The sequence below is a fragment of the Spea bombifrons genome, chromosome 5 (genome assembly GCF_027358695.1).
Source record: "Spea bombifrons isolate aSpeBom1 chromosome 5, aSpeBom1.2.pri, whole genome shotgun sequence".
Lineage (NCBI taxonomy): Eukaryota > Metazoa > Chordata > Amphibia > Anura > Pelobatidae > Spea > Spea bombifrons.
The window spans coordinates 8007652-8079740 of record NC_071091.1 but is presented as its reverse complement, the minus strand read 5'-3'; the positions used below and the strand labels follow the sequence as shown (position 1 = coordinate 8079740).

General features: G+C 38.6%; 1 protein-coding gene across 2 annotated transcripts; it reads left to right on the top strand.

The window, feature by feature from the left end:
- The first annotated feature begins 35759 nt into the window (after window positions 1-35759).
- VIPR2 (vasoactive intestinal peptide receptor 2) lies at window positions 35760-69205 on the top strand. Of its 2 annotated transcripts, XM_053468457.1 has the most exons (13): window positions 35796-35870; window positions 40809-40911; window positions 46458-46565; window positions 47126-47223; window positions 55267-55364; window positions 61972-62098; window positions 63057-63207; window positions 64108-64168; window positions 64255-64324; window positions 64574-64665; window positions 66179-66308; window positions 67317-67358; window positions 68479-69205. In XM_053468457.1, the coding sequence occupies exons 1-13, from the start codon at window positions 35799-35801 to the stop codon at window positions 68650-68652; spliced, it is 1326 nt and encodes a 441-aa protein (XP_053324432.1). In that variant the 5' UTR covers window positions 35796-35798; the 3' UTR covers window positions 68653-69205. The 2 variants fall into 2 exon arrangements, with proteins under 2 accessions (XP_053324433.1, XP_053324432.1); XM_053468458.1 differs by lacking the exon at window positions 68479-69205 and having other exon boundaries at window positions 35760-36232; window positions 67317-67477.
- Window positions 69206-72089: the final 2884 nt, after the last annotated feature.

Below are 72089 nucleotides of genomic sequence, written 5' to 3'. Positions count from 1 at the left end.
TTGTGGCTAAGAGCTATGCCAGATCTGCCATTGTAACATTGGCGCAGACCAAGTTCTTCACATCTGCATTGAATTTATCCTCACCACCCAGCACTGCCCACCCACGTGCGATCTGTCTATTAATTTATCGAATCTGGGTTTTCACATCAATCCTGAACATGTATTTACTTATTTTAGTACATTCCAAGTCCCTCCAAGCCGTTAGCCCCCTTGTTGAACAAATTAGTACGGCTGTACTGAACGTGTGCCTAACGCGTTTCGCTTGTGGTGGTGAGAGGAAGCACCATGCGTCGGTAAATATAATACGACACCACGCTTGATTGAAAAAGCTATTTTCTGTGGGAGAGCTTGTTGATTTTAATTTGGATTGGATTTTTTTGTGTTCTTTTGGTACAGAATTTGCCGTATTATTTTCTTGGCAATGTTTACGCTAGTCTGAGTTTTGTCTCTCAGTTGATGCGTGCAATATGTGAATGTGCTGATGGCCGTTATTCCTTTTTTCGTCTCTTTTACTTATTTTTTTATAGTGTTTCTAGTTTAGGATAATAACTCTTCTTCTTCCAGATAGAAATGAATTACCAATTGTCTGTCCTCGAACACGTAACCCATTTAAAGCCAGAAGGATTTCATGTTTGTCAGTATAATTCCTATTTTATTTTTTTTTACTTGAATATCTATGTTGAATTTGTCGTAATTGGTGATAAAATTGCATCATTTTTCCTGTCTTTCTATGTGTTTTTTAATTGAGTTATAAAGCAGGGAATGGATATTATAAAACAGTGCAGGGCATGGGGCAGAGGGACTTGGGCAACAGAAGTAGGACATACTGTAGAGGGGTGAGATTAACTGGGTGCAGGAAAGGACGCCGGAACTGTAGATCCCATATTTTATTGCAGGAATCCGGTTTGTGAAATGAATTATATACCTGCGTAGTACAAAGGACAGCCCAAAATGCAAAATTTACTCAAAGGAGCATTAAGTAGGGACTGGAGCCAGTGGCGTATTCTGGCCAAGGCTGACTAGACCCCGGCCCAAGGTGGCGGGTCTAGGGGAGCCGCAGCCCCTGTGCCGCATGACAGTGAGCCCGATCTGCCTGTAACGCCACCGGTATACGGGCCACTTAAAAGGGAGATCACTGATTTGTCATCTGTTAATATAGGGTGTTGGGTGTGTGTATATCATGTACAGCGCTACGGAACATGACGGCGCTATATAAAACAATAAATAATAATAAAATGTACTGTATGTGTGTGTGTATATACTGTTTATAATAATATTATTATATATATATATATTAATAATAATATAATGTGTGGGTAAAGCAAGAGAGCTGACCCAGGATTTGGTTGTAAAGCAAAGATCTATTTATTTTAACATCTATTTATTTTATTTTAAGAGCTATTGAAAAAAAAAAGAGTCTTTTTGGCCAGGGCCCTATCAGTGACGGCACATCATCCTGCGGAGCGCGGACGGACAGGTGCCTGCAGGGTTCAATCCCAGGAAACAAAGAAACCTAGAGCTTACACCTGCTACCTTTTCCTTTAAAACAATTATCATACCAAAAGCAAAGTCCTGGAGTAGAAAGTAGCCTCAGTTAAGAAGGGGTTAAAATGTATTCTAAACACCCCTAATTACAAATGTAACCAGGCTTTTAAAGCAGGCAGGATATTGGGGTGGCATTAGCAAAACTGGGCCATAAATGAAAATGAACATTGATAAATGTGGGTAAATGCAGCTGTTGGCAGGATCGCCATTAACACGTGAATGCCTAGTATCCCCATAAGCGTCTGTTAACCCAAGGCAGCAAATGTTCCTACAAATATGAATCCCCCTTCTCCTAAGCCCCATAAAATGTCATAGTTAGGTGATACTTGATAATATTGCTGGGTCAAGCGAACACCCAGCTCAATCTATTTTTGGGGATTTCATTGGCATTTTCCGTTGATTTGCCACACAGTAAAAACATGGCAGATAAACAAAGTTATCGTGTGACGCAGGATTATAAGGATCAATCAAACAAGTCCTGGGATAACAACAATAGATCAAGACCATACGATTGCATGAAACTAGACACCACTGTGAAACATTGGACCATGAAACGCTGATTTTTAAACACAATTTCAATTAAACACATTATACTCAGAATCATTACTTTTCCATGACAACGGGAAAAATACATTTATTATGGTAATACACATCCGAGTATGTTCTACGTTCATTTGTAAGGCTTGGATATGAAATGTCTCTACACTATTTAGATTTCTACTGCATATTACTGGTTCTTCTGTTTAGAATCTCTTAGAGATTGTTTTTATTTGAAAGCAAGAAAAAATGTTTCTTTTGGGCTCATATTAAGATGATACTTTGTGTCTAGGAAGATAGTGATCTATGAAGTGGAAAAGATCTACGTTTTTTTAATGGGATAATTAACCAGACAGAAATTTGAAAAGATTGGGCAAAAGAAAAAAAAATAATGAATAAGAATGATGGTGAAGCCCTCAATGAATTATGGGAAGCGAAGAGACATCATGAATATTGAAGAATACAGTGATGGAGAGGAAGCCCACTGTATGTTTACTGGATGTGTGGTGGGAATATAGGAGGTAGTTGTGCGATGTATGTGAGTTCTTGAAGGTTGCTTTGGGCTGAAGCCCCAGATCTTATGAGTCCTTCAGCATCAGTGACTGGAGTACTCACTTACTCACGGCTGGGGTCAATGTGTGCGATCAGAAGAACCAGGACTTGTATTAATCTGTAATGTAATGACTTCTGGAGAGCTGTGGGTCTTCTTTATTCACAGATTTGTAATCAATATATATTGTAGGTCAACTTCATTTGTTGAATATGAACCAGACTGCACCTATATTTCAGTCCATACCACTAGCATCTCCAGTAAAGTCAGAGTTGACCTGACATGCTGCTCTTAAATAGTAAAGATCAAATTTTTATATTCATACACCATCTTTAGAATTATTCTGTTATACCTGCCGAATGTGCCTGATTTTACACAAGCCAGAACATTCTAAGCATAATGGCCTCATCAAGGGTACATCTTCAAGTAGGCAATGTTTGGATATCTCTTCAACATTATAAGCTAGGAAAGCAGAAACTGCTTCAGGGCAAATGCACGAGTTACTTTCATGCATGGAAACTTGATTTGGGATTTGAGAGTATGGCAAACCCATCTTCATTGAGCTGTTGGCGGGTCCACAATGCCTACTTAGTTTAGCCGAATGCTCTTTAGTTGATGTTTTAGAATAACTTTTGAGATTTTACTAAGCCGGATTTTGCGATGGGGGCATGGTGCGTATTACAATCAGCAATCAGTCTGCAAGCAAAAAAGTGTTTCGTTGGTTACCACCAACTTGCCATGTTGTAAATCAATAACAAAGTCCGCAGAAATTCTTAAGCCCAGTCGTTTGACGTAAGACAAAATAAAAAGCTTAGCTTGGAAAGCAGCCAGTTTCCCACTTTTAAAGTGCGAAATGTCTTTAATTACTTTTTTTTTTCAACCTTCTCTCTTGCTGCCTGGGTCTAAATATTGCATGACTTCAAATGAAAATGAAGAACGGAATATAAGACGTAAATATTTCTAGCTGGGAATGAACCTACGGCCACTTTAAAAAGTTAAACACCCCGTGCAATGTTTCTTACTGGAAACTTTTTTCCTAAAAAGTCTATTTAATTTTTAGTGATTTTGGAACCAAGAAAAAAAAAATCACAGTTAAGTAGCTAGCCTGTCAGCAATAGAAAGACGATACTAAGAACTACTCATAAAGGAACAGTGGAAAAAACAATGTTCTGCGAAGCCGGGGCATGACTGCCTCTTTAAACTTACATCTTTGATGGGGTCACATAGGGTAAATAGGTAAATTACCAAAAGATAGGCAGCAAATCATCTTCTTTTCACTCTCTTTGGATGCACTGTCCGTCTTTCCATGACACTTCTTTTCAACAGCTCATAGACGACCCTAGTGGAGTAAGTCATCCATGGATGAAGACCCTCCACCCGTCATTGAAGAATGGAAAGTATTGGCAAAGCGACGCCGCTGCGTTACTGAATGCTGTGTTCTGCTACATTACATTATTTCGCAGGAATTCAACAGTAAGACGACATGCTTTATCTATCCAATGTGTTGTTAATTTGTGCAACTAGATGTGTAATTGTTACTTTCCTTTCTTCTTTAAACAAAACATAATTTGTTGCCTCTTTTGTTATTCCGAAAAATGTGTTGCTTATATTTTATTAAAACAACCGAAAAAACTGATGTCTTAAGTTGGTGTTTAGATTTGGATTACACATACTGCTTCACCAGCACCTAATTTAAGGGGAAAATACCTTGGTTTAAATCTAGAATATATATATATATAACATCCAATGCACGACAAAACAAAAGAGTCTTCACATCAAAGCCTCCAGTAGATATGGGCTTCCCTAGTTGAGTATGCTCCAGCTATCTTGTTAATGGTCCCTGGATCCAAGAAATGCTGAGTGGACAGCACCTATATGTGAATTGGTATCCGGCCTTTCTGTCTAGATACCTCATTAAGAGTGAGGGGGATTACAAGCCCCCCGCCCCCGCACACACACCATTTTAATGGAACTAGGAGACAGAGGGTGGGTGGTATTTGGGATAGACATTTCCACGGAATAGACATTCCCTAAAACACATATTCTGGGGAATGATCATATCGGGAGCCTACATTTTGGAGAAAAGGGATTCTACGGAGCAAGTGGATCTTGGGAAAGAGGGACTACTATGAAGAGGTTCTCTGGGGAAAGTATTTTTAGTTCATGTTATAGTTTGTGTTGTAGTTATTGTATTTATGTGTTGAATATGTAAATTGTTTTGACCGTTACAGTGGGCCAATCGAGTTACATACTTCTGTATGTCTTTTATTTCGTCACACATTCCCTAAAGGACAAACACTGTAAAAGGGTCATCATTTCTCGCAATTGGTAAGACCATTAAACTATAGGGTCTCCATTGTCTATTACAACAAAACGTATTCAGATGGAAATCACTGGAATCTTTCAAAATATATAGAACTGTTACTTTGTTTCAGCTGGAAAAAAAAAATAAGCCAATCCAGAAAACACGAAGAATTGCCTAGAGGGGGAAAATGAAGATGTTCCATGCAGAAGGCTGTCCAATAAAACCGACACACACACAAGAGATTAATGTTCTCATCAACCTGCAATGTGAGGTTGGAGGTCACCACGAGAAGACATTAATTTATGGAGATTCCGACTGTGCATATATATATTTGCTCAACTGTTTCTATATTAATCCAACATTTTGCACAGACCTTCATCTCCTTTGCTCTTTGGATTTCAGAGATGTATACATGACCTCTGGATATTACATCTGTAGGTAATTGGTTTGCAGCAGCTGAGCATAGAATGTACTTTTATGAAATCATTTAGGTGTGATCTGTTCCGTGAACGTCTTGTTTAAACACATATGGCACATCGCAGCTGAACATCTCCTCTGGTTGTTTGTTAACGTTAGCACATATTTGATCAACAACTATGAATCATCTTGCGATTCAAGCGAATCTTAGCATGGAATGATCTAGAACAGAACTTTTCAACTTGTGGCGTGTGTGTGCTCCATGGGGTGCTTTGTCGACGAGCTGTAGATATTTTCTTCTAGATTGTAAGTTTGTTTGAACAGGGCCCTCCTAATCGTTTCTGTCAAAGTCAACTTATGTTATGCACTACTTGTTATGTCCTATTTATCCACTGTACAGGGCTACCGAATATGATAGCAATACAGTGTATATAATAATAATATAATACGACTACTACTACTAATAATAATAATTCAGTGCTTGTAATGTCCCTCATGGTTACTTGGTAGGAAATACTTAATAATTGGGCTACTTCACCGCTATTTAAAGGCATTCTACCTAACTGAACGCAGAATTTTGTTACCATAAAAAACTAAAAATGTTCATAAAGTGTATTGTTTTGACAGATTGGCTTTGTATCCTAGAATTCTTGGATTAGAGTTGGGAAATACAGTTCTAGAACTCGGGAGAGAATTTTCTCTCTGCAGGATCCATGAATGGCGTGTGCGTGGTAAAGTGTGATTGTGTGGCTTAGAATGGTGTAAGTGTGATAAGGTGTGATTTGTGAGGCTGAGAACATTGTGTGTGGTTAAGTGTGAGTTGTGTGACACACCTACACGTGCGCACTCCCACACACACCTATAAATACCTAAACACACAACCCTCTCTTTGTCTCCCCCTGTCTCTTTTACCTTGTGTTGCTATCAGGAACCAGCAGCATGGCACCGGCTCAGTACTTGTCCATTCCTTCAATTGACCGAGCGCCCGACCCTTCCCCCAGCCTGCCTGCTGGATCTGACAGCCGGCATCACTGTGTAAGAGACTGTCCAGCTAATTCCAGGACAGTTGGCAACCATAAGTGTGTGAAATTATTTTAATCCACTATTTAAAAAGCAAGCTAAATCTCCATTAGAAAACATAAAGAAGCAAATGTTATCACAGAATATGTACAAGTATGAACAAACCCAGTGACCCAGTGAGCCCAAGAGGTTGGGCATTTAGCGGCCCTACCCAGAGCCTGTGGGGCAGATCCAGAACGGTTCCAGATATACTGTAGATAGCAGAACATATTGTAGAGAACTTTTTAACTTTGTATAGCGGAGCATCAAACTTTTTTTTTTCTTTCCAAATATAGTACTGGTTTTATGTCTGGAAATATCAGGCTGTGGAGTTTTTATTATTATGCAATCACAGAACATCATTTCCATGACAATTGCACCCATTTTTGGCCCACGGAGGAGTGTGTGATTCCCTGTCATAGCCTAAGGATTCATTGTCTAGAAATGCTCTCCGATTTAGACAATAAGTCACAGGACAGCCATCTGAAGTGTGCCGCTTTGTCTGTATGGGAGTAGGCGTATTTTCTCCAAACTATTTTTAGTTTCAGTTGAACATAATTCCGAGTTCTGTGATTTATTTGCCCTTTCCTTGATCTTTCTTTAACCCTCCAGGAGCCACGGCAGTGAGTGAAATTCTACTAATATAAGGGATATGTGTATATATATATATATATATATATATATATATACACACACATACATATATACAGTATATATGTTCCCATTGTCTTTCACTGCCATGATTTCTTGGTGTCTGGCTCCTGCTGCTGCATTCTATGTTGGCTGGTAACACTCCTCCAGCGCAAGGGGCAGGTATAGCCAAGTGGCCTCATCAGACCCTTGTGCCTGCCCCCCCCCGATAACTCACAAACACACTGGCACACAAATTTACACACACCTACAAATTCATCTTAACACACACTTAAACATACACATTCATGCTCACACACTTACACAATTATGCTAGCACGCAAACATACACATTCATGCTCACACACACCTACAGATGCACATTCATGTTCACATGCTTACACATCTATGCTCACACACACACACACTTATACATACACATGCATACTCCCTCACCCTCTCTCTCCTCCTTATCTCACCCGCAGCTGCAGCTTTCTTTTTGGCTGCACAGCCCCTCCAGTTTGGTCCAAAATTCTTCACAAGTTCGCACAGGCCCTTCGTGAAGAAATTTGGATCGGCCAAGAAGGAATTTCCCTCCCCGCATATCGGGCTAGCCCAACCCCGCTCCAGCTCCAGAATGATTATGGGTTCCTTAAGTTAAGGAGAGGTTATATATAATAATGGGCAGAGTAGATGGGCTGAATGGTTCTTATCTGCTGTCAAATTCTATTTATATATACGTATATATATATATATATATATATATATATATATATAAATATATATATATATATATATGACCAAAAGTATGTGGACACCTGGCCATTACTCCTACATGAGCTTGTTGGACATCTTATTCCAAAACCATGGGCATTAATATGGATCTTTCCACAAGATTTTGGAGTGTTTCTGTGGGAATTTTCCCCATTCAGCCAAAACAGCATTTGTGAGGTCAGACACTGATGTTGGACAAAAAGGCCTGGCTGGCAATCGCTGTTTCAATTCATCTGAAATGTGTTGAATGGGATTAAGGTCAGGGCTCTTTTTTTTTGTTTTTTTGGAGCTTGCGCTGTGCACAGGGGCAGGGTAATGCTGGAGCATGAAAGGATCTTCCACAAAATGGTGCCACAAAGTTGGAAGCATACAATTACCCTTAAATGTCTTTATATGCTGTAACATTAACAATACCCTTCACTGGACCCTAAAAAACAGCGCCAGACGATTATCCTTCCTCCACCAAACTCTACAGTAAGTTTATACTTTCGGTAGATAGTGTTCTCCTGGCATTGGCCAAACCCAGATTTATTCATCAGACTTCCAGATAGAGAAGAGTGAAAACCCCATAGTCCAGCTGCAGCGCGCTTTTCACCTCTCCAGCTAGCGCATAGTAATCTTGAGCTTGTGTAAAGCGGCTCAGCCATGGAAACCCATTTCATGAATCTGGACAGGTGATTTTTTTACCTGCTACAGGCTTCAGCATTCAGCAGCCTTGCACTGTAAGCGTGAATGGCACGTGGCGGAGCTATTCTTACTCCTAGATGCTGCCACTTCACAATAATAACACTTTACAGTGGACCACAGCGGATCCAGTAGGGCATACGTTTCACGCCAAAGGTGGCATTCTGTGACAGCGCCACGTTTCAAGTCATCGACCTCTCCAGCACGACCCATTCTACTGCCAATGTTTGTCTATGGAGATGGCTGCCTATGTGCTGAGTGCATACTCCTGTTAGCAATGGGGGCGGCTGAAACACCTAAACTCAATAATTAGCAGGGATGTCCCAATACTTTTGGTCATACAGTATACGTCTGCACAGACATGAATGCTTTGTATATAGATATATATATATATCTATATATATATATATCATATATAAATAACAAGATACATGACAAATTACACTTAAACTATTTCGGGAAAACAATTCAACATTTCTGGAGTGGGGTCGCCATAATCTGCAAATTGACACTTGTGAGACCTAGGTTTTTTATCTTGAACATCTGACATCCAGTGTCTTAGCACAGCCGAGATCGTGTAAACAATACACAAATTTCATAATAGATGTTGGGACAAATTACCATATCGTTTTAACTTGGCACGCAGCCCCCGTTTGCTGGCAGTGCGCTTTGTTGAAGAATTCTAATATTTACATTACATAAAACCCCATCAACTGTTGCGCGATGAAAAAAGGAACCCAGAACAGGATCGTTTCAACAAACAGTGTAGTGAAAAGAAAAATACATATTCCTATTTTGGAAACCAGTGCGTTTTATGTTAACATATTTAGCAATTCATTCATTAATGAAATAATGTATATTATTTCATTAAATATATATATATATAATATATAATTTATACATATATATATATATATATATATATATATATATATAATTAAGGTATTATATATATATATGTATATGTATGTATAGCAACTTGCTATACATTTATGTTTTTGTTGAAATTTCCCTTTAAACGTAAAAGAAAAAACATTTTCTATAAGGAAAGTTGGATACCAGACTAATTGTCTGATCGGGATGCTATTCTGGACGGCAGACAGATCTTTGAGCGGTTCATTATGGCTGATGTAACATTTCCAGACACATGTAAAAGGACTGTTTTCATTTTTTCTTTATTCATCTGTTTAGAGAAATTCTGTATCCTAGAAGTAACTCCGAGAAAGGTTAAGACATTAGGGCAGATTCGTTTAAACAGAAAGTAACATTTTTTTAAAATCTAAAAACGCACTTTTTTTTTTTTCCAAAATAAAAAAAAGCAATTGATGAAACACAGCATTTGGAGCAATCCGTTAAAAAAAAATCTGTTTTTGGATGTCTTCACAAAAAAACAACTCTAGATTTATAAATAAAGTGGAGAGATCAAGAAAATTCATCTCACCGGAAATATATTAATCTATATAGTAGACTTGTGCACACGGTCCAAAAATGTTTTAGACAATTTTTTGTTTTGTTTTTGCCTCAATTATTTTAGGACAATGAATTTCGTTTCCTGTCCTTTCAGTTCGGACGAATTTCAAAGGGCTTTTTCAATTCCAAAACAAAATTCGTTGTCACTCATCCTCTCTCACTTTCTCACACACTTACCCTCTCTCACTCACTCTCACAATCTTTCACACTCTCTCACGCTCTCGGTCAATGTCTGCCTACTTTCTCCACCACTTCGGTGTCCCTGTCTCCTTTCCTCCAGTTCTGTTTCTTATATTGCCTTTTCTTGTTGATTGCTACTTCTGACTTTCTTCTTTTTTTGTTCCGCATCTCCCTGCCATCGGCTGCGCTGTTCCATCAATCTACCATTCTCTCTGTAAAGTCTAACTTTCTTACGTTACACGTACATTTTAGATGACTCTTGTTCTAACGTTTCTCCTCCTTTCAAATAAGCGTCTCTCTCTTTTACTTTGTTTAATCCTTTTATGTATTTAAATGTTTCTATTGCATATACCCCTTCTCGTCTCTCCTCGGAACTTTACATATTTAGATCCTTTAGTCTTTCCTGACAATTTTTGTCCTGCAAACCATTCGCTACAGTAGTCCTAAAAATGTCAATATCGTTCTGGAGATGGGGTCTCCAGAGCTGTCCCATTGAGACCTATTGATGGCTATTTTTCAGCGATTCATATATTTTACTTAGATAATTAAATTTATTAACTTACTTTATGCATTTTCTGTGAAGTTTATGGCTGTAGAACACAGCGATACTCTCATACCCAGCAAACATTCTGAGCTCCCCAAAAAGACGGACATCACGGGAAAAATAAAGACTGAGGGATTTGGGTCCAGATAAAGGGAGACTTGGGAAACATGCAATATTTGCTTTTCTAGCTTTTCTACAGCGTTTGTTTTTCTATATTTTTTTATAGCTTTTCTATCTTCGCATGAGACTGAATGAGGGTTTAACACCTTTCCATTTTTCATCTGAGGTGTGTCCTCAAACATACCCACATAAATTGTTTTTTTGATTGTTGTACAATTTATATGGGTATTTTTTCATAACATTTGCAAAAGACCACAAACAGATTATTTTTCTTCTTTTGATAAAAAATCTAAACAATCATTTCTTTCAACGTCCATGTTTTTTTTTGATTGCTTGCCCTTGATTTGTACACAGTACAGTATTTTTATATATAAAAGGCATAATCATGTCTTGCTGTGATGAAGTCGAATGACTTTTTCTCTGTTGCCTTCTGCTAAAGCTGAATGTTACCTATGTGCACCTGACGGCAGAGCGGAGCTGGCTCAACACAATATGAGATTAAAAAAACATGTTTTTCTTTTCTAGACCAAGTGCTATAAAGATCCATTATGGCACAATTATAATGCACAATAATTAGCAATGTATTGGTTTCCAAACAAATAGGCTTTTATGTGAACCAGTCCGTATCTATATTAAACTATTACTAAAATGAAATATAAAGTGTAATGCAGTGTATGACAGTACACCCTTTTTGAATTCCATGGTTTTACATATCAGGACATAATAACAATCAAGTGTTTCTTAGCAAGGCTAAAAATTAGGAAAATGTAACCTCAAATGAACAACAACACATGACATATGCACTGTGTCATGATTTGTTCAACAAAAATAAAGCCAAAATGGAGAAGCCATGTGTGAAAAACACAGACCCTTACAGCTCCCATAGGAATGTAGATGCTATGTAGCAGGCAGGTGCTGCTAATCAAATGTTATTGATTAATTGATCATCAGCAAGTGTGACCAGTTCTATAAAAGCTGATGTTTTAGCAGTTTGCTGGTCTGGAGCATTGAGGTGAGTGTTAACACAATGCGAAGGAAGAAAGACATCAGCAATGATTTTAGAGAAGCAATTGTTGCTGCCCATCAATCTGGAAAGGGTTATAAGGATGTTTCCAAACAACTTAAAGTCCATCATTCTACCGTGAGAAAGATTATTCAGAAGTGGAAAACATTCAAGACAGTTGCCAACCGTCCCAGGAGTGGATGCCCCATCAAAATCACCCACTTAAACCATTTATTTTGAGGTGGGTCTTCAATCTAATGTATCTGTTCACTGAAGGTTGAATTATTAGTTGAGGTTAAGGGACATCACTTTGACGCACAACTTGAATATTAATGGCATTTGCTGTCAAGCTGATGTGGGTGCGAAATCAAAAGACTTAAGGTACAGTTGAGTTCTTGCATACCATTTCCACTGGGGATTAAGAATTGTATTTTAGCCCAAATAAGCTTTTTGATTGCTTTCAGTAGACAAAAGTAAGAAGTCACTTAAGCTTCTGGACATCTCCCCTTAGGATGTAATACCACAATAAATATTTTTGCATTACACTTTATAATACTGTAGCTCTTGTTGTTTTGGTTTAGCGTTTATATTGTCTTCTATGCTGCTACTTCCTTTCTCATTGAGCGCTGCCACGTCTACTTGCTATGAAAAGCTAAATCTTCCATTAAAATAACATGATAGAAACATATCATTGAAAGTCAGTGAATATCCGAGGTTTCTGTATATAATTTTCTACCTGGAAAAAATGCCCCATATTCAGGAGAAGGAGGCACCACAAAGGCTTTATCTGCTAAACCATAGCAGTGAGAATGATCAGAAAACGTGTACACGCAACAGCTTTCAGGCAAGAGAAAATAAAGCACGTGTTATTCCCTATTTATGATTAAATTGAAAGCATCGATTAAATGGTTGTGCGGAGAGTTTATTGGTGCTTGTTATGTATGTAATCAGATATGCTGTTTAAAGGCAGAGATACAAAGACAAGCAGTCCCACTGCTAAGAATAAGAAAAAGGCGCCAAGTAACATTTCTGGGTGGTCCGATATTAAATGAAGTGTGACAGCATCGCACATGGGATGAGAGGGATATAAACTAAGATTCCTTTGTTTCAATAAAATGCTTTGATGTGCAATAAATATTTATGGAATGTCTATACACAGTTTATAATCCATAACAAAACGGTCCCAGACCTGTTACTTAATGCTTTAAGTGCTCTCTATCTATATCTATCCATATATATATATATATGTATATATATATATCTACTATATATATATGTGTGTGTGGCAAGCCAGCATTTTCGGTAAAGAGGAACAGTCGCCTAAATTCTAACTTTAAAGAATTGGAGCAAGATTGTCTTAAAGCTTAAGATATGTTTTACTGATATATAGTGATATGGAATTTATTCAGTCGCTAAGGTAATTTAGGGCACATATAAATTCCCAGGAGTAGTTATAATTACAAAGATTAAAAAACATGCAAAAAAATATAAATTTGTATTATTATTTTTAATAATATATATATATTTTTTTAATGTTTAGTAATAGTAAGCATCAGCACTGTCTTTAAGGAAGGTAAGATGGGACAGGCGTCCTTGGCCAAGGCTTACCTTAAGGGCTCACAGCAACTGTCTCTTGGAAACCCTCAACATACCCCATAGTTTGGAGATGGAGATTTGTTCAACTACAAACCAATGGAAGTTTATTTTACTTTTTTGGGCTTTTTTGCTGATGGAAAAGAAGATGATTGGTCTGATTGGTCTCAGTGCTGGCTTGTTTGAGATTTCCAGGTGGTCTAATGAGACCCTCTGTGCATATGACCCTCTTACTGATTTAGATGAGATTGCTTTACTGACTATGATCGGCAGCCAAAGCTTGCAGGAATAGTGGAGAGCGGAGAAGGCCAATACACTGCAGCTCTGGAGCTGCAGCATTTAACAAGTTTTCCCACAGTTAAAAATCCTTATTTAAGTACTTTGATGTGCATTCTTAATAAGCGAGGCTGTTTGAGGCAGCAAGTGGTGGGGTTGCCACCTTTTCCTCAAAAAAAATACCAGCCATATTGGTGGTTCTGCGACGGTGGAGCCACCAATGGGATGGAGTCACTCAATTTTGCATGACCCTACGAGACTGAGCTTTAGGCTACTCGCTACAGGTACTGAAAGAAGGCAGAAGAAAGAAGAGGCAAGAGAAGAAGTGGGGCTGCGGTAACGGTAACGGGGACAAGGAAGCAGTCGGAGGAGAAAGTAGGGAAGCTTAGCCGGCACAGACTTTACCCCTTGCACTGCGCTCCCAGCCCGATGCGCCCCTGCTATTCAGAATGCCTGGGTGCAGTGCACCCTATGTACCCCCTTAGGCACGGCTCTGCATCCACAAATGTATTTCCATATTCTGCCTGCTCATTGATCCCATCCCAAACAAAAATACTGGCTTTGCATTGCCAGAGCCGACTTCTTCTGGACTTTAAACCAGGTGGGAAACCCCACACCATTTAAATAAATTCAGGACTATCTACTGACATGTCGTGGCCTATGCCTAGGGCAGCTGGTCTGGTGAAGGACAGCCCTTTCCCACATGACCAGGGGCAGCTCACCCTATTGGTCTCCCTGGTGGACCACGTCTCAGCCTTGTGACCAGCCCATTTATACTATGGAGGAACAGGCCGTGGGGTCAGGCCTATGGCAGCACCTTACATTTATATAATGTCTTCTTATACATTATGTCCCAATGAAGTCCTTCAATCACATAGAATCCTTTCTAACGCTCCTCTACCAGTCACACCTCCAAAAACCCTCATGGATTGTCTGAATCTGACTTTTTGGCTGCTCATTTTGTGTTGATTCACATTTTTAGAATCCTTTTAAACAGTTTCCATGATAATATTGCCTAGAAAAGATAGTAGTTAATTGTCATCTTCTGATGGTTTCATACCACATTATCCCAAACAGACAGAATTTAATGTTTGTATTCCTACATTTGCTTGTTTAAATGTTTAAATGTTTTGTCTTATGTTTTGTTACTTGGAATCACATTTCTTTTTAAAATGTTACTAAAACAGATGCCATAAGTCAAATATTTATTTTTTCCCAGAACATCTTTCTTTGAAACCTAAGTCCTGAAACCGTGCGTTGGAATAAAACCTTGACTGGTATTTTCTAAAAATGTATGAAACTAATCATTTTCTATGATTGCCATGTTAAAATATATTGTTACCTTAACGGCTATTTCCATGCTTACCAATGACCCCAGCCGGTTTGGTCAATTAGTTGGACTTCTGCCACCGTGGTCTGTCAACCCGTCCAGTGACCCCTCATGCCACCATGCCTTTTGTGCAGCCCGTCTTGCTTTGTGATGGGTGTGAAAATGAAGAAAATCTCTTTATGTCGCCAGAATACTGTCAAATAATCATTAAGATTTAGGAGAACCTATTTTGTTTCCCATATACCTTCTCATCTTGTAGACTGGCGCATCAAAGAAGGTAATTTAAGTGTATTTTAATATACTATGGGCTATATGTATCATATTTATCAAAGTGGGACTCCGCCAAGATGGGTGAATAGCTATTCTGTCACGGACGGGATGCAGTGATAAGTACATACTAGCTTCAATACAACGTTAACAACGATTGCCCGTATGTGTATCAATTCAATGACCCGTCAAAGCCTTAATTGAGTTAGTGGTGGTTGAAAAATGCATGGTTTGCGATTGAGTTCCCTATCTGCCAAACTACATTAAAATCATGAAAAAAGAAAATTCTACTAAGTGATTGGGTGTCGGGCACGGAGTACTAGTGTGCCTTAAATGGATACATTTTACATCTACATTCCAGACAATCAAACCTCCATCTAGAATTCACAAGACAAGTCAAAAGATCTTTAATGCACTCTAGAAAGCTGAAATAAACACCCTGCACACGAGCAGAGAGGGGAAACCGCAGTATGCCAGTGACAATTTAACCCCTTTAATTCCAACACATGTACTGTAGCATAACATAAACATCTACACTAGTCCTATGCTAAATTAAGAGTTCACTTTATCGCAATATATTTTCACTTGCAACCACATATTTAATACATAAATTGAATTACATTATTTTCTAGAACCGAAGTATATCATACTGTATGTATTAATAGCTGTCAAACATGCCTGCTGCAATGTGGTCTCGGTTTCCCCATTATGGCATAGAGGAATAATTGTGTGAGTTTCAGGTGATGACATGTGAGTTAAGTAAAAAAAGTTTTATATCTTAGCCTGCAACACACAAAATGTGGTTAAGCACCTAAGGGTCTAATTTGAACCCCTAATCCCAAATGGAATGGAGTGAGGTTGGCATGGAATGGAGTCTGTGTCCCTCTGAGGATATTTTGTTATAAATTAACCCTTCTATCCTCATAGGAAGGAGGTGGGGATGAGGGGTATAGGTGGGGACTAAATTTATTTTATTACTGAAAGCCCCACTGTGCACAGAATGGAGGAGGAAAGGGGGTGATTGTTGCCTCTCTTGTTTTAAAGATAGTCATACTAAGCCCTTCTCTATTTAGTTTTTATTTTATTGTTTTTCGAATCTTTAGCTTTAATGAAATTGCTTTTGTCTGTCTAGTTTGAGTTTGTGACTACAAACCCCCATTTTGTATTCATTATTATTATTTATTGTTTTACATAGCGCCATCATATTCCGTATCGCTGTACAATGGAATCCATCTCACAAGCCCTTGCCGTTTAGTGAACAGACACCTCTGTGTACTGAGAAGGTTTTGTTTATTGTTTAAACACTAATTTCCTAGTTATACTACAATATAATAGTTTATTATATGGTATATGAGAAGCCGCTAGTTTTAGGGCTGCTTTTTCCCATGGAAAAAAATAACATTTTTCTCTCAGCATAAAATAAAGTGCTCTATATAGTAATGTGGAATAGCATAGAAGAAAACAGTTTTATTACAGTTTGTTCCAATAATCTTCCTTTATCTGCAGACCTGGAGGCCGCCATTGTTGTCAGTCATGTGACATTTACGTTGGCTTTCCCTGTTCAAACCCCACACTGAGCTGATGCTTTATGGCGATGCTAATGAAGTCCCTTCCTCCATAGACTTTCATTAGTCAGAGTGTCAGTATCTGGACGATTAGCACTGAACTTCAGGGTGTTTGTCTAGTATATTGTGTTACGATAACATATTACGATAATATATTACACAACTACTGGAACGGTATAAAAAAAAGAACACAGTACCTTAAAAAAAATTATTTATAATGTAGTTATGAAATATTTTAGTGGGAATTCCCCTTTAAGGACCTCCTTAACGCTGAAGTTTTTCCTAAATATAACGTTCTAGGTGCTGTATTACGGAGGTCTAAAAGACTAAATTGTAACAGGAGTAGAGAGACACAGCTGCAAGACATAAGCCGTCCATGTGCAAACAGGAAATCTCCTTTTGTCAAGTAGCAGATGGAAATAAACATCTTTAGAAATAATGGTCCCGCTAAAAGGACACAAGAGGAGACGTCTCCATTAGAACAAAACCCTAGATAGACTTTAATAAAAACAAAGAATAACAACACGGCTGCGATTAGAATTGTATTTTTTTGTAACTAATTTCGAAGCACGCTGTGCAAAATTCATAAACCACTGACATTACACACCGGAGCCTGTCATTTCGCCAAATCAATAGTTTCTATTTGGCACTGAAGTTATTTGACACGTGGAGATTATTTTCTGAAAGAGAAACATATTGGGAATTGTAGACAAGTGGTAGCTTGCTCCAGAGTTATGAATATATATATATATATATATACTTGTTTGCTTTTATATATAAGATGTATGAATCTATATAATAACCAACAAGTATATATATATATATATATATATATATATATATATATACATGTCAGAAAAGTGAAAGATATTTTTCATGTAGTGCTCTATAGGAAGAAAAATGTTACCTCGTTGTTAAGCATGTCCTAAAATACATACCGTAATAATCCCTATAAACGTAAAAGTATTTTTTTACAGGAGGGAAATACTTTTGGCCGTATCTAAAAAAAAATAGGTTTCTGTGGCCACGGTAATTTGTGATGTTTAGGTCATGTGACAGCTCTTAACGTCACCACACTCGTGATATTGGAGGTCACGGTTGTACTCTTGCACTTTTTCCCACATTTGGACTCATTTTTGCTCTTTCAAAAGCCAGAAAAATCTGCTGTAAATCATGTAGGAGCATTTTTCATATTTTTTTTCACCCGGTTCTAATCCGCGGAAGTTTCTGATAACTTTTTATTAGGACTATTTACAAAAGTGGAAAGTCACAAACGGTTAACACCACAGAGGTCAATTATTCAGATGTAATCAAGATTAAATCTAAAAGAAAGAAGAAATCACTCCGTGGCTTGAGTCTTTGCTACAAAAAGGTATTGGACATCGTATGGCCTTAAGAGCCAACGGTGGGTCTCCATGGCAACCAGTGAAACCCCAGCACTTTCTACCTTGTGGTGTAGAGTTAGAATTCTGCAAATGTCTAAAATGCCTCCTCCACCATAATTCACTTTGTTACTTTGTAAATAGATTTTATTTTCCAGACTGTAATTTCTTATTTGTCCAATCACAAAAAGGAAGCCAGAATTAAAAGAATTGCCGGTAAAGAACAGTTGAAAAAACCCACTAGTGCATGGCGAAACTTTGTTATATTTAGAAATAAAAGCAGGGTAGAAAACAAAAGAGGTTACTGAAGAAGACCTCCAATTTTTTGTCAAATGGTCAAATTTCTTTGGCAAAGTTATCTGACTGTCCTTCCCATTATCCAGTCCAACACGCATCCATCAAAAGGGACCGGGGAGAAAACCCATAAAAAACCCTATGAACGTTGTGATTGCAGGAGAGCTTCAGTATTCCCAAACTCAAGTGAAGCCACATTATTACCTGTTTTTATATAATTATAAATATAAAATATAAATTATTATTATAATTATAATTTGTAAGGGATAATATTAATCACAAAACTGTGCTGAGTAACATATAATATATTATTGTAACATTTACTACTGTTCAAAAGTATGGGATCATTTAGACATTTCCTTGTTTTTTAATGAAAAGCATATTTTATCTATTACCTTTATTATTTATCTTTATCTATTAAAATAACATGAAATGGATCAGAAATCCAGCGCAGGCGGGGTTAATGTTGTAAATGACTATTGTAGCTGGAAACAGCTGATTTTTAATGGAATCTCTTCATGGGCGTACAGAGGCCCTTTATCACTCCCATCACTCCTGCGTTCCAATGGCCCTTTATCCCTCCCATCACTCCTGTGTTCCAATGGCCCTTTATCACTCCCATCACTCCTGTGTTCCAATGGCCCTTTATCCCTCCCATCGCTCCTGTGTCCCAATGGCCCTTTATCACTCCCATCACTCCTGCGTTCCAATGGCCCTTTATCCCTCCCATCACTCCTGTGTTCCAATGGCCCTTTATCCCTCCCATCGCTCCTGTGTCCCAATGGCCCTTTATCACTCCCATCACTCCTGCGTTCCAATGGCCCTTTATCCCTCCCATCACTCCTGTGTTCCAATGGCCCTTTATCACTCCCATCACTCCTGTGTTCCAATGGCCCTTTATCACTCCCATCACTCCTGTGTTCCAATGGCCCTTTATCCCTCCCATCGCTCCTGTCTTCCAATGACCCTTTATCACTCCCATCACTCCTGTGTTCCAATGGCCCTTTATCACTCCCATCACTCCTGTGTTCCAATGGCCCTTTATCACTCCCATCACTCCTGTGTTCCAATGGCCCTTTATCACTCCTGTGTTCCAATGGCCCTTTATCACTCCCATCACTCCTGTGTTCCAATGGCCCTTTATCACTCCCATCACTCCTGTGTTCCAATGGCACGTTGTGTTCGCTGATCCCAGTTTAAGTTTAAAAGGCTAATTGATGGTTAGAAAACTATTTTGCAATTATGTTACAGACAGAAATTTCCTTGTTTTCCATGAAAGCGGCTCAATGACCCCAGACTTTAGAACGGTAGTGTATATTTACATTTCTTTGTTTGGGTGTATCAGAATGTAGATGAGTGTTTATTAAGGCTTCTACTACCCCCTAAATTTGAGTGGAAGGGTTTTCCATCACCTTTACCAACCATAACTTATGTAATGGTATATGTTTGGGAGTATCATACATAGTGGCTTTATGTGCACAGTAGGGCCATTGCGATACCTGTCACAGGTGTAATTACCTTTTCAGAGACTATTTACGGGAAGATGTAGGCTGAACTGTCTGCGTTAGACCGACTGTGTGAATAAGTTTAATTTTTGGCCATGTTAATGTTTAATGGGAACACTGGATACTCTGTGTGTGTTTCTGGAATTGGTTTTCCTGTTTCAACTCAAAAATTGTCCAAACTGTTTTATGTTTATTGAAAATTAGATGGACTGAAGGGGAAGTAATACTTGGTCAGGTATAACCATTTGGTCATGCATTAAAATGTGTGGATGTGGGGCATTTTTTTTGCCCTGCCCAGTTCATCAAATCTCCTGCCACCATTCTGGAATAAAGTGAGACTTTTCAGGTTTTTTTTGCTTCAGTTAAAGCCGTCTACAGACAGTTAAATATAATTTCTTCAGAAGACAAATGTCCTGCCTTTTGTATATTTTATTCTAGACCTAATTGTCAAACTCTACAGTTTGAGACGTTACATATTCAGCACTTGTCAAATGAATAATGTAATGTGATTAAAATCCTAAACTTGTAATTGTTTAGAAAATGTAATTAAATGTTTGCAAATCCTGTATTAAGTATACATATAATGATATTACAACGAGGAAAATCACCAGCGTATCTGAAATGTGATGCAAATAAATCTGTTATATAGTTAAACTGTAACCTTATATGTTAATTTACATTTCACTTATGAAAGATATAAAAGGAGGTTCCAAAGTTCTAACAATGTTTGGACCCCCTTGTGTTACTGACTTAGTTTTTCTTAATTAACTAATTAATTATTAATAACAGTGCCCTCCTCCTTACATTAATGGCCAATTTTTCTTTTGTAAAGTAGTAGTCCTCGCTGGCCCATCACAAGCCGTTAAAGACCCTTCTCCGTGTTCCGCATTATGGAACGCTGAATGTCTTGGAGTCCTTAGTGAAATCACTTAAACAAATGAAGCAATTAAATCATTCAGTAAACTTTAATGAACTTCTGAAGGTTCTACTCTGTGTTTCATTTTGGAAACGGATCTCCAGTTCCGATTCAGGGAGTAGAATAGAAGAAAGGTTTTTATTTGTAAAGGTGGACAATGTGAATCAGACTTGACCAGAGCTGGCCTGGCCATCAGGCACACCAGGAAAACATTTAATTAATTAACCAACAATGTTATAATTACTGGAAGGGAAAAATTCCACAGTGCTTGTGGTCTTCGAGGAGTCTGACGCCCTTGGTTTAACTTGGAAACTATTGGGTCCATTACTCCATCAACCACGGTGGGGTTGGTACATGGGGGGGGGTATGGTTGAGCATCATACCTCCTCATCATACCTCCTCATAGGGGTGTATGGGGAGGGTCCATCCCCTTGAAGGCAAATTATACGCCCTCAGCACATGAGGGGCTCTCAACACACTTCTTTCACAAAAAAGGTGGAGTTTAATGTGTTAGGGGTAATTTGCAAGTTAACCTAATTAGCCAAAATATCATGTGTGTTTATATAGTTTTTAATGTATTTATCACTGAGCTACTACAATCCCAACATTTTATGTTAAGTCTTACTTTTTCATCGGTGTGTCTCCATAACAGTAAAAAAAATATTATTTTCAAATAAAACAGACACAATTACTACAAAAATAATATTGCCACAAAGTTTAATCCTGGTATGTGGAAAAAAAAAATGTTTCAATCCTTATGCATGACTCTCAATTTGAGATTTATTCAATTAAATTAAGTCCCCATTTTCTATTGATTCCCAGCAGTGCCCCAGCGTATGTTCCATTTAACAGCATTTGATCTGGACATTTCACGGGAAATCGATTCATATCGGCTTCTTACTATAATCGTCAACGCAAGCTGCCCCTAACCTGCTTATTGAATTCCGCTTTCGGCTTTCAGTTTTATATTGTGATTCAGGCCATGTAAAGTTCATGGAAAATTGTTTGGCAAATGGCAAGTTCTGTTGGCCTACACATGACCCGAAAGGAAGATTTAATCAATCCTTTCTGTACTAATGATGTTGGGTTTTCACCGAAACTGAAACACAAATACTAAGTGAAAACAGGCAATTTGTACTGCTGTGCATTTCCAGTTGACACGTTAATGTCTTTGTGTTTTAATGAGCAGAAAATTACAATTCATTTGAGTTCTATTAGAAAACATTTTCCATTCAGTGAAAAAATTGCCCATCAAACCAAGCCATTAAAGGTTGGAAACCTTATTTAGCGGGAGTGATTTAATCGTTTTTGAAAACTGCATTAGATAACTGTGGAATATTGGGGTCTACTGTTGTTTTTTTAGAACCAAATTAGCAAAACTCGGACTTTTGGCTAAAAGAAGGAGGGCTCTCCCCAAGTGGAACGGTTAGTCCAGACCTGGACCTCTTTGGCTTGAAAAAGATCTTGTAGTTGGATGGAAACGTTGTTGCATGGTGGAATAAACACATCTATACTTTGAGTGCTGAGTTATATCGTTTCATTTTAATTTTGTTGTTTTGGATCGTATGGAGTCCTGCTCGGGCACCAGGAATTTCAGTGGACCTCATTGTTCTCTTGTGTCTTGAAGAATATAAATTGCACCCCACTGATGGGGCACACGGAGGCCGAAACATACAACATATTTTGGCTTGTTGGTTCCTTTGCAGGGGGAAATGTACCACATATTTCTGGAGTGTTTCTGTGGGATTAGACTGATACGCTGATGGACATTTTTCCTCTGTACCGGCAATAGTGTCCTTAAACTTGATGTTCTCCCAAATGAGGGTGCACCGAAGGGCAGGTTATTTAGATACTGTCTGTTCTCGACTGAGCTAGTGTTAAACCCAGGGCCGGCCGAAGACTTAACGCCGCCTGGGGCGAAGTTTAAAACGCCGCCCCCCCCGCCGACGTCGGGGGGGGCGGCATTTTAAACTTCGCCGACGCCATAATCTATGATCCCCCCCCCGGTACTTACCTTTAAACAGTCCTGCGGCGAGTCTCCTTGCTCTGCCACGGTGCCGGTTTGTAATGCTGAGCGCCGGAAATTGACGTCACTTCCGGCGCTCTGCATTACAAGCCGGCACCGGGACCGAACAGGGAGACTCGCCGCAGAGGAGAGAGAGAGAGGGGCGCCGAGCGGGTAAGCGAAAACCACTCGGCGCCCCTCTCTCTCTCCTCCGCTTCAAAAAAAAAACAAAAAAAAGCGCTTGGGGCGGCAAAGTGCCGCCCCTTCTAAAGTGCCGCCAGGGGCAATTGCCCCAGTCTGCCCCATTATAGGGCCGGCCCTGGTTAAACCACTCTAAATTTTCTTGAGAACCGAGAGAATTTAAATCAAAAGGTAACTAACACTTCATGTCTATAATAAAGGTTTCTTTGCCACCCATTATTTCCCTACACAGTTTATTTCAAACTGTCTTCTATTTGCATTCTTTATTTATCTCCAGATTAATGTCTTCTATCTATCGTCTTTCCAACACGCTCTATCACTGTTACTTTAAACATGCTTTCATGTAGCTCCAAACTTTCACATTCTTAACTCTGATCCTCCAGATCTCTGACAAACACAGCAAACACATCAGTAAAAGCATCTAAATTACTATTATTAACTTTACTAAACTATTGTCTTATATCATTCTCCATCAGTATTGTTTTTTTCTGCCCATGGATCGTTACGAAGGTCTTTTGAAGAGAAACTCAACAGACGCTGCTATTTCTTTTACCTGAATTTGTTATTCATCAGTTTTCATTATTCTATTCTTATTTATATAACCCTTATTCTATGTAACGGTACATACACTTTAGTAGATCTGTCATTGTATTTCTTCCTCTTAAGGTTACACCACATACAAAACAGAAGCCAAGGGGTTTGCCTAGGCCACTGGTGCCTGAGTGCAGAATTTTTTCAGTGCTTTGACATTTTCTAGCCAACCAAAATTTTTAGTTTTTTTTTATTAGAAATTATGTTATTTCTGTTAAATGCTGGGGTTCTTTTTAATGTTTCACAGTTATGTAAGTTTTAATCGATAGGTATGAGCTGACAATATATATCCCTCACTACCACCAGCCAGCCATGACATACCAAGAAAATAGGGGGTTACATAAGTTACGCAAATTTGCACACTAATAATGATAAAAAAATCAAAAGTAACATTAACGTTAAGGAGGAACTTTAACACTTTTCTAGGCACAATTGGAAATTGCTTTAATGTGGAGTTTTTGTCTTCTAGACCAACAGTGATGTTGAACTTGATGCACTTGTGCCACCTTTCAACCTAAGTTACCATGTAAAAGCCAAGGGGTTAATTATACCCCATAAGATGCGGCTTTCATTTAAAGAAGCTGGGAAGAAGAAAGTAAGTGTATTGTGCCCAAAAGAAACTCATTTAGGAAAATATACAATACATGCAAAGTTATCTCTTCTGAGAAATGAAATCAAGAGGGAAGTCAATAGTTATTAGCAAAGGTATAGGTAGCACTTACTCTGCAATAGCAGATATATTATACTTTCCCGCACTAAAAACAATTGCAAAATTGTTAAATTATACTCACGTACTGCAAGCCAGGAAACCTTTTTAAGGAAAGTGTATGCTAGGATAAATAAAATAAGAAGGGCAATGCCATTATATGTGGAGACTTCACTGAAACCAGATATAGACACCACAGTACTAAAATGTACAAAACATTATAAGGAAATATCCAGACAGGATCGGAGTTATGGACATGAATTAGGAATATTGTATTGACATACCGGGGGTCAAGAATCCCACAGAACAGGGTTACATGTTATACTTTGCAGTACATATTGCAGAAAATTTCATATTAACTAGTTCATTAGGCAAAAACAAACCAATCACATTCCTCCTGCTCTCCATGGGCTCTGAAAAAAGCATTTTGATTTACTGCATTGACAAGTGTCAGTTGCTTTCATATCCAAACTATTTACAATAACACGTGATACACAACAAGGTTGTCCGTCGTCACCATCACTATATTTGTATAGTATATAGTGTACTGTATATGAACGGATGCCACATAACATTAGGTCAACATAATTAAACTAAGCTTATTTGCAGATGATTTTATTATTATTATTTATTGATTTATTTTGCACCATAGAGCATCATTACATCCTGCAGAGCTGTACAACGAGCAAATAAAACATGATATATTGCGCATCACATAACAATTTGGATTTAGAGAAACAGAAGGTAAGAAGGCTCTGCTCAGACAAGCTTAAAATCTTGAAGGACGTGGGGTATATTACCCACGAAATGAAAGAGCAAATGTTTGAGGTGAGCCCCACAACTATATAGCGGTAGACAGCAGGAGTGAGGCTAGAAAAGGTTGATAGACAGAGGCTTTCCTGAAGAAGTGGGTTTATTGGGATTATTATACTTAATGCGATGGGAGAATCTGATAAACCGGTGGGGTGAATTCAATAGGACAGAGAAGCAGAGATTAGAGTAGAGGACATGCAAAGATTATTAGATGAGTGGAGGGGCAAGATAGCTGTGTATTTTGAGATAAGTAAGACAGGTAGAAGTGTCTTCTTACTTATCTCATTTCATTTTAAATGGAATCCCAAAGTGTACAGGCAACAAGTGAAGAGACTGGCAGAGGCGAGAGGTAATTAATTAGTTAGTGAGGTAGAAGAACAGCGGGTAAGGAAGATTCATGGTGGATTGAAAGGGGGCAAGATGAGTATGTGAAGAACCAGCCTGGGTTGTAGTAGTCAAGAAAGGAGATAAAGAATGCATGAAGAAGAGCTTTAGCTGCGTCTTGGGTTAGGAAGAGGTGAGTATGAGAAGTGTTTTCAAGACAGAGGCAGAAGTTTTTGGAGACTGAATGAGAGGTGAATGCTCTATGGTGCAAAATAAATCAATAAATAATAATAATAATAAAATGGTAACAATGAGGCAGCGAGCATGGGGTGTTGGGATAGCGATCCAACTCTATAACAGTATAACAGAACTTCATTTCACGTAGGGTTCTATTCCCCAAGCGCATGCAAGGTGGCAGCAGCCGTAAACTCTCAAATTCACCGAAGCCAGCTTACATTTGCACAAAGAATCCCTCTCAACTTCTTTACACCCAACTGCAGGAAAGTTGAGGTGATGTGAGTTGAAAAAAAGCAATATGCAGATTCATTAACTTGCTAGACTTGAAAATATAAATCGAAACAAAACAAATTGAAAAGTGGGAAGACAAACAAAAAAAAACCCATTGAACAGCACCAGGTGAGACTGACCCAGACATCAAGGCTTGGCTTATGAATTATGCTTAAATTCAGCCGCATTTACCTAAAACAGAAGAAAGCAAGAGAGAAGTCGCTTCCGAGAACCAAATATATTCAGATGTAGACTGCACAAACAGAGCGCGTAACAATATGAATAGACGGTATCGCTTACCTTTTATAATACTTCTAAAAAAGGAAATATGTCATGATACATGTAAAAGACGCTTTTAGAAACATGTAACTCCTGTAAAAAAATAAATAATAATAAATGCGCCTCTTCCACTTTCCCGATTTAGGCAAAAGTTACAAGTTTAAAAAAGTTTCATATGGGTTATATATACAAGCATTGCAAGCAGATAATGGAAACAGAAAAAAAAATCAACAATCTCAATTTGGAGGCATTTCAGCCAAATTGTACAAAATGCCTACTGACTCTAGCAGCTCCCTTTAATTCTTATCATTTTTAACTCATTCATTGTTTTTTGTTTTTTTTTATATCTATCCATATATAAATGCCACCCAACCCCAGTCTAATGCTTGATATTTTTTCTCCTGAAAAATTTTAAAAGCCACTCTTGAAATTATATCTAATTTAGAGAATTTTATCAATGTTCTACTTGTAGCTCTGGCATAAAAGGTCAGGTAGGGAATGCAGAAGACCGTCAGCAACCCACACCACGATATCAATGTTATGAGCCGGTACAAAACAAACTTTGCTATTTTCATCTTTAGCCATTGAACTTCATTACTTGATCCGAATGTTTTCTGCTTCTGTGGTTGTTTTTGAGTTTTTCTTAGTTATTTTTTTTGGCCGATATGGTTCTTGTTTAAAAAAAAAACCTATATTAGCTTCTGTGTTTTTTAAAAATATCTTTTTGTTTTGCTGTTCCAAGCTATTTGCTAGATATAAATGAATCACTGTCACTTCATTTCTTATTAAAAATATTTGCCGTGGTGGGCTGTTGATCGCAGTGGAATAAAACATATTTTGCCCACGTAGTGAAATTGATGTGAGTTGATATAAACCGCAACTAGGGGATTTAATAATCCCGAGTTGCTTTGAGCTGCAAAAGGAAGATGGAATTTAGTTCCAAGGCCCAAATTGGACCTTATCAAGGGAAAATGCAACCCCCCCAACTTTAAATTGCATTAAAAAAGCTTTAACAAAGAATAAAAATAATTAGAAAAGCTATGGTCATCTGGACACCTTCCTAGCCATGATGGGGCCAATAAATGCATTGCCCAGGGGGGCTCAAATATCTTAATAGGAGGCAATGGAGCCACTGCGCCTCTTCTCATCACCCCTAATTCCATGTCTGGCGAGACGGGGAGTTAGGTAAAAAACAAAATACCCTTGACAAGGTCCACATATTTTGTGTAGGATGGGGAATTAAACTGCATAATTATTAAAATATTTATTGCTCTAGTACAAACTATCCATTGAACTTCTATTACAGATGCATAGATGCATCGGGGGGCAATAAAAGAGCTTCTAGAGAATTTGTGGAAAAATAATTTAGAAACATAATCAGTATGTAGGATCATATGGCCTGGATTTGCTAGACTTTGTCTAGTAAGGAAAGGCATAGGGGCCCCCAAAGCACATTATATAGGGAAGCATTGCTCATCCTATTCAATGACATACAAACATGTAAAATGTGGTGCTGAGGGATATGTATATATTCAGAAATGTCATGTTATGCATCTGGGCAATGTCATTTTGACAGAAAGATGGTGAGATGAAACGTCACGCTGTGACATGGAAATGTAGTGTGTGTATATGTGTGTGGGGGTGCGTGTATGGGTGAGTGCGTGTCGCTTGATTGACAATACTGTTACATTACATTTTATTTAAATAGCGCCAGCAGATTCCATAGCACTATTACAGGGAGAGTAAAAACGAACAATAACATTAAACTAGACAATATACAAAAATTGACGATAACACTAACACACGTACTGTTACAGAATGAGACGAGGGCCCTGAATGAGACGAGGGCCCGGAATGAGACGAGGGCAGAATAGACGACCCAAATGGGTCTGATCTGACGTCCAAACTCTATTTTTTTATGTTTCCCTGAATATGATTCTCTGCAATGTAGAAATAAATAGTTGTGCTAAATATACCTGTCCCAAAAAACTGTGCCCTGCACACCCCTTCTAAAGCCTTTGCCAAGCTTATTACAATGGCTGCAGGTTAAAAATATTTTTGTGATGACATATTAAAATAAAAATGATTAATAAAATCGGGTGAAATCTATAAAAGATGACTATAATTCCTATGTTAAAGTTTCACCAAGTTAACCTTCTTTGGTAAAAAAAAAATACTTAAAAATTTAAGCTACAAAAATGGTTGTTGCTATGACAACCACATAAGATTCATCATGCCGGTCATGATTATTTTTTCTAAATCTTTATTTTCAGATCCGTCCCTAGAGACTCCAGAATGAGTTTTCTCGCTAAACAGCACGTCTGTGTGTCTGATCGGCAGGTACGCTTTGTTTCCACTGTTCTTGATGCAAACCAGACCTGGGATGACCTTGAAGTACGAGGAAAGTGAAAGCACGTTTTTATTAATTAGCAAGTAAAACTGCAAACGTGTCGCTTTTTAATTATATGGGGAGGGCGCAAGTCCTGGCAGTAATTCTGAGGTAACAGCGCTAGTTTATCATTCGATGATAAGCAGCCATGGCGATTATAGGTTAAAATGTGTTAAGAAGTTCCAATGTATTAATTGTTAATGAAACAGACTCAGTACTCACAGTCCGGGGTGATGATGGATAAAGAACACACAACAGAATTATGCAGATAGCTGTGTCAATGGTAAAGCGATGGCGGTTGCCATAGAGACATGGACGCTAAAGAAAAAAAAGGAATGCCATACTGAGAGGTGACCCAAGGACAATGAGAGGAGATCACCAAAGTCGGACATGGGGTGAAAAGCAGACTTGGTACTTTAAGTCCAGCTGGATACACACAGCTTCACACTACACATTTATACTACTACCACATCTAACGCATCGGATCCGAGTCTTTACAGCAGGAAAAACAGGCAGATAAGGATGATTATCAGCCATCAAATTATCCAGACACAGCCTCTAGAGAGAAGCAGGACTATAGTCGCTACCCTTCCGTTATACTTTCCCTGTACCCAGGGCCGGCCCGACAATGGAGCCGAGTGGGCAACCGCTCCAAGCCCTTTCTTTTTTTTAAAGTGAAAGAGAGAGAAAGGGGCGCCGAGTGGTCGGTAAACGCTTGGCGCCCCTCTCTCTCTCCTCTGTGGCGAGTCTCCCTGTTCGGTCTCGGTGCTGGGTTGTAATGCTGAGTGCCGGAAGATTTCGGGCGCTCAGCATTACAAACCGGCACCGAGACCGAACAGGGAGACTCGCTGCAGGACTGCTGAAAGGTAAGTACAGGGGGGGGGTAGATAATGGGGGGGGGCAGGGACGAAGGGAGAGGAAGGGTAGCTAAAGGGGGGGGGCGGCATTTTAAAATTCACCCCAGGCGGCATTTTGCCTTGGGCCGGCCCTGCCTGTACCCGTTGACAAAAATCCCTAAATGTATGCCAATACCTAAAAGAATAGCCATGGTAGAATTTCTGTGTTCATCTATGTGTAGCAATGGCTAACCAGTATAGCGCTTCTAATTCTAAAAATATGTTACATTAAATAATAATATAATAATATACAGTATTATGGAAAGCATGACTGTCACATTTAAACCTTTTAATAGTTTCAATAAATTGATCTGCTTGTTATACGAGCCGAAACCTTTTTCTGTGGTTGAGAAAAAATAATTGGTCCAAACAACTGGTTTTAACTGATTGATTTTTTGGCAAATTATTAGTTCATCATCCGCTGTATTATGATTTATTGATTACTTATGGATTCATAGAGCGAAATAATATTCCGCAGGGTTGTATTGGCTTCTAATTCTCGTGTGAAAGATTTATTGAACTGAAGCCTACAAATACAGAAAATGTTTCTCCTATAACCCCCCCCCCCCCCCATGTTTACTGCTCTGTAAATTGGAAACAACCGGTACCGGTAGCTCCGATACGTTGAAGCCTTTCCGCTACTTTTAAGTTTGCCACATAAAAGAATGTGCGTATATGGAAGTTCTATAAATGGCATGTCGCATAGCACACTTCCCAACATAAACATAGCCATCTTTAAGCCTGTTTTCTGTGACTTTATACTAATATTTAGAGAGGGGAGAGTGGCCATGAGAGTCCATTTTGATTCTGACATTCCCAGCTTGCCCTCATATTAAAAAAAAAAAAAAAAGATACATAGTCTTGGAGTCTTCAGCTTTGAATTTTCTTTAGCTATGGTATCTTATTTTTGTATGTTTTAGACATTATGATGATGTTACTACAGTCTGCCTTGAGATTAATTGCACAACCGTGGCGCTCAATGGGTTCCATTAAGCAAATCCTTTTTTTTTTTTTTTTTCATTCTTTCACAGCGCTAACAGTTATTCAAAGTAGACAAACTTTTTTGCAAAAGTATACAAGCTACTCTGGAAAAGGAAAAACCTCTATAAAACGTTTCCACTACAAAATGTGTTTAGGTTGCAGCCGAAAGTAGGGTTTGCTTCCCACTTAAATTTGTAATCACTGTCAATGAAATGAATGTGTTCGTTTCTGCTTTCAGTGCATTTGCATTAATAGACCTCGGATTGTGGGACTCTGGTCCATATCACATGAACAAGGGGTTATTTACTAAATGTAGAGTTTTAGGTAGTGTACTGGAAGCCTAAAGTTATGGGAAGTTAGGTGCACATGCAAATGTACCAGCCGGAAAGTCAGACAAATGAGGCTACACTCCGATTCTGAGTTGTCCTGAGAGGATTCCAAAGTGAAGACAATAGGTGCTCAGATTAAGAGGTCAAAACAACAATAAATGTAGTTTACACATCTAAAGTGAACCCACCAAAAGAGAACAGACTTAGATCACTGGAGTGAACTCATCACAAGCGCACTGAAGCCAAATCGGAGTAAAGTGTAGGTAATGACAGTGCCGCTGTTTCTCGTTGGCATCACCCAGTACTAGTAAATGAACTTATTTTTTCTGACTAGCTCCACCTTTCTATCATAGTTCTTCTTCTTCTCTCAATGTTTTTATCTCAATGCTCCTCTTGGATGCCACAATTGCCCCTCTACAGTTAGAAACCATCTGTTTCCTCCTTCCTTTGAGTTCTCCAGACTATTGACCTCTACACTTGACACCAACAATCAAACCATCTTCATCCAAGCTGTTACTCACCTTCTGTACCAGTACATCTAATGGATATTCATGTTATTGTTGATTTTTATGTTAAACTTTTATTTTGCCCTTATTTTGTAGTACTGCAGAATCTACCAATGCTCTAAAAATAACATGTAATGTAAGGACCATCCACAGTCCGGTTGCCTTGTACCCTGAGATACAGAACTTTGGAGGACATTACAATAACATTAATCTAGCAAGGGTCTGTATTAAGTTTAGCTCTAGAGTTGGCCAAGATTGCTGGAGGCAAGGTGGTAATCGCATGTCAGGTCTACTCAGCCCTACTCTGGGTTTCTCTGGTTAATATACCTTCATAAATCTATATACTTGCCTAGTAATAATCTAAGCATATAATGTATAAAATAGCATTTATTGTCTCAACACGTAGTTATATAGAGCCAAGGAATCTGTTGGTACCATATAAATGAGGTCAGCTAAGGTAAGTCAATTATTTTCCAATCTTAATTGTTTGGTTCAGTGGTTGTTCTCTAAACTCTCCTCATCACCCTTACTACAGCAGAGAAAACTTAATGGGGAGGAATAATCATAACGATCAAGGAACAGGGAGTTGACTACACATATGGTATACATATAACATAGGTTTTTAATACCCTTATGTTGCCTTGTTTAATCTGTAAACATCATTACATTGAATTATTTAGCCCACAGAGCCATAAAATGTAATTTTTCAGAACAGTGGCTGATTCACCGTAGGTATCACCCGGAAAACCCAATCATCAATGGTTTGGGGTGTAGCTGGGTGATCTTTCCCAGAAATGGGGTATATAGGGTCAAATTGGGACTATTCCTTTTAAAGAGGGACATTTGGGAGGTATGCATCAACAGCTTGATTTAGTAATTCGGGTGGTAAATATATAATTCACAGGGCCGGCCCTACCATGGAGCCGAGTGGGGCAATTGCCCGAGGTGGCACTTTTGAAGAGCTGGCACTTTGCCGCCCCAAGCGTCTTTTTTTTAATTTTTTTTAAGCAGAGGAGAGAGAGGGGCGCCGAGTGGTTTTCGCTTACCAAGTTGTCAGTACCCGCTCGACGCCCCTCTCTCTCCTCTGCGAGCATTCTATCTCGGTCTCGGTGCCGGCTTGTAATGCTGAGCGCCAGAAGATGACGTCATTTCTGGCGCTCAGCAGTAAAGCAGCGCGCACCGCAGGGAGACTCTCGCCGCAGGACTGCTGGAAGGTAAGTGAAGTACAAAGGGGGGGGGGTTGGGTAGATAATAGGGAGCGAGAGGAAGGGTAGATAATAGGGAGGGAGCAGGGCCGGACTGGGACTGAAAAGCAGCCCTGGAAAAATTTGGAGACCAGCCCCATATAGTTTATCTCACGGTCGCGCTCTTTAACCACACGCACCCCTTATACACACCCGACTCACACTATTCGCCATTCTTTTTATCTCATTATTTGTATTAAAATGCCAGAAAGCAAAAGTGTTAAATGGCCCTAATAAATTAAATACATTACACAGAATGGGATCAAAACATTTACTACTGCGAACATTTTAGATGAAAAAGTTCAGTGGAACAAAACACTGATCACATTATTCTTCACAATATTCTGGTAAGAAACTTTTGTTTCTTTATTAATTCATGTAGACTATTTTTTTCATATTTAATATAAGCTATGATTGAGACATGTTTGTTTTTTTTTCCTTTTATTTGCCAACCTACCCCCGAGTTATGCACCTCTGCCCCCAGGCTTGCCACTCTGCCCCCTGATATGCCTTCTAACCCCCTATATGCCACTCTGCCTCCAGAAATGCCTTATACCCCCTATATACCACTCTGTCCCATCATATGCCTTTTAATCCCCTATATGTCACTCTGCATCCAGAAATGCCTTATACCCATATATATGCCACTCTGGCATATAGGGGGTTAAAAGGCATGTCATGGGACAGAGTGGCATATAGGGGGGTATAAGGCATTTCTGGAGGCAGAGTGGCATATAGGGGGACACACTTACATACACACACATGCTGATTTTTTTTGTTTTTAACACATTCAAAAAAATATTATACATTTTGTACAAAAAAATACATTACTTTACTCACCTTCTACTTCTCTTGACTTCCGTCCTCTGGTAGCCGCACACTGTTCTCTTCTCTCTCCTGACAGGATGTCACTGACCTGACATCCGGTGCTGCAGCGAGGGGGCGGAGCTTCCACCTCACGCTGCTCCCATCACTATGCAGCCATCAGACTGCTGGGAATGTAATCTAAACGGCCGATGCGTGCTGATGCCCCCGGCCGGAGCTACTTTAACACTTTTTTTTTAATTTATATGGTAAGCTGGATCGGCTCGCCATATAAAGTAAAAAAAAAAAAGTATTAAAGCAGAGGCGGCCGGCGGCATCAGCACGCATTGGCCGTTTAGATTACATTCCCAGCAATCTGACGGCCGCATAGTGATGGGAGCAGCGTGAGGGGTGAAAGGTCAGTGCGAGGGGGCGGAGCTTTCACCCCTCACACTGCTCCCATCACTAGGCGGCCATCGCGCACGGCTGCTGGGTGCTGATGCCGGCCGGCCGGCGATACTGTAATACATTTTTTAAATTTAATATGGCAAGCCGGACCAGCTTGCCATATTAAATTAAGAAAAAAGTATTATAGTAGCGCCGGCCGCATCGGCACCCAGCAGCCGCTCAGATTAGATTTCGGGCAGCCTGGGGGGCAATTGCCCCTGGTCCCAGCCCACGGACCTGCCGGCCCACCGGGAAATTTCCCGGTATCCCGGTGGGCCAGTCCGGCCCTGGGAGGGAGGGAGAGGAAGGTTGGATAATGACCCCTGGCATCGGCGGGGGGGGGGCGGCATTTTAAACTTTGCCCCAGGCGGCATTATATCTTGGGCCAGCCCTGATAATACATGATTATCATGACTTGGTAACAATGTTTTAGCTTTAGAGTTTACATTCAGTTCGAAATGTACAAATGTAAAAGGCCGTGCAGACTTTGTCACCTTCCTCTACTCCGAAAGAACCCCACAGCGGGTCTGTAGAACCTTGGGCGTTTCAGCCAAACCTTCCGGAGATATCTCTAATGACATTAAGGCAAATAAAAACACATCTTCAGCTGATGAAAGCTTTACGAAGGAAAGGGTTAAGGATTCTTCCATGACCTGAAGATAACGCCAATAAGAATTTCAATAATGTCAACCTGCTCGGATTGTAGTTCAATACATTAATCCTATGTTGCTCACATATGGAAATAAGCGATACGTGATATGAACGTGTTAGAAATCCACATTACATGGAAGCAGATATTTTAACTTTCTGTTCTCAGAACCTGCTTGATTATTCCAACCCATTGTTATTCCTCCCCCTTTTGAGTTATTATCTTTCTTTGGAATCAGTCTTTTTTTTAAGGGTGAGAGGACAATAAGAGAAGACTTCAGGATAAGGAATAAGTTACCATTCTAGAATGCCACCTTTTGCCACCACAAACTAATATGGTCCCTTACCTTTTAACCAAATCTCCAAAACAATTACTCTGACCTGCCAAGTACACACGTGATAGGAAGTTTTACTAAGTGAATTTAATACTAAAATCCTTCCAGTATCCAGTTACAAAAAACCTGGTCATCCCAACAAAGCAATAATTCTAAAACGTACTGCACACTATGGAAATTATAGTAACACCTTTATATAGATTTTTATTGATGATCTATATGTAAGTTATTCCCCAAATGTTTATAGTATAGTTTCCACACTGTATTTCGGACATGTATACATACATAAATTTGTAAAAAAAAAAAACCTACATACGATCAGTCATACAACCAAGCGTGCCAGGACCCATTTCTCTCTGCAACCTCAGTCAGCTTGGGGTGCTTATGGGTTCTCAGCCACAACCCATAAGCTGATTTTAAAACTACGCAAAAACCATATAAGTATCAATATCTGTGAAATAAACCGTCACATATAAAATATAATAAATGTACCAGATACACAGCTGCAACCCAAACAGTACATTCTCCAATGCCCATACAAGACGACAAGCAAAGAGAATGGGAGCTCTTTATTTTTTTTGCTTGTCGAAGCTGATTTTAAAACTGCTTTTCTATATTGTTTGTTATGTTATTTGTTCCTTTTTGCAAATTTTTTTTTTGTTTAAATTGCATTCAAAAAAATTAAACTGCCCCCGTGGCTCCTGCACCCAAAGGGTTAAAACAATTGGTTTTGGTTCTGCCTTCTGAGCCATTAGAATATGAAGCACAAAGCGATCTCCTGCTGCCTCTATAGGTTTGTCTGTAACGCAGGAGCGTTTGCAATGCTTCTCTCCGAGCAATAACTGGGATGAGAGCTTTGCGTCGGCAGCACCAGTGCGAGGAGCGTGGAATGGGTGGCTGGAAGCGTTGCTCGACGCAGGTATTTTCTATTTTTCCGCAAAGCTCCTTGGAATCTCATCGCAGATACAATTACCGATCTGGATAAACTTCTCGGCTAAGAAGATCTTTTTGGCTTCTCTTTCACAAGCTTAAAAAAAAGTTTTTTGATCCCTTCGTCTTTTCCATCACTGTTAGAAAGCGTACTCGGGTGCTGGTCAAGACAGAGAATATAACGATAGGATTAATAATAACAAATATATATATATATCCTACAACACGACCCTATGCGATCGGATCAGATGTATGTGAATGACCACCCAGGCATTTTCGCAACTTGATTCACTCCGAACGATGAGGAATATTTATTTTGCGCTTCTTTTTACTTTTACTCATCTGCTTTTTGTAAGTATCTGGCTTCTGTAAACTTTTGAAGGAATGTTTCATTAGTGCTTCTTTGCTTTGTCTTTAAAAAAAAAAATCTTAACAATTTTGATTACAGGATAAAATGTGATTTATCAAAACCCATTTTTGGGTCTGAATTGGAAAAGCAGATAGTAGATAGTTTGTAGGCGAATTATTTTTTATTTATTTTTTTACATTTAACATTAATTGTATCCTTAATTAACATTAATTGTATCCTCGTGTAGAATTTCTGATTTTTTTTTTCTATAATGCAACATATTTGACAATTAAGGTGTTTATATGCAGTTCTAAATAATATTATTTTATCTTTGATAAAAATAGTTTGCATAATGTACGCTTGGCTACTTTCAAACGCCATAATATATCAATTATTATTATTTTCAATTACTATTCGATTATATTAAATATTATTTTCCAATAATGTGAACTGAACAACATGTTACACTGACATTAAAGATATACAAACAAATATAACGAAGACATACAGCGACACTGGTGTAACGTAACGTGGCATTATTATGTGACTTCTTCCAAAAAAAGTTTCATAGCATAAGGTCAAAATTCTTGGTATGTCTAAATTATTTTTAAACCCACTTATTTACTGTATAGTAGATAAACCATCTTTACTTCCATTCCTCCTCCTTGGATCCTAAAAATGTGCACTGAAAAATTTGCAAATATTCAGATAAATGTGTTTTTTATATGTTTAAACCTACATAAGAGTTTGCATTTATGATATAAGTATCATACTATGTATATGATGTGTATTTGTATGCATTATCGTTGTTCAATGAATATATTGTATATATATATATATTTTATATATATATATATATATATATATATATATATATATATGTGTGTATATTTAATGTGTGTGTGCTTTTAAGTTTCTATGCTATATTGTGTTTTGCTCCAGAAATAGACCTGTAATTGCAGCTCACTAACTGTAGAGGGCAGTGTTGGACCATTGCTAAGACACGTTCTCTTGCTTTGGCATTCCTGAGCTCTGAACACATAAATTCTACAATGTTATTTTATCTAGATTATACAAATACTGAATATATCTAGCTGGGTTTGATGTCTGTCGGTATAGAAGCATATAATGCACAGGAAGAAACAATGAATCGCAATTAAATACTTTATCAGGTTTAAGCAGAAAATATAGTTCATCAAAGCAAATTAAAAAAAAATAACTATGTCATTGTCAACAGAAAACCTGTACGGCTTCACCATGTTATATATGTTGGCCCAATAAACTTCAACTAAAGACTAAACTATATTTACCAAGATTTTGTCAAATGCATTATTTATCGCTTTTAGCTGCAACTTTGTTAGTTAGCTTATTTAAAACTATCCATATTGGAATTACTTGACTTTTTAATATATATATATATTTTTGTGATTGTTTCAAAGTACAATGAAACTGCTAAAATAAAAAAATCACCAATGTATTTAAAATAATGTGTTATAGATCCAAAATAATGCATTTGTAACGATAACACCTCAAAATGAGATACTGAAACGTACATCTGCTTGCAGAATATCTTTTTAACCAGCATTTCAAAGGGAAATAAAATTATAAGTGAAAAGTGGGACTCAGTATGAGTGTTCTGCCCACTGTCCCTTTTTTGAACACTCAAAAAACTTAAATAACAAATCAGCTGTAAATAGAAATGTGCGAAACTTTTTTTTTTTTTAATGGAAGCACAAAACCGCAGTGCTTGGGATCATTTGTTTTAATAGAGCGTGTGATTATTCGTACCAACGCTTCCCTAGACGTTGCACTAAATAGACTTTGATAAATATGTCTCAGTTTGTGTGGAATAATGCCACTGATTGTACACACGCTGGATGTGTTTATCTTTTATGTTTTAACTGTGGTTAAAAAATAATAATTTTTCGAGGATCTTTTAAGAAGACCATAAATGTCAGTAAAATAGCATAGTTTACTTAGCGTTATGTTTTTTTGGCAATTCATCACCTACTTTTTACTACTTAAGAAACTGTTATTGTGTTTCTATTATCAAGGGTGAGCTGGCCTGGGGGGGAGGGGTGCCTCTAGTCCATTTTCTTAAAACTGGATTAGCCCAGATTCTTTAAACCGGGCTGGTCCGGGTATTCCACAGGGTCACGCAATGCAATGTTATGTGGGCCTGCAGTGGAAATGTTTCAGCTCATAGAAGGGCAACAAGGTAAGGTTGAGTGAGCTGAAATTTGGTGAGAGTGAGAGAGCGTGTGTGCGCGTGTCAACTGAAAAAGCAGATTACATAGAGGGGGCTGATACAGAGCGGTGGTTGGGGCTAGGGAGGCAATTGGCTGTACTTGCCCTCTGGGACAAAAGGTGCTTGCAGCAGTAACTAGACGATGATGTATAAGTGGTGATGCCATTGGAAGCTCCTCTGGGGAGGGACCTTGTTTTCTTATGTATTCATATCTATTGATAATTAGTCTAGTTACCATACTCATTATACGATTGCACATATTGTACCTCCTCTTTATTGTACTGCTACCTGTAAAGCAAGCAGCAGCTGAGGGACCCCATTTCATTATGAGCCCCAATAAGAAGGTGGGACAGAGAACAGGCCTTGTGTCACACAATGATGTATCACAGTGTTATCCTAACTACATGTACTATTTAAAAATAATATTAATAATAATAAATGAACATGGTTGTGATCCATAATTAATTCCCTCTCTCGTGATAACTGTGAACCCTTTTACATTTTTTAGGACCCTTAAGAGCATAGGTCACCTAAGTGAATGCCCCTAGTTACAAACTGGCTTCTGTCCAAAAGAACGCAGAAACAAATTCATAAGATGAAATGTGAGGTGGTACAGGTCACATTATGAGCGAGATCTATTATAAATAATACAAACACAACAAAATAACCTTTTTGAGTACTAAAGTACCGTATGTCGATCTATAGTGTATGGTACCTATATATCTATCAAAACTGTATTTTCTGCATGGTGCAGTCCAATCAATACATAAGGAATGATGTCTGCTTAGGAGTTTATGCTCCTCTGTATCTTGACTTGGCAGATAAATTCTCATGGGTGGACCTGATAAAGGGGAGATCACTACATATAGAAGTTATTTTCGGCAGTACATCTGTTTAAAATCATTATAAGTATTTACTGCGGCTTGTCAAACCTATATAATAAATACATCTAAAGGAATAACCGCTCAGAACTTTACACTTTAGTAGGATCTAAGGAACTCTCAAAACCCTCAAAGGTTCCAAAATAAATGTGAGGATTGGGACTTCTGTTGGAAACCGAAGGGGAAAAACATATGTGCCAAAAATATATCCTCTTGATTTATAACCTGAGTGCTAGGACTATATAATGTTTACTATGTACGCTGTAAATCAAAAAGGGGGGAAACTATATTTTTGGCACACATATCTCCCCCCCCCCCTTACTTCCCACTCAACTTACCACAGGAGTGCTGATCATCTGATTTAATTTTGGAAGCTTCGAGGAATGAAGTCACCGTCTCAAGAAAAATCTAGTTTATTGCCATTGTTTGTTAATAGCCCTCAGACTACGCGTTTGAGTGTTGTCCTCAAGTAAAGGAAAATGCTTCCTCCCAGAAGGCAGATTATGATACAAAATGGTACCAAACATTACTGTACAGAGGACAACTGATTTTCTTAGGAAGCTCTGGATGTAAAAGCTGAACATTTTGGGTGAACCATATCTCCCTGCCCTCTCCCCACCTTGGTTGTAGACACTGCCCTAAGGTTGACCCAGATCAGCCACCTTAGCCATTCCTCAAGGGCAGGCTGCCATCTTCTGGTATATGCCCCTATAGGTTCCAGAAGGGGCAAGGAAGCCTTAGGGTTACTACAGTGGCCGTGCCAGTCAGAAGCAACCTCTGATCTCACCAACTGGCTCATTAGGACCTCGTCTCCTAATCAGTCCCCAATAATGCAGCAGAGAGGCTACCGCAACCCCAAGCTTGCAGCCCTAGGCTAAGTTTGGTCTAGATCAGTATATGCCATTGCGTCATTGAAAATAATTGTGTGAGCTACAGTATATACCCCCGATACACCTAGTCATGGTTTGAGTTACCAATGCCAGGTAGGCGTCATTAGCCATGATGTATAGTCCATGACTAGTTACTTGACGCTGACTGCTAGTCAACAAAATTAGCTTGTAATCATTGCTGCCCCTACTACACAGGCCAACAGCACGGAACTTTACCAATTGTGGAGGAAAGGGGACCCTTACGTCTAAATCGCCACCGGCTTCCACATGTTACTAATGTCATATAATTCGTATACATTTTACTTTTTCGTTCGGCACAAATTTCCTTTTTCTTTTTTAAACCAAACCGTCATTTCTTTAGAATGTCTAATGTAAGAGCTATCTCTTTGCTGCATTTTAATATATGTTGCTCTTACTCAGATATTTGTGGCTTTATTCACATTTTTTTTAAGTTGAAATCTTATTAAATGGCATTACTATAAATTCAAACAATCCTGAAAACATCCAGAAGCCTATGAATTAAAAGTCAAATGTTTGATCTTTCTTCCTTAAAAAAAAGGTGAATGGATTTAATCCGGAATGTAAATTACAACTGGAAATCAAAGAAGAAGAGAGAAAATGTATGGATAAATTAAGCAGACAGAAAACAGATGGATTTAATGGTAAGAATGTGTATGTCTTCTATATAAATGTATTACGGGGATATGGGATCCTTTTCTCATTCTGTCCATCCATCACCCACATGTTATTTGTTAGAAAAGAAACATTTTTTTTAATACAGCTGAAACTTCTTACCTAATTGCTTTTAATACAATTCTTTTCCTATGTTAAAAATGAAACTGCCTTTCCCTAACAACAAAGGACCCCCTTGTGCAAAATGTAGCATTCCAAATATATCAAGTTTTGTAAACTGCTTTGTTTTAATGATAAATACCTTTATTTAACATTTACCTAATAAATGCATTTCTCCCTGGGTGAAAAAAAAACCATGACTAAAATATTTGATGCCTTTAAAGGCACCACCAATAAAAAATGCATATTAAAGTACTTTGTAAGTATTTGCTCAAACCAGAAGCTGCAGCTCCAAAGCTGCAGCACATCCACTTCCTCCACAGTACAAGTTTCAATCTTCTAATCCCTCTTATTCTTTCTGGGCATGTTTGAGAGGGGTCTCCTTAGACCCCCTAGAACTTTTGCATGCTGGATCTAGCAGTGAGTATAGAGCAGTGAGTATAACAAGCATGAAACGTGTTAGGTCACTGGAATATTACCGTATATTATGATCATGGGCAATTATTCTGCTTTTTAACCATTATGAAACCTTTTTACCCTTAAAATGTTTAGTGTATAGCTTCTAGGTATATTTCTTCTTGTACTACCGGGTCCTTAGAGGTTTTCCCTAGCAGGAACTTAATGCACAATTAGTTACCTTATTTTTATTTTCTTAAATGCATAACTTTGCATTTTTCTATGTTAAACCTCATAAAATCATGTTATATAGTTATGTGACAAATAAAACTGTGTAATGCGTATAAATGGAGAGGTTAAGTTGTATAAATGGTGTGGCTATAAGGTAGCATACGTATTATAAAGAATTCCCCTGAAAGCCCTGATTAAATAGGCATGAAATGTCCAGTGGGTGTGGCTTTATCATAACTCCACCCACACTCACACACATATGTATAGTGCCTCTATTATAAATGTATGTCAGTTGAACACAAATCCAATAACACCGGATCAGCTGAGCGATCAAAGCGGCGCTTCTCCTTTCCCTTTAACCCCTTTGTCTCCAGCCAATCGGAAACATAGCAATAAAATGATCTCTCGCACGTATAAGTGATCACTTTACTATTTCGGCACCTGTACATTTATCAGTAACGCGTAGACAGCCGCTTTCCCTTTGTACGGCACAAAAATTACCGCCCTTGATGTCAAGCAGATCCTGTATATTGTAATCCTACCGATGAAGTCCCATTACCCAACGGTTTTGTAGGATTAAACTTGATCTTGGAACACATGTGAGGGCTGCAAAAAAAAGTAGCATACTTTTATATTTTTGGCAGAGACAGTTCCAAGAACCCTAAAAACGTTTTAAGAAGCATTGCATAGCTGCAGTTTAAGAGCGAGAGATGTTGGAACATAATTATACTAAAAGCATCAGATGCATTTAAATGATATTATCCAGAAAAAAAAGTGTTATCTTTAATGTACCAAGTGAAAGATTTGGTTCCTGTCACTGGAATACTTAAAACTATCATTCAGGCAAATTTCATGGAGATGAGATCCCTCAAATTTAATTATGGTCTTTGGATGTATTTTAAAAATAGTCTTGGTGAAAGTTTTATTTTAAATTCAGCGTTATATGGAATAGAATAGGAAATAACTGTTATCAGCTAAACTGTAGGTCTCTCAGGTCCACTTTCTGTCTAGGAATATCCTTCCCTCTTCCTTAAAATTAAACTCATACTATGGCTAAAATCATACCTATGAACCCCTACTCTGCCCCCCTACACTCTCCAGGTTTGACCTGGAGTCTCCATGTGAAGACTTGCTTCCCCGAGCCTCAGGGTCAATTTCTTCCTTGTCGGGACAGGGAAGCAGCTACAAAACTTTAAAAGTAACCCCCTATTAAGAGATAGCACTCTATGGTCTTGTCTGCTTTGGAACAATGAATAGCTATGAACAATCCCAGATGTGAAGATGTGCTATTTAAGACAGACTCTTGTAAGTGGAATGTTGAAAAGTATGATAACTTCTGCTCACCAAAGACAGAAATACCTACAGCTCTCTGTGAGACAGGGAAAAAAAAGGCACATCAGATGATTTATCTGCTAAACTGTTTAAGAAGGAGCTCTCGGAATAAGGTATATACCCTCATATTATAGAATGGCTAGAGACTTTCATCTTTCCAAAATGCAAATTTTGTCAGGTTTAATAACCTTATTCGAAGTAATGTTGCCAGTCCATATTTGGCTGATTTTTATTTCGTTGCATCGGGCAATCTGCCATGGAACGCGTTACTGTATCCTGGGCACAATAGGCATCGATTTAAATTAAATACCGTTTCAAAATCAATAGAAATATAATAAGCAAACACTTTAGCTTCAGTGAAAATACTATGAGTAGGCAAGGTCTGGGCATTGATTTATTACCCAGCGAGATAGTTAACTGTTTATATTCTAGTGAGGATCAACACATGCATCTTTAATGTTTGGGAATGATGAGAAGCGTTAAAGCCCAGAGATCAATATCTATCAATCTGTCCACAAGCCTGAGTGTGAGTGGGTGTGATCAAATAACAGTCTGGCCCTGTCTGGCCCTGCTGAAATCTTTGGCTCTAACAGCACATATTTCCTGATCTTTAACAGTGGTGTATGCAGAGAGTAATAAAAGGACCCAGTCATGGTGTAAATGTGCATGAGTGGAAATGTTGTTAGCTCTCTCCTGTTGCCTAGATGTATTGTCCCAGCCCCATACTGCCAAGACGCATAGACTGACAGGCAGCGGATGCTATTAAATTAACTAGGCTTTAAGCATTAGCGTTGACTTTAGAGAGATTTACTCGCCCTGATGCTTCACCGTCCCTTTGACAATAACGACTAAATATTTTATTAATTACTGGTTATAAAATGATTACCATTGCTGTAGCTGTGACGGTCGGTTAAACTGAGTATATGAAAGTCAAACACATTTTTAAGAGATCATTCTCCTGAAAACGGGATGTTTTGGTGGCTCTTGGAGTTGAAAGTCTTGGGTCTATGGAACCCTTGACTGATTTCCCAAAGATTCAAGAGAGACCAAAAGTTCCCAGGTTATTCGATTCTGGGCCATCATTCAAGATCGTGTAGGTTTGGGTTCTCTCCTTGCTCATTGGTGTCCGGATGATCTGTAGAGGTTGTTGGTCATTCCGATGGCTTGATTAGGGTGACGGCTGAGGGTTTTAGGAGGAAAGGTTGTACGCTTTTTCAGAGGGTCTTCAGAAACCTTTTGAAAGTCGCATACGAGGGAGAAGGTCTGACGGCACGAAGAAGGGAATTCCACAGAAGGGGTACAGCACGGGTGAAAGAGGTAATGACAGTAGAAAGAAGAGGCAATGTAGGCATGCGAGAGCTGAGATGTCCCTTAAAATTTCCAGGTTGTCCCCCTTGCTATTGTATTTGGGAATCATGCAGCCCATCAGTGACACAAAATGTTAAACCATGGATGAGAGGAAGGAAGTCTCAATTTCATATGATTGTTCTGAGATCTTTCATGGTGTAACGCACAGGATAGAAAGAAACCTTCTTGCATTTTTAGCAAATTATATTTTTTTGCCGAAATCTCAAACCCACCCTTGGTCCAAAAGTCATACAAGATTTCAGCACTTAGTGAGTTATTTTGGTATTTCCATTAGTCTAGGGACGAGGCCGCTATTTATTGGAGTCAGATTCTTTACTAACTGATAAATGTGTGTCTTGAAAGAAACATATATCATAGTCTAATAAAGTTGTCTATTCTGAAAATCTAGACTATGTGTCCCTCTGTACCCTTTTGACAGAAAGGTTTTAGATTTCAGACGAATCTCTGATATAATTCAATGTTTTTTTCAGTTGCTCTGACATTGGGATCATCACGTTCCTTGCTTTAGCTTTCAATTGGGAGGGTTTCAAAAAGTTATTTAAGGTTAGATTCTAAAGTCCGTCTCTTGATGTGTTACTGTATGTTGCTCAGTGAAAGGAGAAATGTGATTGTCTAGGTTGCTGGTTAGGATTAGACCTTGGGCTGGGGGCTTACACAGTTTTTATACATACACATACGTTCATATCTTTACCTACATACCATGTTAGAAATTGCATGTTAAGTGAGATACATTCAGATAAAATTATTCAACTGAGCTAGGATGTAATTAATTCCTGCCCTTGGGATATCCAGCCACTGTACAGACAACTCGATTAGCTGGAGGTAGAAAACAGGTATGTGTTTAGTTTGTAGAACACTTCACAGGGCCAATCCTGGGGAAGAATATTCTTTTGGTACTCCCTCCTTTTCAATTTTAGATTCTTTTTAAAAAGTTATTGTGTGTTTACACAATTCAGGGTTAATTTAACTCCAGTCACAAGCCTTTACATGCTAGCATTCACAAAAAACAACCTTCCGAGTTGTTTGCGAGGGCATGCAGCTTTAAATGTTGCGAATTGCAGGCGAGGCTGTGCAAGTTCAATGTGAACTTGCATGTCCTTGCAGGAAACTTCCAAAATTACAGCCCTCCCTACATTATGTAAAAAGATATTTATTAACTTAATGTAGTCCAGGGGTATCATTTTACTGATTACAGAGAAGGAAATGCAAAATCTTGTCAAACTCGCATACCCTCACCTGAAAGATGCAAAATTTAAAGTTACATGCCCTTGCAGATTAGTAAATATCCAAATAGTTTTATGTTAGCGACTGTAAGACTTTTTACTGAACAGACCCAAATGAGTGTGTTGTCTCCCAGATGTTGTACGCTGTGCTTAATGTCGAAAGCTGTGCCCTGGCTTATAATGTAGTAAATATGTTTATCTAAATTGCTTTTGGATGTTGACTCCCCCCCAAAAAAAAGTTTATTCAGGTTTTGTAATAATAGCTACAGAAAGAGATGCCAAAAAGAAGTAGATGGTGATACCACAAACCACATAGAGGTGATTTACATATATCCAATGCAGCGACAGTGGTTGGAAACCTGGGAGGAAGAGAATTATATAATATATGATGGGGACAAAAGTATACATAAATAACTTGGTCCCGATGATCTTTGCCATGTGCATGGTGGAATATTGTAAATGTTTTAGAATATAATAATAATATAATAATATAAGGACAATCTGTATAACCACCCCTCTGTCTGCTTTATTGTCTAGAGGGGACCAAAGGAAATGAACAACCTAATGGACAGTATAGCTGCCGACAGTCCATATTTGCTAAGTCAGTCCTAAGTCTGTGGTCCAGATTTCCGAAACCCTGGACAATTCCTGTTTTTATGGGGCTGTCGGCAGCTCTACATGCATAGTGCTTTAGAAAGGGGTCACTGATGACAAAACAGACAGCCATTCAGATGAATTTATTATATAGCATGCAATATGGTTCTCAATTCTCATTTGGTACAATTCTATAGTGCATCTTAAAACCGGTCTCTCTCCAAACACAGTACATTGGAGAATCACAACTAACGATATTGTTGTGTTGACAGGATGCGGAGGAATATGGGATAACATAACATGCTGGGACCCAGCTAAGTTTGGAGAAACGGTAACTCAGCATTGCCCTTTGGTTTTCCGTCACTTTTTTACCAAACAAGGTAAATTAATCTAGTTTACATCTCTCATAAAACTGGTTTATGTCTCATAGAAAAAAACAGATATTGGAATCTTGATAAATTACCCCAGTTACATTATGAGCCCAGAACCCAATATATTTTGGGGTCTAAGTCTTTATGCACAGTAGGGTATATTGTATAAATGTCTTGTTGACTTTGTATTATTTTTATAATATTTGCAGTCGGAGGGCATTTAACTTTCCCAAACATTAATTGCACTCTCCAGCATATTAGGCAACTGAACCTTAGCAGCCACATATGATCTTTTCTTCTTTTGTCTAATGATTAAATTACATAAAAAAAGAAATACTGACACTTTTAAGATGTTTTTCCAGTTTCTATGGCAACAACCTATCAGTGCTTGCCTTTGTGTCACAAGACAATTAAGTGTTCCCAGCAAAAAAAAATAGAAATGAGACAAAACCTACTTGATTAAAGGAATATTTCTAAGCAAATGTTTAGACAAAACTTTATACCAAATAATTGGATGTAAAAGAAGCCATTTATGCACCAATAACAATTGAATATTTTCTTCAAACCAGGAAATCTAAGCAGACGATGTACAAGGAGAGGTTGGTCCGATATATATCCCGATGTTGTGGATTCCTGTGGATACAATGAAAATGTGACAGCTCATAAGGTAGGCCCTTGTTTCGTGTACAAGGTTATTTTCCATGGATTGCGTGTATGATGAGTTAGACGTAGAGTCTACTGACCCAAACACCTCACCAATAGCGAATGAATGCGAACGTGCCTAGTAATACTAGTTTATCTCCAAAATAAAACAAATCGCTTACCGCCTCCTTTGCTCTATGTGATATATATTATATTAGATGCCAGAAACAGCCAATCACTGGCCAGAAAGTGTTCCCATTGATGCTAGTGGGCGCACTTCCAGCTCATGTAGACAAGGAGTCTCATTAGACCTCCTGTAAATCTAATGTGAGCGATCACTTTAGATGGACGGTGGTGAGAATACGAACATGCGCACTACTGAGCACAAGATGTGTTTGATGGAATGTATCTCCTGCATGGCAAATAACCCGGGTACCTTCACTATTATATCAGCTATATTATTATATATTATATTATATGTTCCATCATATCTCTCCACACCTAAAAATTACGCAGTAGCCATTGGTTGCTCCTATTATTATTGATTTCAGCTTTCATATTAATCAATAATAGATTACAAAGAAAAAAAGACCCCCGCAGCCCTGCAATACCTGGCCTGTACTTCAATCTATCTTAATTTAGGTGTTTTTTATAGATGACATTGCATGCATCAGGCTTTTGGTATGGCCAGAAATGGCGACGTAGTGGATGAATGAGCCTTTGTGGTCAGTAGCTTGCCTTTTGGCGTTAAACAGGTTAAAACAGCATTCCAAATCCAAAAAGAAGATCAGCCGCCGGGAAAGAGGTGGGGTGTGGAGTGAAAAGAAGGATACTACCATCAGAAAAAAAACACTTCATAAACTATCGTTGAGGACATAAATCTATCACAGGCCAAGTTCTAGTTTAGTGATGTAGAGATCTGGATATGCCCAGCCCCCACTACGTGGCCACGCATTTCCAGCCATTGCCAGTCCGGTCCTGGAGGTATAACTATTGTTGGTGCCTATATGTTACTGTAGCATTGGATGTGCCGCCATAGCTCCTATTCAGGGATGTTAATAACTCTCTGGCTCAGAGGACCGCCGCTTCCAAAGCTCATCCTGCAATTATTCCATTGAATATTAAATTTCACAATTTGCCTCGTATAATGAATAAAAGAGATAGAACAAACTGTCCAAAGGAGAGGCACCTACTTACAAAGACAAAAACCTTCTCTGCGTAGAGACGTCATATAATTATAATATACACATCAAGTAAATGCCCGTCACTCAAATACTTTGCGTTCGCCATTCAGCTTTATGGAGTTCAACATCGGCCAAGGAGCAGACATTTAGCACAAACGCTACTAACTGACTCATTTTCATATATCATAAGAACAAAAACACAATAATAATTGGACACAGTGTAATAACAGCACTCTACGTAATATCCATGGAGCTGCGCTAATCGAGGTCTATAAATAAAGGCTGAAAATGAAAAAGGTAACATTTGATTACATCTGAACACATCTAGCATCACAATCAGTGATATGTCCAAGACGGGGTTAAAAAAAATAATTGACTTTCATAATAATTCAGACGAGAATACATTGTCCCCAGTAATTGAACGTTACAATGGATTGTAAGCCCATATGGTACTTACTTACGTCCTTCGCATGAATCGCACATGAAACACTTAGCGCGGGGCTAGATTTTTTGCGTTTGAAGTTTAGTTATCAAAACCCTTTCAAGAATGAAAGTGAAAACGTAGTTATGATCTGTTAATTCCCTTTAAACAATGTCGTTGCCGCAGTAACGTTGAATAACAAAGGGGTTGTGAGAGGCTGGCGAAGGCATTGTGCGGCGGACGGCAGAGGGAAATTCTGAGTCACCCTGATCTGTGTTATGGAGCCGGCCAGATTTTTGTTATGGAATATCAGTCACAGCTAAGAGTCGCCGAGCTTTTCCCCGTTAAACAAATCTTCATTTGCACCACAAAAATATTATTTTTTTGCCATCTGGGCCACTTGCGCTATTTGACGGTTCATTAATTTTAGAAAAAAAAGGAAAATAAAAATAATTGAAGCTTAAATTAAATCACAGAAAAAAGTTTTGTTAATATGAAATCATTTAGGCCGTTATGTCAAAACTTATATTTGGGGGAATATTACCTAAGCAGTGAAAAATAATCAGCAAGTGGGCTACGCACAAGAAGTGATTTTATGTGAGCTTTAAACGTATATGTGGTTTAGTGTATACCAACTGTCCCTCTTTAGAAGTGACAGTCCCTCTTTGGAATCCAATGCCTCTGTCCGTCTTTTGTAATAGTTCAGAATGGTGGATAAAATGCAATAAAAATAGTAAAAAAAAAAGTTTCAGTAATTTGTAAAAAAAAAAATGTAGACAATAAGTTAACTAAAATGATGTATATGAATTATTCCTAACTTCTTACTCAGGTATTTATCAATGGGCCACAAACTTTTTGTAAGGAACCGTTAAGGTCCCCCAAAAACAAAACTGGCGACATAACCAACTTTTTGTGAAAAAATAAAAATAAAAAATTACAGAACCCAATTCTAGCCAGATTGACACCACATTGTGGCGGCCTACTAAAATCGGACTATTTTTTTTAAATAGATAATTTAGCAGGAATTTGCTGGTATGAAAATATGTGATTTAGAACATTTAATTCAATCCAGCAGATCTAGGAAATATTCTAAGCTAGTGAGGTTTGCTCAACCCCTAACCTCAAACAGCAGAGAAGTTAGTATGAAATGTCAGACGTGAGCGGGTTAACCGAATTAGCCAGTAGCTACTCTTAGCTATGTTTAGCTCGATTAATAGGATAAGAAATAAGGACAGAAATCAAGATTAGATAAGCAGAGTCAGTACGCTGCGATTCAGAGTTCAGGCGAAGGCTGACTGTTTTTAACCCCTTAATGACAAAGCCCGTACATGTACGGGCTCAAAATGCATTGTTTTCAATGGGTTTAGGGACCGCCCATTGTCCTTAAGGGGTTAAGATTTAAGTAATCAGCTCATCACAGTCACCTCGGGTCATCGTTTCCTCCGTTCCTTGCTCGTATCTCAAGACAATAATAATAATAATACGCATTTTTTAGAGTTTTACTATGAAATGGGATACATGTGCGAGGTTTGAAAAGCAAGCTTCTCATCATAGCAACCAATCTGCCCGGACCATTCCATCGGAATGCAAACCAAAATCACTTTTTTTTATTTTTTGGTCTCCAAATTACCTTTATATGTGATTAGCGAGATATATGTGGTAGGCAAGTCTTGAGGTTTTTTTTTAAACTATGGACCTTTCAAGTTCTCGAGGAGTTCTAGAATATTCTTCGGTGATAGGTTTCCCAGATTATCACATGAATTCCTGGAGGACCTATTAGAAAAGATCAGCTCCAACGTCTGTCTCTGCCAAACCTAATCGTGAGTGGAGGAGCGCATGGGTTGGTGGCTCAGACTCGTTCCTCGTTGCCCTGGACACTCGCATCAGTGAGTTTGTCTCAGCTCTTGTGGCGTCATTGGCTGACACATTAACCTATAAGCACAAGAGGCCAGTAATAAAATATCTCAATTCGTATTATCATTTTTTTCTTTAATTAGTGAAATAACCTTGTTCTAAAAGAGTATAATGTGAAGTACAACGTGTTTATATCCTCATATTCGGCAACATTCTAAAAACGATTAAATATGATTCTAAAACAAGTGCCAACGCCTTCCTTTGTGTCTCAGTAAAGCAGCTGATTTTCATGCAGTGGCTTAAAGCGTCCCGCATTTCATATCTGGTCTGTCGGCCAATATTTTCTAAATCCTAACTAGTGACTGGTGTCCTTCCAGCAAAGCAAAATGGATGGAGGTCACCTTCACTTTCCAACGACCAGATTATGCCTCTGGTAATGAGATGCTCCACGGGCGAAATGTATTATTTATTTATTTTTCATTTTATTTTATATGCCTCCTATTTTGGTAATTTAATTATTTTTTTTATTCAGAAAGAAATAAATGAGGACTAAATAAATGGAATTTTAGGAACGGCATTGTCCGGTTTAAGTAGATTTACAGTATCTAAGATCTAAGACAGGTTTTGAAGGGTTTTAAATGTGGGATTTTGTAGGGGTTTGTGACCCAAGTCTTGCTTATTACTAATCCAACTCAAACTTTACCTGAGCGAGAAGAAAAAACCCTTTATTGATAAAAGAATTGTATTGCTAGTGATAAATTATAATATATATATTTACATACCTTGAAGCTTCCCAGGAATTGCCTCCGGAGCTCCTCTACTCCATTTGGGAGGAATGAATAGCGTGTCTGAGTTACGGGGGCTCTTAAGCATACTTATAATAAACAATGAATGCTGGATAGAGGAACCATGTTCCAACTTCTTGCTTAGAATTTGAAAGCAATCTTTAATGTCGGACTGTCATGCATGGGAACTCTCTGGGTGTCACGTCTTGGTAAGTTCAGTCATTTTGTTCACTCTATGGCCACTTCCCGACCCATTAAGAGGTAATTGTGGCCCAGGAGAGAAGGAGCTCTGGGGAACCAACCGTGAGACGTTCCCAGGTGTGGGGTTACGGCAAATAAATGAAGACTTACATGAAACGCCCTACTATTCTTACGGTGGAAGCAAACAGGGGAGCCCTGGCGGTTTCCATCAAGCTGTTCTAATTTAGATATCCTGGGCCACTACCAAAAGCCTATTTGGGCATCGTGTTGTGGTTCAACGCAAGAGTGTCTACAGTAACAAGGATTTTATACAGTGCTTAAGCCATGTCTGGATCCTTTCTCTGCTATTATCACCCTCTATTTGAATTTTCAGTGAATTTATGCTGGACAGGCCCGGACATTATTATATCCTGAATATATTCTGATCCATTGTGTCAATGGCTCACCTGGCTTCATTCTCTGCAGGGCCAGACGATGCCAGCCCTCCCCCCGGAAGAAAATCTAATGTCGGAACTAAAAAAAAAAATCTAAATCTTAGTAACCTAAAATATGGAAGGCTATTTTTATAATAATAATACTATGTGGATGAATGGTTTCCAGTGCTTAATTCAGTTATGGTTCCATCCCAGATGTGACATCTCCTCTCTCGCGTCTTGGGTTGAACGGCAATAAATAGTAACAATTTGCTCCGATCCACCGAGTCCCCGGGGAAGAGAACAATGCGTTATTTTGCTTCTGTCACCGACAAGGTTGATATGTAGGAGCTGCCATTAAGTCATATCCCACTATGTTGACACGTGAGTAGAAAATGATACCGTGTCATAGATAAACGAGAAGGATTTAAAAATATATTTACTCAAATGGGTAAAAAATGTAGAGTTTGATGGAGCCTAATTATTCTCTGTAAACATTGGAGAAGACGAGGCACCAAGATTGTTTAATTACGGCGATGAACAGAGAGCGCAGAAGCTCGGTGTTAAGCCGCATGTTAATGTAACCGCAATCATTCTTGCGCACAAAATGGATTGTCAGGAACATTTAGTGCCTTAACCTCCTAGCTGGCATTCTGAGAATGTAACGAAACAAATACAGGGATTCCATTCTAATAATACCGCCACTGTTTATCTCTTGGCCCGTACGATATTACGATTTGGAAGGAGAGAAGGGTTTTCATGGATTCTAATTAAACTGGAGGTACGAATGCTTCCAGTTTGGCTGCCCCCATTGAGCTTCCTTTACAATCCACACCTGCAAGCTGTCCTTCCTCCATGCCGTTGGCGTTTTTTTTGTACTATATCCAGTCTACACTTGGTCTCCTTAAGGGAAAAGTCACAATATGTCTGGATAATCCCGTCAATTTTAAAGGGTTTGCCAGCATTCAAGAAGTAAAAAAAAAACAAAAAAACATAATAAAATTCAAGAAGTATAAAACCAAAAACATAATAAAATACAATAAAAAAAACAAAAGTAGCATAAATAAAAATGTAATTTTACTCGGCCTTTTGTGAATTGCGTTCTCTCTTCTTTACCGCTCTATTGTTGATTAACCCCTTAAGGACAATGGGCGGTCCCTAAACCTACTGAAAACAATGCATTTTGAGCCCGTACATGTACGGGCTTTGTCATTAAGGGGTTAAAAATGCCGTTAAAAAAAAATGCCGTTTTAGTACAAAAAGAAACTTTTAGATCAGGTTTTATTTTGGTTTCTGAGAAATTCCAAGCTTGTTTATACATTTTCTCCAAATATTTTGATTAATTTTTACCAGCAGCGCTTCTAACACATCTTCCAGAGACATCATTGTAAAATACAGATTTCTTGGACATTTTAAGACGAAATGTGCTTTTTTTTAAAACTGTTTCTTACTATGATAATATCTGAGGTTTCAAACTCCTTTTTTTTAGTACAATGGGATCAAAAATGTTAAAAAAAAGGTTTTTTTGGCAAAACAATAGTTTGCATTTTTCTAAGAAATGTATTTCAATAGTTTTACAGGATGAAGCTGCTGTGTTTTGTCTCAAAAGGCTAATGATTTAAGCTGCTTAACTTGATAGCAATTCTGGTGTTTTATGTTTTCATTTTAAAAGATTAATACCGATTGTCACGCCGCTGTTAATTTGTGTCACGCTCCTGGGATTCGGTATTAATTACTACTTATGGTAACCTTTATGAAATGTGTTTTTAGTGCGACACAAACCAAGACAGAAAGAAATTAACCCCTTAAGGACAATGGGCGGTCCCTAAACCCATTGAAAACAATGCATTTTGAGCCCGTACATGTACGGGCTTTGTCACTAAGGGGTTAAAGATAATACGGTGCCAGACACTTGAATAGATTGGCCTTCAATAGATAAAGAACTTTTGCAATTAACCCCTTAAGGACAATGGGCGGCCCCTAAACCCATTGAAAACAATGCATTTTGAGCCCGTACATGTACGGGCTGTGTCATTAAGGGGTTAAAAAAACAACAGAAGTGATCAGCGGTACTTAAAAGGACACATTAATGAAAAAAGAGGTTTTGTCTGTGCGTGTTAATGCAGTGCGGCATTGGACCAGAGAATCCATGTATTCTTAGTTTTTTTTTTTTTATATATGTTACATCTCTTTTCTTTGTGCTTTTTTAATTAATCGTGTGAATTATGTCATCATCTGCTTATGCTGACTGTTCACCACATCAGGTCCAGTAGGGGGCACCCCAGCAATGTTATTGAGGGGTAATCAGGGGCAATCACTGTTCCTTCTTGGTGTCTCCCCCCGTAGGATGACCCCTCCAGGTGCAGCACTGAATGGAACCAATTAGAGGCACCTCTGTGAAGTTCCCAGGGTTCTCTGCCTAAACTTCCCCCTATCGTGCACTTTATTGTAGGCGGGGGGGGGTTGTATCTGTAATACGGGGTCAGAGCCAGCCATGCATAGGAGTGGGGCTAGCCCCAGTTAGACTTTATGGGGTGGGGGCAAGTAGAAATAGGCAGAACCAAATGGGACAGGGGATCAGTTGCCTCCTGGGCCAGTGATGATTGTGTGATTTGGGTGATAGAGTGAGTGTTAGTATGGAAGTGTGTGAGTGTGTAGGTGTTAAGTGTGTGTGTGTATGTTTAGCATGTGTGTTAGAGTGTATATGTGTGTATGTGTTAGTGTGAGTGTATATTTGGTAGCATTAGTGAGTGTATGTGTATGTGTAAATGTGAATGTGTAAGTGTGCTCTAGTATGTGTGAGTGTATGTGTGTCTTTACATGAATGTGTAAGTGTGTATGTGTGCGAATGTATAAGTATATGTTAGCATGAATATATTTGTGTTTGTATGTGTACATGGGTGTGAGTGTGACAGTGAAAATGTGTGTAAATGTGTGTGCTAGTGCGCATGTTACAGGGGGCAGCCCTGCCCTGCTATGCATTCATTGTACAATGCAATAAATGTAATGTGATTAAAATTAAATAAGGTAGTAAAAGCACCCACAGTCACTGCAAGGGTCACATTTCCAATATTTAAGTGCACAAATGTACCGACTTAAGTGTTTTTTCTGTGCAATCCCTTTTGTTAGAACAAATATATAAATACAATGACAATGATTGCATGTTTTTAGATTTTTTTTTTGTTTCAATAGTTGTTTTTCCTTTTACAGCTGCATTTTTATGTGATCGTTAAAGCAATCTACACATTTGGACACAGCGCCTCACTCATAGCACTAACAGTAGGGAGTACAATTCTCTGTCTATTCAGGTACGTCTCTTACTATTCATGTCTTGTTTTATTTCTCTGCATGTTCCGGATATTAGGTTTTATTTAACTTTTATTTTCGTCTTGAAAATGTTGAAGCCACAAAATACTCGAATCAGCAAAAAATAATAATTCAACAATTTAGAGATGACAAGATTTTTGTATGAAAAAAATAGCCTCATTCATGAAGTTTTCCGGGGACCCTTAATTGTCACGTGACACAAAAGCATTCATGGATAACATGTTGCCATAGAAATAGAAAAAGCTTCTTCAAAGTTTGGGTGTCATTTTCAAGAAAACGTTAACTGATATATATATATATTATTTGTGTGTCTGTGTGTGTGATAGGAATCACTTCCATGATGTGGAATTTAAATATCTTACTGAAATCTATTTTTGAGACCCTTACAAGTAGTTATTTTCTTATTTATTTGACCCCATGCTTCTTTAACCCCTTAGCGACCAGTGACGTGCCAGGCACGTCATGGCATTAAACAAGCTTAGAAAGCGATCTATGCTATATATATATAATATATAACTTGTGTGGGCTCACTAAACAGGAGAGGAGAAAATTACAGCTAAACACAAGCACCGCAAATGTGTTGGTCACGAAGGGTACAAACATTTAAAAAAAACAGCCTGATCTTTAAGGGGTTAAGTCCAGTTTTTCTTAGCTTTTCTAACATTTAGTAAAGCCTCCAACTTGAAACCCAACCAACCATTAGTTGCCAGTGGTAATCCAATATTTCCTTTAAGGTTCATACGAGACAGATGAGCTCCCGTAGCCCTTGGCTATTCAACAGTTTCATCTGTTTCATTAGCCGAAGAATATTAACGGCAGGGTAATATTTTAGAAATCAGAAGCATATAATTTGATTTTCTATTGTTTTCTCCTCTCTGTGATTTAGTGACTGATATCGGTTTAATAGTATAATTTAATTTAAAAAAAAGATTTCTACTATACATGACCCCATTTTTATTTCACTTTTCTCCTGAGCAATTTATTTTTATTCCAGAACATTATTTAAAGCAGGAACTGACACAACTGAGATAAAACCGTAATTCAATCCAGCAAGCAAAATCATATATTACTTGTTCTATTATTTTATATTATTTATTATTATTATTATTATTTTATTATTATTTTTTAAGTTATTAGATTGATAACTTCCATCTCTCATATCCAACAAACACATAGTCAGGGTTTTTAATACACATTTTCCGTCATTTGCCAGTAAAGATGTCATTAGAATCCTGCTGTCAGCCCAAGTAGGGAGTTGTAACCAACTTCTTGGACTCTACCCACATTATTTGATCAGGTCACGCAGGAGCCTTTAAGGGCTCTTTGCAACCATGCATTTGCTTTTTATCATATCTTGTACTACGGCGATGAAGTAACACGGCAGCTTTTACTAGATGACAGAAAATAAGTAGTTTTTATTTTATTCTGTAAGTGAAGACAAACAGACTTAGTATATTGTAAATAACAAGTGGGATATGGAATGTGATAGTAAATAAAGGTGTTTAATAGAACTGTAGCCAGCCTAACATTATTGAAATTATATTAGATAATTGGTGCGGACTCCGTTTTTAGATACATCGTTAACTCATACAATCAGGGATGAGCCTTACCCAGTATCCGTATGATGAGGTCAATGTCTATTGTATCCATCCTTGGCCAAGTTCATGATATACCGTAGATACAATTGACGTAGCGTCAGAAATGCATTGGTTCCTAGCAAAAGGAATATTAAACCCAAAAGCAGAAAATAAATGTTTTTATGCACCTTGATTGAGTAAGGCGATGATCGAATGTAACTTTGCTATTAAAATCAGTGGCAACCCATGTGCGATGGGGCCATCAGTAATTTAATTAACCTGGAGAGGATGTCTTTCCATTGGCATGGAATCATGGGGGGCTGTTTCTTTCCATCCTCTTTTATAATCTATTAATTTCAAAATATTCTTAATGCTATATGGAGGGTTGACTATCCACTTTTATTTGCAATTTGCAGGCGAGTGTATGCGAGTTGAGTTTTTTTTGTAAGTGTTAATGCAATGGAAATCAAGAGAGACAGAATGACTGCTACCTGCTGCCCCTATTAAAAAATATTGTAAATAAATTACTAACAACTCTTCAAATGGAATGTTATTAACAACACGTTTACGTTACAATATTTTATTTTAGTAAATGTGCTATATAGAGATTTAAAGAATCAAATTCAGAGATACTTTGAAGAAAATATTCAATAAACAAAAAAATAAATAAATCACATTTTAATTAATAAATGTATTAAAATAAATATATTAAGGAACATTCTATGCACAGTATTGAGAGCTAGCCAAGCAGCTTATTGTATTGGGATACAGCAGCCGGCACTTAGTATAAACTCATTATATGTTACCTGGAGTGATACCAAGTGGGCTAGCAGGGTATTAGTGGCAACATCATTATCCATAACAAGCATTTTTGCCTGGCTTATGGATACCCAGAGCCAACAACTGCACTACAGCGACAGGGTACCTGGTCATATAGAGGGGGGGGATCAGGTGATGGGTGCCTTTCTGCATCCTGCACCCTACTATGCCACCAGGGCTATTGACCCACTAGTAAAATAAAGAGGGGAACAATAGGAGGGAGCTGCTAGAATCTATCAACCAATTAATTGGACTTTCTGTGGTTTAAGACAAAATGTCATCTGAAAAAATTATATTTTGTGTGTGATTTGTATTTTTTTAAAACTTGGTGATGAATTTTGCTATATATATATTGGCTATTTTTTGTGAGTATGGCTTGCCATTATTGCGTTGAAGCGTCATGCAAAACGTGTAAGAAACAACTACATATCATGCGCAGCAGGTTCATCTTTGCTACAAACATATAACCTGATTTTATAGCAATGTCATATTATATGCAATATTATTTTCTTATTTATTTCAAACATATCCTTTTCTTTGGGAAATAAACCCCTAACTGAGAATTCTCCTAAAACATTATTTAAAAAAATGTTTTTTTTTAGCATTATCAAAAATCCACAAAAGATCGTTTGTTTTATAGAATACTAGCCTTAAATTGGTGATTTACTGTATTCTGTGAGTATGATATAGAAGCTGCAGCACTGCAGCTGCAGTGGGCTGCCTCCTTCATGGTCGGACGATTCTTGCCACTAAAAGACTGTAGGCTTTTGAAACCCCATTAAGACTACAAACCATACAAACAAACCGTGCAGATCCGCAATGTTCCTTCTTTACTGCCGTTTTAAGCAGATAAATATCCTTCTGGTAAATTACAAATAACCGGACTGGTACTGCTTGTGTTTTTTCTTGTTATAACATAATTTCCTCCATGTGCCTTTACATCCATTGACATCTTTACATGTCAGATGCCCCCAGGTATAAGTAATACATAGTAAAAGTTTGTTGGGTGGGGCAGAGACGAGGTAGAGGTGGGGTGTGATAAAAGTAATGGCAGATATGAACAAAAACTTTCAACCACATCACTTCTATTGCCTCTATTAACTAATCCGCGAGTTCTCGCAAGCTGAAAAAAAAGTGCCATTTTGTGCAAACAGCCAACTTGCAAATTCTCTAAAGCCAACACACAAAACTTGTATAAACTCTCCAGAGAGTCACCTGTACGCACGTTGTAACATAGCTGGAACTTAGTGAATATACCCCTTTACTCTGAGGCTGTTACAGGCACCCTCGCAAAGTTATTCTGCCTTTTGAGCAGGGGAAGGTTGGCACCTTCTGGTCTGGAAGGGGGGGTCAGATAAGGCCAAGGGGTCTCATAGAGCCCTTGCCTGTCACCTGGTAACTTACACACTGACACACATATTTACACACATTAACACATACTTGCACAACCTTACACGCATACATACCCATGCTATACACACACTCTAACACACATGTACATATCTTCCTAACACTCAAGTACACATGTACCTGATGAAAACACACACTTACACACTCATGCTAATGCATACACTAATTCACACGCTCATGCTAGCACACATACATATACACACACACACGCACTAATGCTAACACACACTCCCTCTTACTTACACACTAACACACTGACACACAAACTTATAAAATCATACTAACACACACAAACCTACACATACACACTCATGCTAACACATATACTAACACAAAGGCACTAATGCTAACACACACACTCCCGCTAACTTACACATTCATGCTAACGTACTGACACTCACACACTCATGCAAACAGACACACCTGTACATACACACAGGTATCACTAAAACCTACTGCTTCCAACACACACTCACTCTAACATACATACATACTGCCTCCCGAACTCCTTTATCACCTCCTGCCCCCCCCCCATACCCTTTTACCTTTCCGGTGGGCCAAGTTGGAAATCTCACCCTGGGCCAGCCCCGGGTTTTCAGAAATCTAGTTTCAACCACAGTCTAAATTTTTATGGTTGCTAAAAAAAACAAAAAAACACTAAAAACATATTTTGTTCACAAAATATAAACTATTTATTCCAAAGCTGTTCTCTTATGTCTTTCCGCAGTATTAATGACTGCGCACTTAATTTAACTTTTATTTGTTGACATATCCCAAAATCCCAGGCTTCTTGGCAGATCTAATCTAATTAATAGCAGAACTAAATATGCTTTAAAATGCAAAAGCATACGAGATACAAAAAATCAAGTTGTGTGTTTGGAAAAATGTAGCTGGGAAAGATCAACAGATGGTGAAGAAAGCAACAAATTGGACACCAAAGGTCATCGGTCTGATCAGGGCCAATGGCAAATAATATGTAACTATTTAAAATTACATCTAAACAAATCAAAACGGTTTTCATAGCAATGCTTCCAAAGTTTTGGTTAATTCAGGAAAATATTAATATTAAATTACAATTAGCCTCAGTTTGTTTTGATAAAAAAAATATATCGTTTGAGAATATTTGATTGTAGTAAAAGCATGATAAACGGAAGAGGACATTTCACCGAGGAAAAAGGCCATATGGTCTGCGATCTATCCCAGTACGGCGGCTTCCCTGTCTACTTCTTATAGGAGTTCTAAGGGGTGGGGCTACGCTAAAATGGGTGTGGTATGGGTGGAGCTAGAAATCAAAAGGCTGCCCAGCAATCGGGTATTTGGAGTCTTTTGAGACGATACAGAGAGTGTCCATGTAGGAACATCGCAGTGAATGTTTCCCACCTAATGGACTGTACTGGATTCACGATTAGGCGGTTCATGCATGCGCAAGGGCTCTCCAAGGCTCTCATTCAAGCTGCCGGTAATTGTAACTGGTATTTAATAGCAGCTATGAGTAAGATATTATATCAGTGGTACCTTCATTATATAATCACATACAAAGGAATTCCATTTCATGCATGTGCATTCACATGTTCCAATACCAAGACACAGCCATTCACAAGTTTGGGGTCACTGAACTGTTTTCATAGGAAACAAGGACATTTCTGGCTGTAACATAATTGTAAAAGGGTTTTCAAACAGTCAATTATCCTTTAAAACTTAAACTTGGATCAACGAACACAAAGTGCCATTGGAACCCAGGAGTGATGGGAGTGATAAAAGGCCAATGGAACACAGGAGTGATGGGAGTGATAAAGGGCCATTGGAACACAGGAGTGATGGGAGTGATAAAGGGCCATTGGAACCCAGGAGTGATGGGAGTGATAAAAGGCCAATGGAACACAGGAGTGATGGGAGTGATAAAGGGCCATTGGAACCCAGGAGTGATGGGAGTGATAAAAGGCCAATGGAACACAGGAGTGATGGGAGTGATAAAGGGCCATTGGAACACAGGGGTGATGGGAGTGATATTGGGCCTCTGTACGCCTATGAAGAGATTCCATTAAAAATCAGCCTTTTCCAGCTACAATAGTCATTTACAACATTAACCCCGTCTGCACTGGATTTCTGATCCATTTTGTGTTTTTTAAATGGACAAAATTAGCTTTTCTTCCGAAAACTGCGTTAAATGACACATATTGTGGTGTCTGCCCGGTTGATTCCTCTACATTCTCTGCGTTATAACTTCCATTCTATTTGTATGTAGAGGACGCTACACATCGGGATCTGCTCTTTCAGGATCGGGATCCCCTGGTTGCGGTCTGGTGTCTGTGTTCCCTACCCCAGCACAGCGGGTCCACCTCCTGCTTGAGATGTGCTTTGTGTGCATTAACATTCGCTGAAGCTACACGTGGAACACTTTTATGTTTTATCACCATAAGCATCAGCTGGGATTATTGCTAAATTAGATCTCTATGATCCAGCATAGAAGACTTTTAGGTATATGATCAGTTATCTGAATGTTGCTGTTTTTGCAAACTTAAATGTCATTCTTACCCTTTTTGACCAGGACATACCTGCCCCAGGGTAATATATGACAGCTGCGCTGTGGCGGTTATAGGTTTTGGCACATGGCCTTTGTACAATGGGTGGGTTGATTAACCTTTAACCCTGCCAGCGATGGATTGGCTATGGGCCTATAAAACCACGTTTTATAGGGCAGTCTTGGTGTTAAACAAATATATTGTATTTTGATGATGCCAACAGAATTTGACGATTTCCTTCTTCTTTTTCTCCGTTTTAGAAAGCTTCACTGCACAAGGAACTACATCCATCTGAATTTGTTCATTTCTTTCATTTTGAAAGCTATCTCAGTCTTAATAAAGGATGACTTTCTCTTCTCCAGCGCGTACCCCTGCCCAGACTCGCTGGTAATCACATTTTAACTCTTTAAGTGTGTAGAATGAGCTCGTAAGATCATGAAAGAGTTAATCAGAAATATGTAAAATGAAAAGGATCGTTTCGCTGAACTCAGAAATCATCTTAGAGACGAAAATGGAAAATGGAACAACCCAAGAAATTCCGGCTGTACATCCTTAGAAGGGATGCGCACTTAGTTAAAGGTTCCCTCCCTGATTTTCAGGAATTTTGAAGCACTGTACGTGCCGACATGCGGTTCTGATTGTTAAAAATTTGAAACCCAGATTTGTTCTGACTCTTAGAGGAAAAGAAGATGAAGATTTGAAGTAAATGCAACACCATTATTGGCTAAATTAATTGATTTAAAGACCCCTTCTCTTCTTGCCGCATGGTGGATAATGAAATCGCTCTGAAGCACGTCAGTAAAATATGCAAATTACCTGCTTACAGAATATCTATGGAAATTATATTTAATTAGTTAATTGGTCTTGATCCTTTGGAAAACTCTAGTGCCCCTCAGTAAGAGTAAGAGGTCCAGATGTGTACCTCCTTGCTCATAGTCCTTTTCAGTGTCCCTTTCTTTAACCCCTTCATGACCAATGACGTACCAGGTACATCATGAAAAAATGCTTCTACAGCACCAATGACGTACCTGGTACGTCACGGGTATAAAAAACAGTCCTACATCTACAGCCAATCACGTACATGGATACAGTCAGATGACAAAGGGAGTTATTGTAAGAAGTGCCTTTGTCTCTATTCTCTGTCTTTCTCACTGCGATCATGAGCTGGAGAGAGAGAGAGAGAGAGAGAGAAAAAAAAGGTTCTCCTCTAGGAGCTTGTATGGAATTGAAACGATTATCATGTCTCAGCGCTTTCAGCATTCGAGTCTGCCGCAAAAATAATCACTGATCTCTGAATTTAAAGCCGTTTTTGTTGAGTTTTTTTTTTTTTTTTTTTTTATTACAGATCGGCTGCAAAGTTATCTTGGTGTTTTTTCAATACTGCGTAATGGCGAATTTCTACTGGCTGCTGGTGGAAGGTCTCTACCTGCACATGCTTCTGGTGGTTATTTTCTCTCCCAACAGACATTTCACGGTATATCTGCTGATCGGATGGGGTGAGACGCTCCTCATTTCTTACGTTTTGTGTTTTAGTTCATGTGCAGCATTATTGCGCAACTTTTGGTCTTTTTCAGCCCCTTCCCTGCTTGAAGCAGGCAGTTTAAGCAATTCATTGGCCGCGCATGCGCATTAACACACTTCCCATTTTGAGCCGTCCATTAAAATTGTGTTACTTTGTGTAATCTTTTGCAGTTTCTTTGCGGTGGGCATTTCATAAAATAGTTGTTTTAAATCAGATTAATTGTGTTACTGTAACACCCTCTGTGGTCTGGGCACTTCTCTGTCTCTCTGATTGCCTTTATGGGTAAAAGCATTTGCTCTGATTGGAAGCGTGAGATAAAACAGACGCGTCAGAAATTATAGATCTTAACCCCTTAATGACAAAGGCCGTACACGTACGGGCTCAAAATGCATTGTTTTCAATGGGTTTAGGAACCGCCCATTGTCCTTAAGGGGTTAAAATAGGAAAAAAGATTTCGTTAGACAGTTGATGTCTTTTTCAACAGGTTAAATAACAGATAAAGCTGAGACGTTACAACTATGAAAAGGTTTTTGTTACTTTTTGACCGAAATCATACGCGTTTCACCATACATTTTACAGGACCAGCTCAGCCCTTCATAACGCACAGTGAATTTAAGAAAACCCATTATGTTATTTTTTATCAATAAAAAGTATGTATGGAAGACACCAATACCCTTGATTATTAATTGGGATTTACTATATCAATATGTCGAAAAATAAAAGAATAACAATGGTATTGGTATAATTGCAAAATTAAGTATGGAAACTAAGAAATATAATAAAATCATAAAAAATATTGATATTCTTATTTATTATTATTATTCTTATTATTGTTGTTTTTTACTTACACCCTCATGTGTTAATCTTATTTTAGGCATGCCTACTATATTTATCATTATATGGGTGGTGTCAAGAATTTATTTAGAGGATACGGGGTAAGTAACCTAAAAATAATTGTATGAGATGTAAATCTGTTTAATTTGTCTGTTTTTTTTTAACTTTATTTTTTATTTTGTTGTAGATGTTGGGATACAAACGACCGCAGCGTGCCTTGGTGGATTATACGGATACCCATTATAATTTCAATTATTGTAAGTGGACTTTACATTTATTTATTTTTTAATTCAATTAGATTAGATTTACATTTAGATTTTAAATAAGGATTTCTCCTGAACGTGGAATGACTTAAAGCATGTAATTGCACTTACAGCAGACATTTTAGGGGCAATCGAGACATTGCTTCATGTCACAAGTACCCTGCCGACAGCCGGAGATTCTGCTACATTCCCAAAAACGAATAATATCTTTAAACTATTTTTTTTTTTTGCTTTGTCTTGCAGGTAAATTTTTTCTTGTTCATTAGCATTATACGGATTTTGCTGCAGAAACTAAGATCACCTGACGTTGGTGGAAATGATCAGTCGCAATTCAAGTAGGTATTTACCGGCAGCGTAAACGGCCAAGCTACTACCGTGTTTCCCCGATAGTAGGACACCCCCGATTGTAAGACGTATCGGGAGTTTCAGAGGGGTCAGCTATATAAGCCGTACCCCGAAAGTAAGACATATGTCTTACTTTCGGGGAAACACGGGGGATTTGCCGGGTCCGCCACTCTAAGGGGCCGGGAAGTCCCCACCAAGGCCGGCCTTACGTGTCTGCGGCCGCACAGGATTTAAATTAAAACATTGGGGTTTTTTTTAAACTTTATTTAACATCCTCCATGTTAAATAAAGTTAAAAAAAACTTTATTTAACATGGAGGATGTTAAATAAAGTTTTTTTTAACTTTATTTAACATGGAGGATGTTAAATAAAGTTGAAAAAAAACCCCGATGTTTTTATTTAAACCCTGTGCGGCCGCAGACCCCTAAGGCCGGCCCCTTAGAGCAGGGCCGACCTTTGGGGTGTGCGACCGCACAGGGCGCCACACTCCAGGGGGTGCCAACCTGCGGCACCCGGCACCCCTCCAGAGACGGACAGTAATGTCCGCCGCTGGAGGAGCAGGCTCGCAAGGGAGCGGTATCGGAGGTCTTTAACAGACCTCCGGCTCCCTTGAGTGATTTTAAGCCGGGTTGAACCCTGTTAATGACCTCCGATACCGCTCCCTTGTGATCTGCGCGGCAACAGCTGTTGTGCGCCGGGGTTTCTTGTCAGATCCCGGCGCACAACACTGAAGCCGCGCCCACCGCTGTCCGTGCCCTCTGACCCGGAAGGAGACAAGAACTGAAGAAGAGGAGCGAAGAGGAGGAAAAGAAGCTGAAAGAAGAAAGGAAAGGTAGGAAAGCATTAAGTGAGAGTGGATTGGTGTATGTGTGTGTGTGGATTGGTGTATATGTGTGTGTGGATTGGTGTATATGTGTGTGTGGATTGGTGTATATGTGTGTGTGGATTGGTGTATGTGTGTGTGGATTGGTGTATATGTGTGTGTGGATTGGTGTATATGTGTGTGTGGATTGGTGTATATGTGTGTGGATTGGTGTATATGTGTGTGGATTGGTATATGTGTGTGGATTAGTGTATATGTGTGTGGATTTGTGTATACGTGTGGATTGGTGTATATGTGTGTGGATTGGTATACGTGTGGATTGGTAGGTGTGTTGATTGGTAAGTGTGTGAGAGTGATGGGTGTTATGCTGTACCATTTCCAATGTCTTTTTCATGATCTAATTATGCTCTAAAAGTACATCATAACTCCCATCACTCTCAATTTTTTCCCAATATAAGACATACCCCGAAAGTAAGACATAGTGGGGCTTTTAGGGATAAAAAGAAAGTAAGACACTGTCTTACTTTCGGGGAAACACGGTAGCTAGATGTGTAGAAAGCGATGGAAAATATTATTGTACAGACACTCTGACAAATCTTACATAGAACATGATCTTATACAGTTTATTAAATCAGATATTGGGCTGGAAATTTATGTTTATTTTTTTGCTGCGTTCTCAGGAGACTTACAAAATCGACACTCCTACTGATTCCATTATTTGGAGTTCACTACATGGTGTTTGCCGTTTTCCCGATTCCCAGTTTCAGTGAATGTCAGATTTGGTTTGAATTATGTGTTGGATCATTCCAGGTAAGTGAATTTATCAAATAACGATCAGACCATTCTCTTATCAAATAACGATCAGACCATTGTCTTATCAAATAACGATCAGACATTTTTATAGGTGTTTATATTAAAGACACTGATTGCTCAATAATACCACTGTTGAAATGTATCTAGACCCCGGCAGCCGCACACTGCAGCTCCCGATTTGTCATTGGAGAGGCAGATAGGGGGCGTATGGAGCACTATTGGCCAACGTCTACTGGGCATTTGCCTTGAATGCCAGATGGCCAGTCCAGGCCTTCTGGGAACTCTCCAGGTTTCAGCTGGAGACCTGGGCGAAGAGACGCCTACTCCCCACCCAAATCTGACCCTATGCAAATTTAAGGTGCTTGGGGCTGGCCTAGCCCTGCCACACGTGGCAATAGTCCCGTCCACATATGGAAATAGCCCCGCCCCTTTCAAAGACACTCCCTTCAAAGAGGAAGCACTCCGGGTAGCTGGAGCCTAGAAGTTCCCAGGTATGGCGGTACTGCAGGGGAAAAATGCCAGATCTGGCCTCAATCCCATTTGGGCGATCGCTACTCCTTGTACACATACCTGAGAATTTGCCATGGTAGCTCTCCCGGAGCTCTCCCTTTTCTGGGGGAGTGGCTTTGTGAGGGGGGTTGGGCTAGTCAGCCTTTAGTGGGTGGTAAGTGGGCATGGCCAAACACTATTTATACTTTATTATACTGTAAATTGTAATAAAATAATTATTTCATTACAAATACAGTGTTCATGCTTTGTTGACCAATCAGATGATAAGAAACGCATTGGTGGGACTGCTAAATAGTCCAGATTTCTCGGGGGGCTTAGATACCAGTCAGCCTCAGTCCATGCAGATGTTTCTAGAATATCATTTTATATAATTCAGAGTGAAAATGCCAATCCCAAACTGCTTCTTTGTATCAATTGTCATTATAACACAATACCAGCTATTCTTCTCTATAAAATGTGATTATTTTGTGGTAACGAAGAGCATTTCTTTTACAGGGACTGGTTGTCACCATTCTTTACTGCTTTTTAAATACAGAAGTAAGTGATGCCAACAAATAATTTGAAGTACCTATTTTTGTCTGTATTTATGTTTATTTACGAAGCATAATAACTAAGAATAAAGTTTATTTTTCTAATTTTTTACAGCTTAACAATATCAATTGTAATTAAAGAAAAGTAATGATGAGAAACCGTCCAAAAGCATCTTTAATTTTCGATATTGCTGTGCACTAAAGAGATTTTACGTCACAATATGTTGGGCAATCGTCCACATCTCTGTTGGTATCAACTCCTTGACCTAACTATACATTATGAAGGTCCAAGCTTCTGCTGCTGGAAGAGCTTGGCTCCCCTTGTATAATGTATAGTTAAATCTTTGAGATTTCTTCATCTATTGAATCATGCGGGGCCAGCTAAGCCTCCTTGCTGGAGGAGCCTGCCAGTGATGACCCTTCATAGTGAATTCTGAAATCAAGGAGCTGAATTACAGCCCCCCTAACAACCCTTCCTTTAGCGGATAAACCCATATGTGTGTTGTGTGAGGTAGTAGCGGTGTAAACTGGCCTAGGGTTACCCATAGGTTTCCTTACTAGGGGCTGTTCACCCGATTTGGGTGATCGGCCTCCGCAGTGCTCCATAGCTCTCAGTGGGTCATTTGGGGAGACCCAAGATCTTCTGTAAAACTGGCCCAGTTGGCGGGGTCCGCCATGGCTCGGTAGGTCTGAGGAGGGCACTACAGGGCCTGCTTTGATTGTTCTGTTGGTATAGTGCATGTGCGTGTGTTGTGTGTGCCAGGGCATGTATGTTGGGCTGAATCTTTAACAACTAGTAGTCATTGGTCACAGTCCCTGTCCTTAGATTTTAGGCAGATGGAGAAGAACCGGCTGGTAACATAAAACGTAATTCTCCTCTCTGTGAATTTCAGTAACTACTTAAAAGTTACTTTTGCGTCTGGTTCGTTGTGGATTTGGCCAAACGGCAAGCATGGGCAACATGAGGCCCCCCAGTGAACCTGTAGGTCGGTTAGAAGGTTGGGGGTTACGTTCAAGGAAAACTGAAAAGAGAGTATTTTGGAAAAAAAATTATGCATTCCTACATAGTAAATGTGTAACACTTCATAACTTTTTTAATGCCAGTTTTAATGTCTGTTTTTATTCAGGTGCAAGCAGAGTTGAAAAGAAAATGGCATAGTTTGTGTTTAAACCGTTACATCAATCGAGATCACAGACTACACAGTTTATCGATTTCCCGCAACGGTTCAGAAAGCGTAATGCAATTTCAGCGGAACTCGAGGGCCCAATCGATCCTGCAAACCGAGACCATGGTCATTTAACCCGTACATGTTGTTAGGAGATCACAACCGATGACTCTATAGACTATAACAAATGTACAGACAGCTACGCTGGTTTCCTATCGGCAAGAAAACATGACTTTATCAGGCGAAATCACGACCTATTATCGCTTAGATGATCGATGAACTTTTTAAACGAACCCTGGGGTTTATTCCCGCATTGCACTTAAATGTTGTATTTCTTTTCTATCTTACAAATCTAAATTATTTAACAGTATGTCTTGTGGTATTTGTTACGTGTTCAACTATTACGTTCTGATTCAGGGGTAGGCTGACTTGGTGGATAGGAGGGCTTTTGGCCCTAAGAGGGCAAGTTAAGCCAAAGTAGCCCCCATCATGCCCATAAGTAACATAAACATAAACTAACGCACCAACACACACTTACACACAGAGTAACACACGCACATATACTAATACCACCTTTACTCATACACCTACCACAGGGTAGGGCTGCGTTACGTGAGCCCACTTAACCCAAGGAGACCACCCCTGTTTGAAGAAGCCCCACTCTACCCACCTAGGCCAGCCTGCCCCTGCCCCCCCCGGATTGCTCTTATTTTAAGGGTCCAGGGGAGAAATCTAACTTAACCTGCAGCCGGGTCTTTGGGTGGGATGTATCCTTCCCCTTGGATACTTTGTGTTCTTATGCCGTTGACTTCTTAAGCCGCCTTCTTGGTTCCTTGGAATGAGTATATCGGGGAGCCACCCTATCGTAATTCCGTTGTATATTTGGGCATTCCTCTTGGCTTAGAAATTGTCCGTCTGTCCCTGGTTCTATTTTATGAATGTAAATGCAAGTTGTTACATTTTTTTCAAGATTATGTATATTACATAAAATTGATTTATAAGAATAAAAACTGTGTACCTGGCAATGCTGATTAAATCGTGAAAGCCATTTGTTTTTGTGTCGTACGCAATACCGTTCCATTATCGTTTTTAATCGAATAAATAATCGATGCACTTAAGACCACTACGTTGATAGAACCTGCTTCCTATTCTGTAGTAAAATCATTCCTATCACGCGCGATCGTGAATTAAATCCAGAGTTTGATTCGCGCAGGCATAATCTATGAATATTATTACTTATATTTCTATTTCTACGGAACATAAAGGAAAAGCTTTGTATTTAATCAGCATTTTGCAAACCTATAGATCGGATTTTCTATTGTAAATATAAAATGTTGCAAATCATAAAGTGTTTCTAAGAACCCATTTGCAGATGGATAATAGCACATTTTGCTTCGTCTAACAGTATTAGGGATGGTTAAGCGATGTATGCTATGAATGTACTTAACACGATGAATATTATATTGTACAATATTACATATTTAAAGTCGGGGGGGCGTATGGATATTAGCTTCTGCATCTAAGGGTATTTTCATCTACTTTATTAAATGATGTAAATAGAAGGTCATCATCTTTTTTTTTTATTTTTAAAATGACATCGGCGAGTGGAACCATATCTGTGTTGGTGTTACAGTACATTAAAGGTGCTGTTCCAATTAGACAAAAAAATGTAAAAAAAAAAATAAATGAACCTTTGCAGATCAGTCATTGTGGTTTATGATTTGAAGTTTTGCTTGAATAAAGGCTTTTCATTCCTTTCGGTAACAGCATACAAACGCCCGCTTTGGTGTCCGATGACAATTAAAGGTCTCATGAAATGGGATGCTGAATAAACTAATGTAGGTCGGCATTGACAAAAAACTATTTTTTTTACTTTTTTTTTCCAATAATGTTTCTTTATCCGCTGCCCAGGATGCCGCCGTTGTTGTCGGTCATTTGGAGCAAATTTCACTGAACTGATTCTTCTTCAATTCTAATAAACTCCATTACACTGTAGACTTTCATTAGTCAGGGGGTCCGACTGGGTGATTAAGACTTAGCCATTCTATTGCTTACCGCAAGACAGCATCATAACGATGAAGGGTATTTGTCCAGTAGATCTGACAAAGATAACAGAGCAAAAACACATAGAAACGGCTAATGTATAGCTGCCCGAAAGCCAAAAATCATTAAAAAAACTGTTGTCTACATTGTTCTATTTACATTAAAACACTTGATTCTTTATGAACCTACCAGCTCCCTTAAACTATTTTAAGAAAAAACAAAAACTGTCTGCGCTTCTTACCCTTATATTATGTTTATATATTTGTTGCCAACTTTATTAGGGTAAGAAGCGCAGACAGTTTTTGTTTTTTGTATACATTGTACAGCCAATACACTGTATTTGCAGCATGCTTACACCTGTTTGGTAGGCCTCGTATTACACATTTGTATTATTTGAGCCTGTGACTAGCTTAGCGCACCGACATTTTTTCTTTTCCCTATTTTAAGAAAAGGTTAGTTGTTTTTTTTGGGGGGGGAGTAATCTGTTGGCATTATTTAATATGGAGGCATTAAAAATGGTGGCTCAATCACTGCCTTTTCTACCTGATGGCGGGACCTCTATGGACTTTATGATTCAGACGTAGATTTATATTATAGGACGTAGGAAGCGTGATATTTGGAGGATACAAATTGACATTACCCCGAATACGCACCAGAGGCTTTATGTGTCACATAAATATTTTTAAGTATGTTATGTAACTGAATTTGACCAAATGTCAATGCATGGCTTCGTAATTTTGCACCACCAAAGTTTTTCATTATTATTATACTTTATTTATAAAGCGCCAACAGATTCCGCAGCGCTGTACAAGGTAAACATTTTACAGATGGCGACAAGTACAAAATGACAAGCAATTGGCATACAGATAAAAGAGGAATAAATCTATGCTAGAAGTTTCATTGATTTCATTTAAATATCAACCACTTGCCTCCAAGCTTTCCATAATAAAGAAGCCCGTCCATTTAAACGCATCCTGAAAATGTCAGGATTTTTGCTAAATCACATTTAACTTTTACAATATTATAATTCCAAACAACTTAATGTAAAAAGATCTTAATGTACAAGCTGGTTTCACATTAAATGTTTTAGGATCTCTCTTAGATCAATTATTTTTTTTGTTTGTTAAGCCACATTAAGCTCTCCCCCAAAAAAAGGATGCAATTAATTTGTAATTTGGGTAATTTATTCCACGTTTGGGGCTTGGGGAGGTAAAAACTTAACTTGTGCAAAGTTTTAACTTGTTTGGACACATTATAGTACATTTAACTCTTTGTACATCAAGCCGTTCACATTAACCTGTTAAAAATAATTGTTAAATGTGAATAATGATTTTAATATGCTTTCATTTCCTGCTTTTTTTATGATACGTCGGAATAGATGAAGTCTTGGATTGTGTACAGATTGGAGGAAACTGGTTAATATTTGAACTCATTGCTGTATGTTAAGTCCGCGTTAAGCTCCACAAATAATGTTATTAATATGCAATTTGGGGTTCCAAAATCCATGAGACGTCTAGGATAGGTTTGGG

What these genes read in the sequence shown, in the direction of transcription:
- VIPR2 (XM_053468457.1), top strand. Translation starts at nt 35,799, where the DNA reads ATGAGAGCTTTGCGTCGGCAGCACCAGTGCGAGGAGCGTGGAATGGGT. An exon ending in AATGATCAGTCGCAATTCAA is followed by an intron (nt 64,666 to 66,178) that starts GTAGGTATTTAC and finishes CTGCGTTCTCAG; the next exon opens with GAGACTTACAAAATCGACAC. An exon ending in ACTGCTTTTTAAATACAGAA is followed by an intron (nt 67,359 to 68,478) that starts GTAAGTGATGCC and finishes GTTTTTATTCAG; the next exon opens with GTGCAAGCAGAGTTGAAAAG.